This window comes from Colias croceus, chromosome 29, assembly GCF_905220415.1.
Source record: "Colias croceus chromosome 29, ilColCroc2.1".
Classification (NCBI taxonomy): domain Eukaryota; kingdom Metazoa; phylum Arthropoda; class Insecta; order Lepidoptera; family Pieridae; genus Colias; species Colias croceus.
Genome location: NC_059565.1, coordinates 5201658 through 5272500, shown reverse-complemented (window position 1 = coordinate 5272500; position 70843 = coordinate 5201658). Strand labels below are relative to the sequence as shown.

The following is a 70843-nucleotide window of genomic DNA, read 5'->3' as shown; positions in this document are numbered from 1 at the left end:
TGGTAAGCCGGGCGGTGGCAATCCCCCTTTACTCAATGTATAGTGAAAGATAAGAGTGTAATTAGACGCGTCTTTACAAAACAAAGCCCTTGGTTTTTGTTCCGGGGAAATCGGAGCTAAATTGGCGAAGTTAGACACAAAAGTGTTTTTAACCTATAAACAGAAACTTTCTCCGCCAAAACTGCACTTTCCCCCTTTCGCTTACACCTTGTTTTGTGTTGAACTGTGTGCCCAAATACTTTATACACCCTCCTACACAAAGCTTATAACTTTCTATAAAGTATTTTAAGAGAAAAAGCTAAGTAGGTCACGGGTGTTATGAACAAAAACAACAAACGCGTGGCGGTGCATGAATGTTTTTAAACCAAAATTATTATCTTTTTAATTGAATTTATATTTTGGATTTTTGTAAGTTGTTTAGTAAATAGTAAATTGTAACAGTATCAATAGACCAGCTACATCATTTTTGGTGTAGCTGTTAGATTTAGCTATATATTGAGTGCTTAGGGACCATAAGGTACACACAACACAATATTATAATATTATTATCTATTATTCATTTGTACTATTTGTCCATATATGTATTCATTTTGATTTTATTTATATATAAATTGTATTAAACAGGCGACTCCCTTATTGGGAGACCTGATAGTGTAGGTAAGTATATTTATTATTGACTTGAGTGTTTGGTATTAACTAGCTTACTAGCTAGCTTACTACAAAGATCAAGGTCAAACCGTACAGAACGTAATAATTGTTGTTGTATTGATAATTTTATTAAGCTTCGCTTTGCCGTGGTTTCATGAAACCACAGAACATTTTTTATTGACCTAGATATTTTAACTTACTGTGATTGACTACGAGTTTTTAGTATTGACTAGCTTTAGCTTTATTGATTGACCTAAATACAACTATATATTATCTATTGACTTGCCTTTTTACTGTTGAATAGTATTAATTAGTATTGACCTAGATATTATAAATATTTTATATCTGTATATTAATATTGTATATTCTGTGATCTTATTAATCTGTGATTAATTTATTTATAGATTGACTTTTAAATTGAAACTATAGATTGGAGACCTGATTAAGTATAAGTAGCCTTGACTTTTATTTAATTTTAAACATTTTGATTAAGTATAAGTTGACTTTTTACTATTGACCATTTTAATTATTACTGACGTATTAATATTTTATTAATATTTAATATTTTATTTTTTTATTTTTTATTTTACATCTGTGATATTAATTTTTAATTGTAATTATTGACAGGTATCTCCCCTATTGGGAGACCTAATAGTGTTAAGAAGTATTGACAGGTTTTTTTTTTTTTTTTTTTTTTTTTTTTTTTTTTTTTTTTTTTTTTTCCTGTCACCATGATCCACACTCCCCAGAGGCGTGCCAGTGACACGTTCATAATGGAACCAGCCAAGAAGCCTGCAACCACAGCAGCACCTAAAAGTCGGACTGCAGAAGGGAAAGCCTGGCTGCTGAAAGGAAAAGCCCATCTGCGAGAGTCTCGCAATTTAAAGACCGACATAAAAGATGGGGTCATACTGGCACTAGAAAGAATGTATGACATCATAAAAGAAATGGAGACAGAACTCACAAATGCCAAGGCTGGTAGTGGAGGGCGTAGTGGGGACCCTATACATCCTCCCCCGCCATCCGATGCTGGCTCCAGTGTGGACCTAACTGAAGGAATGAAAGAAATGATGAATAGAATGAAAGAGATGACAGAAAGCATGAAGGAAAGTGAAAGCAAGATGGAGAGATTGAGTTCGCTTTTGGAGGGCAACATGGCTGTCACCAAAACGGCGACTTATGCGAGCGTTGTCTCGAGGGGAGTCAATGAGAAACTCCCTGAGGCAAGGGCCCTGCATTCAGTCATGGTGTCGTCCAAAGACGAACAAGAGACAGGCGATGAGGTGCTAGAGAGGATTAGGAAGACTGTGGATGCAAGGGACGGATGGGTGAAGGTAGAGAGAGTAAGAAAGGTTAAAAATAGGAGGGTAGTCGTCGGTTGTGCGAATGAGGAAGAAAGAGTCAAGGTGAAGGAAAGACTGAGAAAGAATGAGGGATTAGTTGTGGAAGATGTTAAAAATAAGAGCCCCCTTCTGGTCTTCAGGGATGTGATGAAGTGCGAAGTTGACGATTTCGTCACAGCATTCAATAATCAGAATGTAAGCATCCTTGAGGGCTTGAAGGGGGAAGAGAGAAAGGTAGAAGTAGCGTATGTGATGAAAGCAAGGAACCACCTCCAGAACCACGTAGTGGCCAGGGTGAGTCCACATGTATGGAAGAGATGTACGAGTGTAGGATACGCCCATATAGGGCTTACTAGAGTGAGAGTAATGGACCATAGTCCACTGGTGCAGTGCTCCCGCTGCCTTGGTTATGGGCATACTAAAAGGATGTGTAGGGAGGATAAGGAAAGATGCAGCCACTGTGCCGGTCCTCATATGAGGACTGAATGCGACAAGTGGTTGCGGGGAGAAGTGCCTCAGTGCATTAACTGCACCAAGGCCAAGAAAGGCAGCGCAGAGCACAGCGCCTTTGATCGAGAGTGTACAGAAAGAAAGAGGTGGGACGCTCTGGCCAGATCGGCGGTAGCGTATTGCTAGGGTTGCCCAAGGTGAGTCCTTCCAGTACCGAATATTGCAGGCTAATCTCCAGCGGAGCCAAATCGCCACAAGGGAGCTACTGCTCGAAGCCACCAAGCGTAAGGCATGCGTAGCGTTGCTGCAAGAGCCCTACGTTGGTGGGGCGAAAAGTATGAGGACATACAATGGAGTGAGGATCTTCCAGTGCGAAGGGGAAGGGGGTGGCGCAGTAAAGGCGTGTATTGTAGTACTCGACGACACACTGGATGTCGAACTACATACACGCCTTAGCAGTAACAACATCGTTGTGGCCACCCTCAGAACCAAAGCCTGGGAGATGATTGTAGTGTCCTTCTACTTCGAGCCCGATAAGCCAGTGGGGCTCTACCTGGACCATCTTAGGCGGATAGGGAGAGAGCTGGGTATCCATAGGATGGTCCTGGGAGGCGATGCGAACGCAAAAAGCCCGTGGTGGGGTGGTGAAGTGGAAGACCCGCGAGGAAGAGACGTGTCTGCTGTACTGGAAGAAATGGGAATGCACATACTCAACACCGGGGACATCCCTACGTTCGATACCATCAGAGGTGGGAAAAGGTACTCCAGCTACGTGGATGTGACAGCGTGCTCCGACGATCTGCTGAACCGAGTGGACAACTGGAGGGTTGAGGAGAGTCTCACGAGCTCGGACCACAACGGCATATCTTTCGGCATCAGACAACGTTAATCCACAGGCACGAACATAATACGAACTACACGCATATTTAACACACACAAGGCAAACTGGACTCAGTTTCATGAGAAACTGACCCAGCTGATGTCGGACAGACAATTAACTATACAAGACATAGACACAATACACAGCACACAACAAATAGATGACGCAATAGACAGATACACCGAAGCAATCACACAGACATGCAGAGACACAATGCCGACCAAAAAACACACACAGAAATTCACCTTGTCGTGGTGGAATGATGAGCTCGCGCAGATGAAGAAGCAGGTGGCCACGAGGAGACGCAGGATCCGAAACGCAGCACCCGATCGCAGAGACCGCGTGGTTGGATTGTACCTGGAAGAAAGAGAGATGTATGAAAAGGCAGTGAAAGAAGCGCAAGAGAAGAGTTGGAAGGAGTTTTGCCGGAAACAGGATAGGGAGGGGGTCTGGGAGGGCATCTACAGGGTGCTTAGTAGAGCCACAGGGAGAGAGGAGGATCTGCCCCTTTCGAGGGGTGGTGAGACCCTCGATGCCCGGAGCTCGGCAGAACTGTTGGCGGAGACCTTCTACCCCGAGGACCAGGAAAGTGGTGAAAGTGAGGGGCATCGTCGGGTGCGCCGGTGTGCGGAGTCCTTGGACACCGAACCACCGGCGGGCCCGGACGACCCTCCTTTCATCATGGAGGAGTTGAAGAGATCCGTAAGGTCCTTCAACCCCAAGAAGGCCCCCGGGGCGGATGGCCTCACGGCCGACATCTGTCAGCACGCTGTAGATTGTAACCCGGGATGGTTCCTTGCCTTGCTCAACAGATGCCTCTCTGCCGCCTACTTCCCCGCACAGTGGAAGTGGGCGACCGTGGTTATACTGCGAAAGCCGGGCAGGGAATCATACCGGGTACCGAAAGCCTATCGACCGATCGGCCTCTTACCTGTTCTCGGCAAAATCTTCGAAAAGATGCTGGTCGGCCGACTCAGGTTTTACCTGTTGCCCAAAATAAGCCCCCACCAGTATGGCTTTATGCCACAGAGGAGCACCGAGGACGCCCTCTATAGACTAGTGAACCACATCAGAAATATGAGGGAGGAGAAGAAGATTTCTGTTGTGGTATCGCTGGACATAGAGGGAGCCTTCGACAGCGCCTGGTGGCCAGCCATAAAGGTGCGGTTGGCTGAAGTTGGGTGCCCGGCGAACGTGAGGCGGGTGATCAGCAGCTACCTGAGTGAAAGGGGAGTGAAAGTTAGATATGCGGGTGTGGAAGTGAGTAGGGGGACCAGCAAGGGGTGCGTGCAGGGGTCCATAGGCGGACCAATCCTGTGGAACCTCTTGCTGGACCCTCTGCTATGGATGTTAGAGGAGATGGGAGTATTTTGTCAGGCGTTTGCCGACGACATTGTGTTGGTCGTTGAGGGGGACACGGCCCTTGAAATCGAAACGAAAGCGAACCGTGTCCTTAATGTAATAAGCGAATGGGGAAAAGAAAATAAATTGAAATTTGCACCTAATAAAACGTGTGCCCTCCTCTCCACGAGGAGGCTGAAATATGACGTGCCGCGGCTCGCTATGGGGAATGTGGAAATTAAATATTATTCTTGTATAAAAATACTGGGCCTTACAATCGACAGCGGCCTCACCTTTAACGCCCACGTCGGGACGGTATGCCAAAAGGCAATCGCCCGGTATAAACTCTTGGCTAGGGCAGCCAGAGTTGGTTGGGGACTTAGCCCAGATATTATTAGGACTATTTATGTAGCAGTTATCGAGCCGACTATTATGTATGCATCGGTAGCGTGGGCACCCACCACCCACCCACCACCCACCACGTGGTTCGTGGAAAAGATGGGGGTCCAAAAAAGGCTGAACACCGTTCAACGGGGTTTCGCCCAAAAGATCTGCCGAGCATATCGGACCGTCTCCCTGAACTCAGCTATGCTGTTGGCTGGGATACTCCCCCTTGACCTCAGAATACTCGAAGTTTCGAGATTATATGGGATCAAGAAGGGGGTGTCGCACCCAGCGTTGGGAGACAGGGAGGTGGAAAGAATGGCTCCGGCGATTGAGGACCCACATCCGGCAGAGCAGGAAGGGCTGGGGTTCGGGCTGGTGGACGAGGACTCGTATTCCGACGTGGCTAGTAGCCACGTACATAGGATCTATACGGACGGCAGCAAGATTGAGGGTCGAGTCGGAGCCGCCCTTTCCGTATGGGAGGGGGAGGCCGAGACGAAGGCCGTCAAGCTTGCTTTGCCGTCGTATTGCACCGTCTACCAGGCCGAACTCCTAGCGCTCCAAAGAGCAGTAGAAAGAGCCTGCAAGAGTGGAGTGGCGAAGGTCGGCATCTTCAGCGACTCCAGATCGGCTCTCCAGGCAGTCACACTCGGTTCCCCCCACCCCCTTGCTGTGCAAACAAGGGCGGCCCTCCGAAAAGCTGCTTTGCAGAGGCGGGAGGTCGCTCTGTTTTGGATCAAGGCGCACGCAGGGCTAAGGGGGAACGAAAGAGTGGACCAGTTAGCCAAGGAGGCCGCTCTGGGGTCGAAGAGGAAACCCGACTACGATCTGTGTCCTGTTTCATTCGTCAAGCGTATCTTGAGACAGGATACGATTGGCGAATGGGACGGGAGATACGATGTGGGGGAGACGGCTGGAGGCACGAAGCTCTTTTTCCCAAGCGCTGCTGCTGCATACAAAATAGTACGGAAAATAGACATCACACACCACACCACACAAGTACTGACTGGACACGGTGGATTCGCCTTCTACTTGAACAGATTCAAGCTGAAGGAGAATCCATCGTGCCTGTGTCAGCCCGGAGTCGACGAGACGGTTTCTCACCTGTTGCTCGAGTGTCCGATTTTTGCAAGAGATAGATATGTTATTGAGCAAAAATTGGGCATCGCGATGACGGGTGAGAATCTGCCTGCGGCCCTGGGGGATAAGACGAGGAATATATTCTTGGAATACTGTGAACGAATTGTGAGGGTGGTGAACAAAAGACATTGTGATAAGCTGCTGTGATATTAGGGTTAAGTTTTATAAGTGTTGTGCCGTATTGTTTTATTTCTTTTTGTACTATTTCCATTGTAATGTTTTTATTATTGTAAGTTTTAAAAATGTAATATTTAATTATTGTAGTATTTTATTATTTATTTGGCAATGTCATTGTAAATTGTTAATTTGTATTTTTTACTTTTAATAATTGTATTAATTTAATTTATTTCCTTTTTTATTATTCTCATTACAATGTTTTAATTAATGTAAGTTTTAAATGTAACATTAACTTTTAGTATTTAATTATTTTGGAAATTTTACTGTAAATTGTTAACTTGTATTTTTATAATTGTATTAATGTAGGCCTAATTTGTTAATAAAAAATTTGTGGTATTTGATTTAAAAGAAAATAAACACCTCTGGACGATATTCCAGAGAAAAGCACACAACACCCTGAGATGGCGGGTGCTTTATAAAAAAAAAAAAAAAAAAAAAAAAACCTAACCTAACCTAACCTAACCTAACCTAACCTAACCTAACCTAACCTAACCTAACCTAACCTAACTATTGCAGAAACCACACCTAAAATAACCTAACCTTTAAAGAAACCTAACCCAAACTAACCTAAAGTAGCTTTATTTGTATTATGTTATAAAAAGTAATGTATGTATTTAGTTTGTATGTTAAATATTTCTATGTAACCAATTAAATGTAAAACCACTATCGTATTGGGAAACTGTAATGTTAGTGTGTGTTTATAAATAAATAAATAAATAAATAAATAAATAAAAAACTTTTTCAGCAACCTCACCTACACTAACCTAACTTTTCAGCAACCTCACCTACACTAACCTAACTTCCATAGAAATCTCACCTACACTAACCTAACTTTTAAAAAGCGGTGAGGTTTAGGTGTAATAGTTAGGTTAGTTTGGGTTAGGTTTCTATAAAAGTTAGGTTAGGTTTCTGTAATAGGTTAGGTTAATGTCAAAGTTAGGTTAATTTAGCTTAGGTTATTATCAAAGTTAGGTTTATGTAGGTTTATCAAAGTTAGGTTTATTTAGGTTAGGTTATTATCAAAGTTAGGTTAAGTAGTTTAGGTTAGGTTCATGTCAAAGTTAGGTTAGTTTAGGTTAGGTCAGGTTTCTGGCCTCGGTAGGTTTCTCTATAAAGATAGATATGGAAGGTATAAGAGTATTAAGTGTATTAACATATTATTGGATTTTAAAAGGTATAAGGGTATATACCACTAATCAATTTGATTTGCCTGTGCAACTTATGATTTAGACCGTTTTCTCCTTCTTATTATAAAGTAAATTATATTTTAGTCCGTTACAGAATATTTTAGTACCTATCCTTTTCAGGTAACCCAATGAGAGATGAGCAAATCGAAGAAGCTTTAGAAGTATGAAATCAGTCAGATATAGAAGAGTATGAACTATTTGGAGATGAGGATTACAACATAAACCAAAACCAAGAAAGCTCTCCCAGTTCTGAAGAATCTGAAAATAATATTTTTTTATTAAAAACCTTATTTGCAAAATTATTTAAAATTTCTATAGAAATATATCAATTTACCTACTATCATTCTGATTTTAAAAGGTATATGGGTTGCTATTATATAGTGTTTTTGGGTCCAATTTAGAAACTTGCTAATTTTTGCTTCTGTCATCTGTTGGAAGTGGATTTCTTCTGATAGAAATCCTAAAACACGTGATAAACTAGCCTTTAAAAATAATAAGTACAGAAAATAATGATCAAATTGTTCAAAAATTGATATTTTTTAGATTGTTAGTGTGAGATATGTTTTTGGTCATTAAAATTTTGGAAGACATGTATTAATCCAAATATTTATGTTCATTGTTTTTTGTAATATAAAATATACCCTGTATAATTGTCTACCGCTAATCAATAATTTAAAAAATACGAATTGTGCGAAATCGGGTTTTGTAGATAATACATTAAAGCCCATATGCCTAAATAAAGAATAAGGAATTTGGGGGTATTTAGTGTCTCAAAACCTTCCACTGACTTACATTTACATGCAGAAAAAATCCCACGCTCATACGGAAATAATAAGGCACTTTTTTTAGATTTCATCACCTCCGGGTCCGCACCATGTGAACCTTTTAAAAGGTACTTGGGCTGCAAGCCAATGTTTGGTAAAAATTGCCTGGGCGTTACGAGGATAAAGGACTATTAATATATCCCTCAATAATGTATAGGTAAGAAGATAGATTAGGCTTTTAATTTTCTTAAAATGGTACCGTTTTAGACCCCATTTTTTTGCATTTTATGCGATTATTGTGCCGGGAAAATCGTATTTCAGCGACAATTTTGTATGACGTCGTACAATTTTTATAAGATGAACGTAGAGCTGAATATATTATCTTTAAATTAAGATATTACTAAGTATGTTTTCACGTGTAATTGCTTTAAGTTAAAATGGTACCGAAAAACAGCGTGTTTTTGTAAAAATCCGTAATAGCACCCTTAAGGAGCAATTTTTGAGATAGGTATTAATAATTAAAAAAAAAACTTTCCGCGCTAACTTCCTTCCGGTCATAATAAATTCTTAAAAAATAAATACATTTCTTAAAAAGCTTCGACATTGCGTACAGTTCGTAGTTTTGTAAAACACACACTTTTTTTAGTTATTTGAATATACTTACATACTTATCAGAATTGTACCTACTAATCATCATCATCAATCATCATCATCAATACATATAATAAAATTCTAGAAAAGTCGTGTCTGTACAATCAAAATATATAAAAAAAAATTAGCAGGTGCTATTATTAAATCGATCCCAAACCCAAAACTGTAGTTAAAAAATTTTTTGTCTGTTTGTCTGTTTGTCGGTTTGTCTGTTTGTCTGTTTGTCTGTATGTTCGTGCACGCTAATCTCAGAAACGGCTTATCCGATTAAGATGCGGTTTTCACTAATATATTGTGGTAGTCTTCATTTAACATTTAGTGTTTATTTCATGTCAATCGGTTCGTAAATAAAAAAGTTATGACCATTTAAGTATTCACGGCGAACATTTGCTAAGGCATTCTATACACTGTACGATAAAACGTAAGTTATCTGTTACAATTATTATTCCTGTAAATGTCCAAGTGATCATATCGAAAGTGCCCAAGGGGGGGGGGCGGGGGGTTGGTCAAATTAGAATTATTCTTACTTCTAGGTAAATTTTATACATAAAATGTCCTTTAAATTATGTCGTATTATATTTTTAACCCCCGACGCAAAAAGATGGGTGATAAGTGTTTGACCGCTATGTGTGTCTGTGCGTGTGTGTCTGTTTGTGCCACCGTAGCTCGCTAACAGGTAATCCGAATTAGATGCGGTTTTTTTAGTCAGGCAGCATATTTTCCGACGCTGGTTCTTAGATAAAGTGTATCAAAATCGGTTCATCCATTTATTATACCTAGGTATATTATTATAGGGGTAAATGTGGGAATGAAAAAAACGAAAGTTGTCAAATATAAGTACCTAAGTGATATATTAAATGAAAGTGAACGACCTATCAGTAACAAATCGGTTCATCCATTTATTTAATATAGATATAAAAGTGGTAATAAAAAAATGAATTTGTCAAAAATATACTCAAGTGACATAATATCATATGAAAGGGCATGACGTGTAAAGTTTAATTAGACATGTTTTATCAAAATAGGTTCATCCATTTATTATACCTTTTTATGGGTAAAAGTGGGAATGAAAAAAACTAATGTTGTCAAATATACCCAAGTGACATATCAAATAAAAGTGCATAACGGGTGAAGTACACTTAGTTATATTTTTATCCAATTCGGTTTATCCATTTATTAGATTACAGCGGTAAAAGTGGGAATGAATAATGTGGTCAAATAATATACTCAAGCGGCATATCAAAATATGAAAGGGCAACGTGTGAATTACAATTAGTCATATTTTATCTGAGTTTAATCTGAATTACAATTAGTTATTAAGTGATACAATCTTTGTTCACATTTTCTTTTTTTTTTCTTATTACACTAAAGACTGAAAATACACAAACTAGTGCTTTTTTGCTGTTGGTATACTGCCTTTTCGAAAATTGAGTTGGCAACACTGAACATTATCGTCCGATAGCCGCTGGCATATCGGTGTCGGCTCCGATACCCGATATCGGACCGGACAATGTGAAAGACTCTGTGTGAAAGACTTCGGATTGTGCTTCGGATTTGTTAACTGACGAACGAATAAGCTTCGTAAATGTACTCCGATAATTCTACTAATGCTGCTGACCACGGCTCGAACGTGGACTCCGCTCCCGCCACTCTCGACAACCAGGCCACGGCACGAACTTGGACTTTATAATCCACTCATAATGATGATCCAAGCTTTCACACCGGCGAAAGTTCTTCCCAGCCCTCAGTAACTCATTCAAGAGAACGTTTACGCTGCGTCAACTGTGGTATATATGTCTCGAGTTTACGAAGGCATTTGCTAAAAATTGCAGACGTGCGGATTCCAACAATGGGTTCGACAACAGGTAAATAAGTGATTCAACTGTCACTGTTATGTCTTGCTCTGATAATTGCTTTCGAGTTCATTTATTTAATATCAATTTGAAATTAGGTATATTATCTTATTAGGCACAAGTTTCGAGTGACGTGTTGTTTGCCACTCATGTTGGACAGCAGCCTGAAATCAAGTACTACATCCAACTACTGAAAACAAAATGCTCGTATTGTTGGCCATGTACATGTGAGCATCAGCATTCAGCTGTGGAAAGTCTCTTTTGAAAATAAGATCACACACACTCCAGTCTGATTCTCTGCGTGAGGAGCGCATAAGAAATATGATAGCCCCAGAGATTACACTATGTCAGGTAAGAATTTAACAATTTTATTGTCATCTGTGGTGCTCATATCTGGTAGATACATGCTTTTTAGTTTTGTTGGTTAATATCTTCAACTGTTGTTTATCTCTTCAGTTTAATCTGTTAACTAATGAAAAAAAAGACATAATTAGAAGTCTATTGTTTGTTTTTTTTATCTTTATTTTATTAACGAGGGTTTGATGACAGACATGATCATGCCACCCTCATTGGCATTACAAAAAACTACTATCTACGTGTAAAACCTAAATTAACAATTTTTAAAATAAATCTTGCTTCCTTAGAAGAAGGAAGTGCCAAAAAAACTATTGCAGGAAATATTCCTAAGCATTTTCAAAATGCTATAGGCAATCGGTGTGCTTCAAAAATTCGAGGTACATCGAGCCAGGTGATATTAATATAAAGCACTTTTAGAGTCTGATAATATATATGTTAGTAATTTACCATCTCCCAATGAATTAATATATGAAATAGCTTCTGCAATAGCAATCAGTTCAACGTGCATGATGAAAAATTGATGTGCAACTCTGAACGGAGCAGTTCAACTGAGGATCATAAATAGCTAGGCCGCATGAGTTGCCCAGTTTCGTGCCATCTGTGTAAATATAATAAAAATCTGAGTAATTGGAATTTAAATACTCTACCGCGAGTTGTTTTAAGATTTGAGGCTGATAGCTCATTATTGGTTTATTAATGCCCCTGACTTCCAGTTCCAACACATCCCAAAGATCCACATTGCTGATCCAAGTTTGTAAAGTAAACATATCCAACTGACCGCTAGAATACATAGGTTATTCCTTTAACAAGTCATGAACTAAGGCTAACAAAGGCGTATTTCGACGGGCCCAATAACTGTTTTTGCATTGACCACTCAAATCATTTAAGATATACAACTATATTATTGTTTTAAAAAGCTCTGCTTTTTAGCCAATACTTACCAGCTAAATAATATCTATTGTTTGTTCTCAGTATTGTTCTCTGGTTCAATTTGATCTCTTGGTAGTTGAATTGAAAGCTTAAACTACTAACAAATCTATGTTACAGTGCAACCTCAATAATAAGTAATAAAATATAAATTGTTTATCTTATTGTTTCAGCTACAATGATCATCAAGTGTGTGTCATAATTGTTGGCGAAGGCCTGATAGAGCAGCATCTTGTTTAACTCCAGAATTGGAACCACCTGAACCAGCTAGTTTGTCCTCAATACAATCTCAAGTAGATAGCAATGTGTTGCATCCTGAACAGCATGTCTTAGCTACATCAGACAGTGTAGAGCTGCCCAATTATGTAAGAGCACCAATGACACAAAATAAATGCTTTTATCCTGGATGTAATAATTCTAATTGACTCACTGTACCATCAGAATTCATTAAGAGTAAGTCTTTTTTGCGATAACAATTATTATGTACGACCAGAATGAAGAATCTGTAACTACCATTTACACAAATTTTACACTTGGGATTTACTTTTACAATCAATATCTGAGTTGTGTAGTTGCAAAAGCCACCGAAACAGTTTTGACAAAAAGTTTACTAATTAAAAAAATGTTCTAGGCTTTTCTCTGGTAAGTAATATCGTTTAAAAATACATATGCATAATCTGATATATGCGTAATGGATAGAGAATTTAACGTTTATTTTCATAATTTTTTTACAAAACATAGAACTTATTGCACGCCTCATAAGCGAAGCGTTGAGGTGGGTACTACTGTCACTTCGCGCAAAACATCTGATTTTTCAAACTTAAAATGTCTTTATGTATCATACTTGCACTTGTAAGATAATACATACACACACATATTAAGAAAAAACACTATTTTTAACATTCATGATATTTTTGATGTCATTTTTGTTATTTAAACTAGTTAAAAAACAGTTTAAAAAAGTTCTGTCTTGGACGTCCGTGTGTCTGTATATGCGGAGGATTTTCTTGTTAACACGATAGCGACCGAAATACTTTACTAATCGAGTCTTTTTTTTTTCTCTTATGCTTGAGTATGCTCAGGAATAGAACCCTTTCATTTTTCAGGGTCTGATTCGATGTGGTTTAATTGTTATTAAATAAACAAAAAAAAAAAATATCGACTGTTCTCCATAATTTTAGTATATCTATATATATTCTTTATTTTATTTTTGTTTTTTTTTTTTATATTTATAGTGTACTCAAAATTCACCATTATAAACTCGATTCTTTATACTATAAGCCAAGGTTTAAAAAAATAAGTTGGTAGTCAGTACTTAAACCTGCGCAGTTTCACATCTAGGTGGGGCCACAAGAAAAATAGCTCAACTATTACGGTACCGCTTTCTTTACTTTTCCAACTGTTTTATTTCATTTCTTTTTTATATTTATAGTGAACTCTTTATAAATAATCAATTTTATTGTAAAGGATAAGATTATGAGGTGTGGACTTTTGGATTTTCCAAACTATTAAGATTTGTTTTTAATTAAAGCGGGTTCTGCCGCTCACATTATAAAATGGCGAGCGTGTGCAATAGCACATGCCATGTTATTGCAGGTTTTGCAATGAACACATTTGTATGAAGTCATCGAAGTCCTTTATGAATTAGTATAGTAATTTTTAATTTGATTGGTTTTATTGATGACTGTTTTCTACAATAATAAAAGTCGAAAAAAAAACCAGTATTTTTAATTTGTTATTATTTGAATTTTAATGAAAAATCTAAAAAACACCAAACAACAGAAAAGGCATCACTTAATTCATCAAATTTTCATCTACAAAGCTATTGTCACAAAGTTTCTGGCGGTTGAAATGAGGATTTAAGTCTTCTTCTTCGTCTACATTCTCGACGTGAACTGCTCTATTCCTATATTCCAATTCCTTATAGAAGTACAATTCGAGCTCCCTCCAATTTTCCCCATAGTGTATTTTGAGAAGATTGCATACATCACGTATTTTTGCTGGTTTAAGTGAAGATATTGTTTGGTTGATTAATGTTGGGGCTTATCATCTGAATTGTTTTATTCTTCTTTGTTATCTTTTTAATTCCAGTTTCATTGCGGTAGGTATGTCATTTCACCCTGCAGAATAATGTTGTCAAGTTTTTTATTTCTAGTAAGGAAGAAACAATGCCAAGACGTTGTGGGTTTTACTATTTTTTCATACGATTCTTTCCAGTCATAGACGGGAATGTTGGTTAGGTCAGTCACTTTGTAGTGATCTTTTAGTACATCAGTATATTCAGAAGGTGAAGCAATTATTTCTTTGCGTTTTATTTGTTTTTCTATTTTAGCGAAAACCCGATCTGCTGGTAAAAACGAATGTCCAACAACAGGGAAAATTATCTCTACTCTTTTGACATGTCCCAGCATATCGTGCCGGTATTTTTATTCTGCCCGGCGTATCCATCTGATGTTGTGATGTTCTCATTGAATTGCAAAGATTTGAGATAGTGAAAGACAGCACTTATAATAGCATTACTACCTTTTGCGTGTGAAGATTCGTTCCAACGGTATGAATTTACATTATCTTGGGTTAATTTAGCCTTGGAACATCCTTATACTATTAAAAAGTTGTGAAAGTTAATTTGGTGACTGTAATAAGCCGACTGGTCGGATAACTTTGGCAAGCCAAGATTCTTTTGCCAATCGAAAGATATCGCATAAGATCAGTGTCTTCTTCTTGTAATATAGGTACTATAGAGGGCTTTATATCGGAGTCGGTGAATATTTTTAATAAAACTGTTCTTAGAAAAATGAAGTTTAAAACTCAATTCATAGATCAAATTGTATGAAAATCAATTAACTATGGCGGCTTTTGCAACTACACAACTCAATTATTTATGTTTGTTTATATTTTATGGGGCAAAGTCTATATACATATTTAGTAAGAAAATATGTTTTAGTAATACAGTCGACTCTCGATAATTCGATACTCAAGGGACTCTTAAAATACTACGAATTATCGAGTGTTTGAAATATCAAATGGTTCGAAATTTGTGAGAGTAAATAAATAAAACTTCGAATTCTTAAGTGTTGATCAATTATTATTTATTAACTCCTATTCTATAACAATGACAAAAGTTTAGAGACCGTACATTCGTGTACATATATGCAATCATAATGTGAATTAACTAAGTTTTCGAAAGAATTCTGTAATACTGGTTTGGTTCAATGCATAGTGCTGCTGCTCAGACTTATCAATAATTTTTTTTAAGAGAAAGAGTGCCTGAAATTCTTTTTCACCACTTTCGTTTTGTAGACAGAAGGTTTGTAAGGTATCGAATGAGGATCTTGCTTCCTTAACTGACATTTCTGCCAAAGGTTCTGATGTATCGTCCTCAACTTCATCGTTACTTTTTTCATTTCTTCTGTCGCAGATAAAATTTCGCCATCGGTTAGTGTACCTGAGACAGCAACATCTTCATCCACTTGAACAAAGTCAAGAAAACTCACATCGCTGATGTCAATTAATGGTTCTATTGCTGGTTCTTGATCATCCATAAGTATTGGAAGATTCTGATCTTCTTTGAAGAAACCGGATTTTTTGAAGCAGTTGAGAATCGTTAGGGGTGTTACAGCTCTCCATGCCTTATCAATCAGTAAAATAGCTGTCAGAACCGTGATATTTGCAGTTAGCTGGTTGTCGAGAGATTCTAAAACAAGCTTAACAATTTCTTTGCGATAGAACGTTTTAAAATTATGGATGATCCCTTGGTCCAATGGTTGCAATTTGGAAGTTGTATTTGGCGGAAAGAAGTAGAGTTCCACGTTGGACAATGTAGGAGGACTGTTGTGGACAGTGCAATTGTCTAAAAACAGTAAAATTTTCCGCTTTTGGCGTTTCATGTCCCCATTAACTGTTAAAAGCCAATTGTTAAAAAGTTCTGTCGTCATTCAAGCTTTTTTGTTAGAACGATAATCAGTGGGAAACGACTTCACTCCTTTGAAACATCGCGGTTTCATTGCTTTGCCTATCACTAAGGGTTTAAGTTTTTCCGATCCGAGAGTACTCAGAGGAATCTTAAATTCTTTTGCAACATCACTTTTCTTCTCACCTTCCTCTACTTTTTCGATTAACTTCTTCTTTTCAGCAATCGTCAAACTTTTTTCGGCGGTAGGCGTAAAAAAAACTAACACGTGTTTTTAATTGCTCTTACGAATTTATTTTCAAAATAAGAATATTATAATATTAATGGTGCTTTAAATCTCCCTAAAGTACTCACCAATACTTTCACAATTACTTTTTTTTTAATAAAACAAGCACTTCACTTTTAAACTTTGTCAGGATGGAATCAATTAAGCAATCCTTAGCACAAATGTCTGAGATGTTCAATAAAAAAATGATGGAATTCCAACAAGATCTACAAAAGACCACTACAACTTCTACTTTGGCTAGTCCCCCATCAAGATTGGCTTCTGATTTCTTGGCATTTCGAGCATTTGTTTTCACATCGCTTCAGTGTTTGCAGTCTCAAGTAGACGCCCTGAGTCATCTATATGAAAAACTGGAGATGAGAAACCGGCGCAAAATCCTCTTAGTGCATGGTATACCCGAAGCTAAAGATGAAAACACTCTCACTTCCACAGTTGATACATTAATTAAACATGCAAGTGCACAAAACCTTTCTTCTGAGGATATTAGCCGCTGCCATCGTATGGGTTCTATAAAGGACGGCAAGCCCAGACCTGTACTTATAAAATTCCGTGACCTCAACACAAAGCAGCAGCTATGGTCTTCCAAGACAAAACTAAAAGGCTCTGGCATCACCTTGTCCGAATTCCTCACCAAAAGCCGTCATGAAATTTTCATGGCTGCTCGGAATCAGTTTGGTGTCTCCAAGTGTTGGACCAGGGATGGGATAATATTTGTCTTGGACTCAGATGGAGCACGTCATCGCGTTGAGAGTGTTGGTGATCTCAAGTGCATCCCTTCAACTGTTGCAGACAATAACAAGCCTCCTCCAAGTGCATCAGCCTCTAATAGTGACCTTGCTAAAGATATCAAAGGTGTTCCTCGTTCTAAAAGGCCAACTAGAGCTAAGTAGTCTTATTTTATTTAACATCAGGTTTAAAAAGATTATGTTTTGCTTTTACTCTGAAAATTTTAATTATCTTTGTACTTTATTGGTTAAAACTTATTAATTTCACTTGACTGTTTGCTGACTCCCAAAATTACTGTAATAGCTAATTTTCATCTCTGTGACTTGATTCTTTTTTATTTTCTGGTTACGGTTATATGCAAAATGTATTTAATAACGTACCTTCACAAAGTTAAATAATATCAATTTATAAGTTTGTTTTGTATGTGTTATTTGTTAACTGTCAGATGTCATGGGTTTGTCAAATGTCATAATCAAAGTCATTTCGGTTATTGCCAGTAACAATTTTCGGTTAAGTTTTGTCTGTGGTTTTTGTTAAGTAATTATTGATATTTTGTCGATATGTGTAAACTTTTATATTGTTAAATTGATTTTTTTTTTGGCTTGTTTTTAAACTGTCAAATGTTTACCTATATAATGTGCTTAATTGTGATACTTTTACTGTTGCGGTGGGTACAGGGTAATCAAGCGTACCTTTAATTTATAAATTTAAAAGTTTTAGTTTATACTAATATATATTTATCTATATTATATAAATATTATAGTTTTATTTAATTCATATTTATATATATTATTAATATTTATTTATATTATATTATAGATGTCTGATGTTAGTGTGAATTTTGATATCAATGCCGATTTATTATCTGATTCGTCGCTTTACAGCGAAGATAGTTTTCATAGTGCCATTCCTCCTCCTCTCGATTTTTCCCTTTCCTCCTTTTTTAATGATGTCCCTAAAAATTTTAATGTCATCCACATTAATGCACAAAGTATTCCGGCACATTTTCCTGACATGCTCTCAGCGTTTACGTCAAGAAATATCCATGCCATCCTTGTTTCAGAATCCTGGCTCAAACCGTGTCATCCATCCGCTGCTTATTCTATCCCTGGCTTTCACCTCATACGCAACGATCGTGTTGGGAAGGGTGGTGGTGGCGTGGCGATCTACCTCCGATCTCATATCCCGTTTAAATTAATTTGCTCCTCCCCTCAACCTCCTCCGTCCAATTCAACCGAACATCTCCTCATTGAAGTACACTTACCACATTCCAAAATCCTTCTTGGCGTTTTTTACAGTCCTTCTCTCTCCATTGATTACTTTTCCTCTTTTGAATCCCTCCTTGATAACCTGTCTCCACAATATGAGCATTTAATTTTGATGGGAGATTTTAACACATGCTTGCTTAGAGGTGACAGCCGTGCTAATAAGCTGCTCTCCATCATCAACTCCCACAACCTCCACACCCTTTCCTTAAATCCTACTCACTTCTTTCCTGGTTGTAATCCCTCACTCTTAGACCTGATGATTGTCTCCCTACCCAACCTCATATCCAAGCATGGGCAGTGTGCTGCCGATGCTTTTTCCTTCCATGACCTTATTTACCTTTCATACAAGCTCCGATCACCTAAATTCAAACCCTCCACTGTTCTGCTCCGTAATTTTTTGGGGATGGACAGAGATCTACTCCGGTCTGATGCGAAAAATATCTGTTGGCGTGAGGTCTACGAGGCAGAGCTCATTGATACGAAAGTGTCCTTATTTAACAAGCTGCTTGTAGATTTATACGACAGACACGCGCCGTTACGACCAGTTAAAAAGAAGCACACACCGGCACCCTGGCTTTCACCTGAACTAAAAAGCCTATCGTTAAAAAGGGATCGTGCTAAATCCAAACTTAAAACGGCTCAATCGGACGAAGCGCGGGCAAAGTACAAACGAATACGCAATCGCTGCAACGTATTGTGCAGAGACGCTCAACGTCGTCACATCCACAAGTCTCTTGAGAACGGTGACTCAGTCTCAAACTGGAAATTCTTGAAAAGTTTAGGCGCTGGTAAAGTGACTCATAACTCTCCTAACAATCTCGACATTGAAAAGCTAAATGGGCACTTTACATCGTCTCCTTCTCTTGAAACCAGTAAGAAAAACCGTACTCTTGCCAACCTCTCCTCGCTCCCTACTCCTGACTATCCTGCCTTCCGTTTCAACCTTGTTACTGAGCGGAATGTTGATAAAGCGATATTGTCAATATCATCAAACGCAGTTGGCTGTGACCTTGTTAGCCGTAATATGATCATTCCTATCCTTGACCTCATTGTTCCCATTATCACTCACATTTTCAATACCTCCATTTCCACTAGCGTCTTCCCAAGTGTTTGGAGAGATGCACAAGTTATTCCATTGCCTAAAAAATCTAATCCTAATTCCTTTTCTGATTACCGTCCCATATCTCTATACTACCTTTCCTCTCCAAAGTCCTCGAACGTCTTCTTCATAACCAACTCACCTCTTTCCTTAATACACACAATATCCTTAGTGATTTCCAATCTGGTTTCCGTCCTGGTCATAGTACGACTACAGCTCTTATCAAGGTGACTGACGACATTCGTGCTGGTATTGACAATAAGCAGCTCACAGTACTGACTCTGCTGGATTTCAGCAATGCCTTTACTACCGTTGACTTCGACATACTGTTGGGTTTGCTGCGTTTAATTAACATATCTCCTTCGGTAACTGACTGGTTTCGTTCCTACCTTACCGGTCGGAGGCAGCGTATCATGATAGGTTCTAAACACTCGTCTTGGTGCGCAGTCTCTGCTGGTGTTCCGCAAGGTGGTGTCCTATCTCCTCTCCTCTTCTCCATTTTTATCAATTCCTTATGCTCCCGATTGACGGCTCTGTACCATATGTATGCAGATGATTTACAGATTTATACCCAGTCTACTATCTTTGACTTACCTAAGGCAATAGATTTCTGTAATAATGAATTAGCTTCTATACTTAGCTGGTGCGATGATTTTGGACTAAAACTAAATCCTTCTAAAAGCAATGTCATCATAATCGGCAGTCCTTATCTAATTTCTGAAATCGACTGGGGTATTTTGCCTAGCATCAAAATCGGTGACGTAGTCTTGCCTTACCAAAAGGTAGTCAAAAACTTAGGTGTTCTGTTTGATCAAACGTTGTCCTGGTCTAATCATATCCAGGAATTGAGCCGTAGGATTTATGCCGCTTCCGCTACGCTCCGAAGGCTTCGTAACTTTTTGCCCATTCCCACTAAAATTATGCTAGCACAATCCCTTCTACTCCCTATTCTTGATTACGCTGATGCATGTTTTCCTGATTTATCAGTAGAGCTAACTGATAAACTTGAGCGACTCCAAAATTTTTGTATTAGGTTTATTTTCGGCCTTCGAAAATACGATCACGTTTCTATCTACAGAAAAAAGCTCAAGTGGCTCCCCATCCGTTTTCGCCGGAATCTCCATTTGTTGCAATTACTGTTCCGTATCCTTTTTGATCCTTCTGCTCCTATTTATCTTAAAAACAATTTTTCCTTCCTGCACAATGAAAACTATTCTCTTCGCTCGGCTGATAGACTCACCTTGAGTGTTCCTGTTCGACGTACTCACTTCCTCGCTAAATCGTTTGTTGCCACTGCTGTCAATCTTTGGAATTCTTTACCACTGCCTATTAGACAAGCTAAAAATATATCTTCATTTAAAAACCTTTTGCTACGACATTTTCTCACCTCTGCTTTCAACTCGGCACATTAACTATGTATTTTCATATTATTATCTATACACAGATATGTATATGTATGTATTTATAGTATTTTATACTTGTTTTATGTAGTATGTATGTATTTAATTATATGTATCATGTATATAAATTATAGTTATTTATGTATATGCGTAAATTGTATATATTATTATTAAAAATATAATTGTGTATATTCGAGTGTAGTATATTTATTTATATGTATCAAGAATTATATAATATCTACCTGTATATCTATTTTAATTATTATTATTTATTTATTTATCTTGTTCTTTTTGTTCCTTGACTTTTTTCTTCTTCCTACCATCGAAATTTCAGTAGCTTGTTACCTTTTGCCCAGGTTGCCTGGAAGAGATCACTTCTAAGTGATAAGGCCGCCTAATAAACTGTACTGTTCTTTGTTTTGTATAAATTAGTACTAAGTTTCCCATGTTTGGTGTATAGTTTTATTAAAGGGTAATAAATAAAATAAATAAAATAAATATTTATACTTTCTAGGGCTCATGACTAACAGAAAATTTTAATCTGTATACACAACGAAAGATTAACAGTAACTGAATTATAACACAAACCAATTCAAGCTAATCATAACAAAAACAATACACGTTTGAACTTGTCGAAAAATCGTATTTGTACGTTAGTACTAATTGTTAAATATTTCCGCCTCTTTCTCTCTGCAACTTCGAATTGTCGAATGTTGAACGCCGATGAGTTCGAATTAACGCGTCGTTTTGATAAATAGCAATGAATTTTTGTTTGAATTACCAAGTGTACAAAAATGTATGGAATTAGTTCGAAATATAAAGAGATTTCGTAGGGACCTCGTGATGACTTTGAATTATAGAGAGGTTTGAATTATCGCATGTTTGAATTAATGAGAGTCGACTGTACATCTATGATACTCATCTTTATTATTAGAAGACAAAATAAAAAAACGACAATTAAATAAAAACTTCTGTTTATTGTCAAAAATCAAAATACAAAAAATTCTTAATTTTTTTAAAGTAATTCAGGTTCGGAGTCAAAGGACATATAACTACAATCTCCAACTTCCGAACCTTCTTCGTTATCACTCTCTGTTTCGGTTTTTTCAACAATATCCTCAATTTTAAAACGTGCATGATCCCCAATGATTCCTACTGGTTTTAAAAATATTCATCTAAGACCCAACCGCAGGCGCAGGTTCATGGGGAACTTTTACGCATACTGGATCCGTTGCATTAAGCCACATAGTACTCTCCACCAGGGGGTAATGGGCTAGTGGAAAATTCAGTCAAAATTCGAGATGAATTTTTTTGTTTAGGCTAATTGCCAAGTGTCGCCCAAATACGTCTCGTTTCCTTTCTTATTCTTGTCTTTGGCACCCAAGACTTTAGTCACACATTGAAATGCAAAATTGCATACTTTGTTTCGTTTCTTGAATCTCGAATCTTGCGGGAGTTGAAGAGCATTCCAAGATAAAATTTAGTTTTTGTTGATAGCCTGCTGTTTTCATGTTAACCAGAAAATCAGCGACTTCTTTTGATAGTTGAAATGTTCAATAATGTCAAAAGTGTCATCAAAAGCATTCATAGTACGTTTTATTACTTCAATGATATTGTTCAGAGTTTTTTTTGTCTTTCTTAATTTTACTTTGTTGCAATGAGTGCGAAGTGTCGTCTTTTTTCGTTAATCCGATATCTTGTTTCATAGATGTTAATATCTTCGTCCTCATGCTGTGACTGAGCGCCCATCTTTGACTTGCATACATTGGGTCTGCAGCAAAATTATCAGCTAATTGATTGCTAGCATCAGCATTGATGGTCTGCTCTAATTGTTGCTCTAATGCTGACACACGAAGTTCACGTACAAAGTTACTGGTGTGGAGACTTCCGGAAAACCGATGGTATAATTGAAGTAACTCACAGTACTGATAATAAAATGAACAGTTTTCCCATTTTCTCCGATCAGTCTAATTGCAGAATTCCTTATAAACGTTCAAAATACAACTCAATAAATCTGGTAAATCAATAAATCTGTAACTCGATTCTTTCGTGTACGTCATACGCAGCCTGATCTGATGCATTCTGTATTTGCGTTTGTAGCAGTTCATCTATCGCTTCAAGTGTTTCATTAGTTGTGGATAATTACTGTTCAAAATGTAATATTTGTAATGCGGCAGCAGTTAGCGGATGTAAGCGCTTGTAACGATTGAAGTGCATGCTGTCTAAGAAGCTATTCATGGAGCCGCCAGCTAATACTTCTGCTTGAACCAGTATTTCCACTAATCTACTGCAGTCAATATATTTTCCGATGGCTATAAAAAATGCCATCTCTGTGCGGAATGCTCCCAAGTTAACAAAAATTTTATTACATCCATAATGTAATAAAAATTTTGTTAACTTGGGAGCGTTCCACATCCGACATTATCCATAATAAATCCTTATCTGTTACTATTTCTGTAGCACCTTTGCATAACTCATTGTATTGGTAAACGAATCTACAGTAATCCTAGGTTTAATACTTGCCTTAGGTTTCGAATAATATGGTCGAATTTCTCGTGATATTTCACTGAAACGCCTTCTCTTGCGAGTAGGTCCTTCTCCATTTTCGTTGCAATTTACTTGAGGCGCTGATGAGATTGTAGCTTCACCACCATCAAAATTATCAGCTCCGTTACTAGAGAATTGATAAATAATACCAACTGTGTCTTTTCCAGAAGTTGTGTCAACGAAGCGGTCGAAAGTATCGAACTCTACGTGAGTGCTGTGTCCATTTGCTGCAGTGATGCCTTTTGGAATAACTTTGTTATCTTTGATCGATGTATATGTCCTTTTGGTTGTCAATTCTTCTGCCAAATTATATCCAATCGTATGGCCATACCTATTAAGTATCGGGATTACTTGCCGAGAGTTGGTTAAAGACTTTACTGCCAATCCAAGAGTTAAACATTTTGCGGGCTGACATACACCCAGTGTCAGCATAAATAATATCGACGTTATTTTAATGAATGTTCATCAGCAAAATTTGGCCCTTTGATAATATTTCGCATAAAATAAATAATTACTTGGGAATGTCACATTCTCCACGAATGATATCATCGGCAGTTACGTTGCGCATCGGTAGTGGATGAGCACATTTTTAATGCAGCTTCTCAAATAATATGCAACATTTTCAAACACAATCATTTGTTGTCTCCAAACACAATCATTTGTTTGAAATTATTTGCCACATCGTTTTGGCTAATGGTCACAGAAAAGACAAATAATATTGCTTGATGTCGATGCTGTTGATGTTGACTGCTCCTAAAAAATTAAAAGCATTCTTTAAGTAAAATATAATTGAAAATAAAAGTTCAATTAATAGATTTTCATACATTTTTTTTAAAAAAAGCTTAAAAAAAAAACAGAAACATTTTATTACCTTGTCAAAGTTCACAGAAGTTTGAGGCAGATCTTCAACATTACTTTTTTCATCTTCAGCAACTAAAGCACAGGAATCGACACTAGAGCTCAACTGTTTTGATTCTTCTGCAGTAGTAGATGCAGTAGTAGGATCTTAAAAAAAGATTGTTGCGATTAAATAAAAATGTTTGACATATAAATATAAAATTTTTGATTTCAATAGTTGATTGAAAACATCCTTATTTAATTATGTTACAACAAACGGAAATCAGAAGATTATTGTCATGTTTAATTTATATTAACCGTTTCTTTAGATATTTACAAAAAAATTATCTAACGAAAATTAACAAAACTATAGGTCAATTATTTACTAAGTAACAATAATTAATTCAAAATGAAAAAATATATAAGATGTATTAGCTAAGATAATTTTAAAAATTTAACTATTATGACGTACTTACTGTATATTCAGCACAAAAAGTATCAAATTGTTTGTTATATTTTGTATTCAAAACGGTCACGTTTTTGTGTTACGTGGTATGATAACCTACAATTAATTGAAGCGATGCACTGGGTAATTCAACCACATTGTATTTAAAGTTTTTTCATTTACACAGTTTTTGAAAGTTTCATCATTAAAATCAATTATATTATCATCCGAATCACACAAAATCATTTTTTTTTAACAATAGTAGCACGTTTTTTCAATGGTAACTATAGCGACAATCTACTCCAAAATGATGCACAGCATATACAAGCCTATTGCTATCCTTGTCATTTTCTAAAAAATAGCATGCGCACTCTCTCTGCTATGCTGTGTCCTCTTCTATCGCATGGGATAGTTGGATAGGACCTCTCAGTCGCACACATTCACTAGCAGCAATATTTTATTTTTCAAAATTCGACATCCGGAATTCGGGACTGATTTTTCGCAGGCACCCTATACCACCGTGTTCATAATGAGACCGGTGCAAAATGTATCATAATGTTACCAGTTTATACCTGGCAACCCGATAGTTGTGACCGGAAAAGAATAGGCAACCAAACGTTTGCATAATCTATGGGCTTCGATTGAAATAGAATTTGTTTAATAATTAATCATACCGGTGAAACGTTTAAAAATATTTTTTTTCAATAATGGTACGGGAGCCAGGAACAGATTTTATGACCAACTTCCTCTCAAGCGGTAATTAGTAAAATGCATCAAAGTATAGTATTATGAAGCCTAGTGAACGTCAGCTGGAGCTCGGTTGGGGGGAAGAGCGGTTGTAGCCTCCCACGCACGTAGGAAAAAAAAATACATTCATTCATTTCCTCTCAGCTAAAAATTTGTCAAATTGTAGCTAACCCAATATCTCAACGAAAAATAATAATCAGCTGGTTACAGCATGGTGTATTATACGTCAGCTGGTGTCTCGAATATAATGAGACATTAACAAAATCATCGAGATACGTGGAATTCCATCAACATAAGTCCCCGTAAAAGATAAGTAATAACTTTATTAATTATATATTTTACTATTATTTTCTTAATAATTATAGTTAAATAATGTGTTTAGTGGGTTATTTCATATTTGTTACACTTTTAGGTAGTTATGTGAATTGGATGATATGATAGTTATTTTTAAATGCAGTTTATAATATTTGTAAAAACATGTTTACCGATGTGGCTGAATGCAAGCCACGCCTTTGCCTATCGACACGACCCATCATACGAGCAATCACTAAGACGAACTAATAATGCTTCTTCAATAATGCTTCTTGAATATTCTTTTCGAATGATTACGTATGCTCGTCTATACTAAACGCACGTTAGTCCCCTTCTTTCTTACTTCTCCCAAAAATCTTTCACAATGCTTTACACAAAAGGGCCGTAGTACCCCGATCATGCGCACAACTAACCACCTCCAAGCGTACCTTATTACTGTCTATATTATGCTAGCGTGTGTTGCTTGAATTTTTAAAATAACGATTATAATTAAAGATACGTCATTTCCTCCCAGATGAAAATTTGTGAGCTGATTGTTAATATATTGATGCGATAAATAAAAAAAATCAGCTAGCAATACGTCGAGGAAAACCTAGTCAGTTGATGCATATAAATTGGCAATAGATGCTTCTGTCTAACTCCTATGTAATAACTTTCAAAGTATCAGCTGACGGTTTTTCCACCAAGATACAGCCAGCTGACCTATATATTTATCCATAGTTACATATAAGCTATCATCAGGTAAATTTTTGTTTGAGAGGAAATCACGGAAAATATTTTTTTTTTTCATGTTCGAGTCACCAGCTGACGTATAATACACCATGTTGTGACCAGCTGATTATTTTTTTTCGTTGGGATATTGGGTTAGCTACAATTTGACAAATTTTTAGCTGAGAGGATATGAATGAATGTATTTTTTTTTCCTACGTGCGTGGGAGGCTACAACCGCTCACCCCCCCAACCGAGCGCCAGCTGACGTTCACGAGGCTTTATAATACTATACTCTGATGCATCTGACGAATTATCTCTTGAGAGGAAATAATGAACCAAATTTGCACGTGGCTCCCGTACCATAATTAAATAATCTTATTCTGAACTAGCTTTTGCCCGCGACTTCGTCCGCGTGGAATAGTGACTTCCGGCAGAAAAGTATAGATAGCTGTGCCCGCGACTACGTCAGCGTGTAACTCCTTGTGTATTATTAATTTAAAATGTATTGGTAATATTATTTACATCAGGTTCACATGAGGCTTAAGGACCTATAGAATCAAAATACTTTAGCGCAAAGCTTCCGGGTAAACTATATTGAAAGTTGACCCGTCCGGCACGTGAACATAAAGATTTCTAGAACTGCTAACACGGGAAAGAGCAACGTATAACTGACCATGCGAGAAACAACTGACACCGAGATCTACTCCGGCAACATGAAAAGTCTGCCCTTGAGCCTTATTTATTGTCATTGCATAACACACCGATACTGGGAATTGCGTCCTTTTAAATTGGAATGGAAAATTATTTGGTATTAAGGGTATTCTGGGGATAAAGACGGTTTCTCCTGCACCGCAACCTGTTAAAATTTGAGCCTCGATTATATTTTGTTGCAACTGGGTTACTTTTAGTCGAGTTCCATTGCAAAGTTGTGGTGGTCTTAAATTTCGGAGTAGAATAATCGGAATGCCAATTTTTAAACAAATTTCGTGAGAAGGAAGTCCGGGCATATTTAAAGAATTTAAAAATTCTATCGGGTAATTAGTTGCTTCTTGTTCATCGACCATTCTATTTATTGATCTATAAACTTTGCTTTCCCCCTGTATATTCGACAGTATTTTGTTATTAATCTCAGATGCCTGGTCATTGCGAGGAGTTAAAATAGATCTTTCGCATAGCCAGGAATTGTCCCTATTTAATATATTTGTTACGTCACCGTAAACCGACGATATAAGATGTGGTTGAGATTGCACTATACAACATAATTCAGGCGTCAGAATAAGTTTTCCTTGGTGTAGTTGTGGATAGGTACCTTCACCAATCTTTAATAATGAATCAGAAAATTGACTATCATCCGGGTTATCTCCAGTTCTCACTCGCATGTTTATAGTCAAATGCACCGATTGTATATCACGCCACAAATAAGAGCTTTTCAGGCAAGCCCTAACCTCATCAGCTCGGGTTCCCCGTGGTATTACCGGTAAGGTTTGTCGGAAATCACCACAAAATAAAACCGTGATACCGCCCATTGGTCGATCATTTTGTCTTATATCCCTTAAAGTTCTATCTACCGCTTCTACTGCTTTTCGATGGGCCATCGTACATTCATCCCATATGATTAAATTACACTCGCGTAATACCTTTGCTTTGTCGCTATTTCTTGAAATACTACAGGTTGGACTTTCCGTGCGATCTAAATCAATTGGTATTTTGAACATAGTGTGAGCCGTTTTACCTCCTGGTAGCAATGTTGCAGCTATCCCAGATGAAGCTACGGCAAGAGCTATTTTACGCTGATTTCGAACATAAGCCAATATTAATTTAGTCAAAAAGGTTTTCCCAGTTCCTCCAGGTGCATCTAAAAACCATATTGTTCCCAAATTATTTTGAACACTTCCGCACACACGGTCATAAACTGAACGTTGTTCTGCAGTCATCATTGGGACACCGTTTTCTAATGTTGTCAGCAGTTCCATTAAGTTGTAACGAATCTCTGCGGAATATTCCCTATTAGTTACCTCTCCGACTGAGGTTGGTGTTGGCAAACCATATTCACATAGTGATTTACCGCCAACTGCTGTTAACTCATCCTGAAGAGCTAATAAGCACTGATTTATGGCAAGATCACGGAAATTATCATTAGTTGTGCCTTCATCATTGTTAGATATATTTCTAAGAAAGTCTTCTGAAAATTTGTCTTTATATTTTTCCCATAATTGTACAGCATCTGACAAATTACAAAATGTAAGTAATGTTACAAATAAATGACGTAACCGTCTTGGATTATCACTAACACAGGATTCTGCTAAAGCGTCATCCCAATGCTGATCATTTTCAAGCAAATGACGCGCTTGGCAAGCTGCATGATAACTGGGATAAACAACATTGTCTACTTTTCTCAAATCTATAAATGAGGTTGGTCCTCGCACAGTATGTAATAATAATCGCAAATAGAAACACTCAGCGTTGTTAGGATGAACGGTGTATACTCTACCAAGAACATGTTCTTTGAAAATACCTGACTCGCCATCTACAGGCCTGCCACGGCGTCTACGATTAAAGACACCTCGTTGCTTATCGTAGGTATAATACGATGGAACTTCTTCATATAAAAGAGATTTTGCAAAATCATCAGTTTGGCAAAGTCGAAAGAATGCTAATAAAGTTGTTTGTCTAGGGTTCTCTAACCGTTCTGTGACATTTTCGGTGTTGAAATATATACGTTGACCGCCTTCAAGATGAACATCCAGATGGGTCACAGGTGGATATCTTTCATGAATGTTGAAACTTAAGATCCGCCACACAGCTTCTGAAGAACTTATATATCTGCCTGACTGAAATCTTGTAACTTCATCATTTTCATTTCTCAAAGCAAATGTAGCTTGGTCACTGCCCTTATTAATGTACTTACAAATATATTTTATTGACTCTACACTATTACACATTTCAACATTTATGTGAGCTTGAAATGCTCTGGACAACACAGGAGAATACGGAACGACCCACCTATTGTCTAAAATAACCTGTTGTCCAGACACTCGCTTTTCAACAGTGAAACCACCAGTATCTCTTGAACGGCGACGATATTTCGGGTATCCATCATGTCCTGTTACAGTTTCTTCCACTAAGGCTTTTGGATATCTTTTAGTGCAACGACCGTCTTGCATGCAAGAAGAATTCACGTTAAATGCACCACATGGACCATGTATCATATGAGTTTTAACAATGTCGTATAACTCGGAATCTGCAATCGGACTTGGAATTTCGGCACTGATTAAACTGTCTACATCATTAGGTCGAACCTTATCTTTTAACCAAAGCAGGATATGTGCGTGGGGTAAGCCGCGTTTTTGCCATTCAACACTATACATATAACACAATACTTCTCCAAAAATGTTATCTTTGGTAAATAGATCTATCATTGATTTTAATTTTAAATGAAAAACTCTTGCGATGATATCATGGCGGTCATGCGGTGCTTGACCCTCAAGAAGCTCCCGAGTGATTTCATCCCACTTAGGATTGGTAGTTACAGTAATAAATAAGTCGGGACGTCCATATTTTCTTACGTAACAAAAAGCATCTTGAGTACGTTCGTGCATGTAGCGTGGACCACCAGTAAAAGAAGAGGGCAAAATAACTAAACGGCCCATATTCACCGTATCATTATCTTGCTGCATGGCGTCGCGAAGGTGCACGTATTCTTCAGCGCGCAGCTGCCTTTGATTAGATCGTATATAAACTAATCTTTCGGTTTCAATTTTTGCGTACATGTCTACAATAAACTGATTGAATAAGCCACGAAAACGTTGCAAGTATACAAACCTATTCCGTCTTACTTGCAATTGGTAACAGTAAAATTGAAGGCATGAAATCTTTTTATTATAAATAGGTGCGCCTGTATGCGGATCAGTTTGGTATAAAGCAAAATTATAACCATCTTCCCCTCGACAATATATCAAAGGATATTGCAAACCGTCGTAAGCCCTGTGGGTTTCGTAAATACGTTGTAAACGATTGTCTCTGGAACGGATAACGATATCACGCCTATCACATTCCTGGTCGACCAATACCACAGCAACTTCATTCGTGGATGGAGCATTATAACGCCCAGGGTGTTCCTGCGTTGGACGCCTATCGGCATTTATAACAATTTTATAATTGTTATCATCATCTCGAGGAAGAGCTTCTAATGCCGATTTAAAACTGCATACATACGAATTAATCTGATGCAACATGTTCTGAAGTTGTGAAATGAGTTCAGCATTTAAATTTGGGAAATATTGATTTCTTATATTCGACTGTTCGTTGTAGTCGGATACAAAATATATTTGAAGAAACTTAGGTTGGTCTTCAGGCAAAAGAGATCCTATCAAATGGTAAACCTGACCTTGTATTTTAAAAGTAGGCATGAAAGGACCTTCGGAGATTTGTTGAGCACCAAAGGATGTCATCTGAAACGCACTATTATAAGTGCGAATGTTGTCGAAAAACTGTTTAGATTGCACATGTTCCCCTAAAAGTAATGATTTCAAAGGTTCCGGTGGGTCTTCGAATGAAGGCAAATTTATTTTACCTCCAGAACAACAGAATCCAGCCGACTCCTTACTCCACTTTAAAGCATTACAAAAAGAACATACCACGTTCATATCGCCTATTACAGAAGATGATCTGTAATCAATTGTGAAATTATAAGCAAACCCACTTTTATATTTGTCTGACCACGCCACCGTATTTCTAGATTGATCTTCTATGTGTACATCTAAGTTATTAAGACTATGACGAAATCTGTCTGCAGTAAGACGGGCCTCTCGCTGTTCGTCCGTTTCAAGAGACCGAATATTTTCGATTCTTAATCTTTCATTAGACAAACTTATTAATCGTTCTTGTGTCAAAGAATTGTAATGTTCGCGTACCGACTCTAGTCGTTGTTCATGCTCATGTTCATCTTCGAGTGATCGAACAATATTATGGTGCACCCTATCATTTGTCAAACGGTCTTCATATTGAGTAAAAGTTTCAGATTCTCGAGATAAAATATGACGTTCGCGGTCAGCTGTGAGACGCAATTCCCTCTCAGTGAAGGTTTCTGACTCGCGAGACAATATATGACGTTCGCGGTCAGCTGTGAGACGTAATTCCCTCTCAGTGAAGGTTTCTGACTCGCGAGACAATATATGACGTTCACGGTCAGCTGTAAGACGTAATTCCCTCTCAGTGAAGGTTTCTGACTCGCGAGACAATATATGACGTTCGCGGTCAGCTGTAAGACGTAATTCCCTCTCAGTGAAGGTTTCTGACTCGCGAGATAATGTATGCCGTTCGCGGTCAGCTGTGAGACGTAATTCCCTTTCAGTAAATGTTTCGGACTCGCGAGATAATGTATGTCGTTCGCGGTCAGCTGTGAGACGCAATTCTCGTTGTGAAGCAGTTTCAGCTGCTCGGGATAACACATGTTGTTCTTGGTCAATGGTAAGCCTTAGCTCTCGTTGAGAAAAGCTTTGAGACGCCCGTGATGTAGCTCGTCTCGCTCTGTCAGCTGCTAATCGCATCTCTCTCTCTGAAGAGCTTTCATTGGCTCGAGAAGTTGAGGCACTAACTCTCATAGAGTTTAACCGATATGCTCTTTCCTCTGCCGATTCTTGAGAACGCGCATTTCTCATCCTCTTAGCATCTCTAGAATTTCGAGATAAAGATGGTCTTTTTTTAGGTGGCATTGTGTATTTTTAATCAACAGTAACTGAAGCTACCTTGCACTTATGAAATCTATTAATATTATATAATATAAACACTACTAAAATAACTAAAATGCGTACCTACTACTACTTATAAAGAAATAAAATGTAAACTAATAATATGCTTAAACACTACCGAAACCTATAGAATAACAACAAAAGAAATCTATAAATGAACTATAATAATTATAGTTAAACACTACTATAATAAATATATGATAATTACGAAAATAAACTATTAATACCTACCAAAATAACAAAGATACGTACCTACTGCTACTTCACTTATAAAGAAATAAAATGTAAACTAATAATATGCTTAAACACCACCAAAACCTATAGAAAAACAAATAATTACGAAAATAAACTATTGATATAATTAAACACTACCAAAATAACTAAAATACGTACCAATTGATACTTCACTTATAAAGAAATAAAATGTAAACTATTAATATGCTTAAACACTACCAAAACCTATAGAAAAACAAATAATTACGAAAATAAACTATTAATATAATTAAACACTACCAAAATAACTAAAATACGTACCTACTGCTACTTCACTTATAAAGAAATAAAATGTAAACTAATAATATGCTTAAACACTACCAAAACCTATAGAAAAACAAATAATTACGAAAAAAAACTATTAATATAATTAAACACTTCCAAAATAACTAAAATGCGTACCTACTGGTACTTCACTTATAAAGAAATAAAATGTAAACTAATAATATGCTTTAACACTACTAAAACCAACAACAACAACAAAAGAAATCTGTCAATAAGGTCGAACACTCTGAACGTCTATTCGCATCAACAGCCAAATATTGTATGAACCTCGCACGCGGACCCGCCGCCTTTTTATAGCTCCCACCGCGAAGCGCGTCGAACGCGGCAACTGATACACAAAAATAATCCTTATGGCATGATTCTGTATTCACGCGCGATGACTTATAGCGTATTTCATGTTCAGTAGCACCTCGTTAAGTCGAACCTCGATAAGTCAAATACCTCCAAATCTAGAAAAAATGTTTTGTTCCCTTCCCCTCAAACACCAAAACCTCCATTACTTGAAATCTTGACCCTCTATTAGTTGAAATAATCACCGAGTCCCTCCAAGCCATTTTGGTACATATTTTCACTCTTTAACCGTTCGAAGAAGTTTAGTTGATCTGCTCTTAAACATGCAATAACCTATCTTATTTTGCGTCCCTCTACTTTTATCTCCAATTCTTAATTTATTTTATTTTAATTGCCATGGCTAAGTGCACGTTTATATTTATTTTTTCTTATTCGCATTTGTTGCACGTATAAAAATGTATGTATCCAAACTGTGGATAATGTTGTTGGTTGGACAGTTATACCTGTATTTAGATTAAGTTTTATTGTACAATTAACCACTGTTCTGCTGTTTATTATCCCTAATAAAGAAAATAAAATAAAATAAAATAACTCGAAAAATTAACTTTCACCTTTGTATCTCGACCATAGCAACGTTTTATTTTACAACCTTTATCTACAACTTGATCATTTGGAATTTATTATCTCTATTGTTCGAACAAAAATAAGTTGCCGACTTTAAGAACTTGAACTTTTTTGTGTACTTTTTATGTAAAACAATCGATGTACAGCTGCTAATGAGCCTTAATAAAATAAAATAAAATAAACTTGCCGACAATGTAAGTACACTATTGTTTCTTAGAAAACATTTTAGGACTATACCATAATAAATTTATGACTCACGTAAACACGTGTTTGCATTATCTGATGACGAAATTATTTTTATTTTAATTGCCATGGCTAAGTGCACGTTCTGATGAGTCTTTTTCCCAGACAGATGAAAAGAACTCTGCGAACATATTACTTATTTTCAATATCTGTATGTGCTGAACGATTACCCAGAGTAAGCGTGGGAACGGACGAAGCGCGTTTTTTGTCTTTAATGTAAGACCAAAAAAGTTTTGTAGATTGGGGTAGCAACGCAACTTATATCGGTCAGTTTCCTAGCGGTCCGCCCCGGCTTCGCCCGTGGTACATATTTACGTTTTCTCTACATAAAAACCATCCTCGTACTTCAAGGAATATAATAGAAAAGAATTATCGAAATCGGTTCAGCCGTTCACACGTGATGCCATGACAACGCGAAACGGGTGCAGACCCGCCGCCTTTTTATAGCTCCCGCCGCGAAGCGCGTCGAACGCGGCAACTGATACACAAAAATAATCCTTATGGCTGCATGATTCTGTATTCACGCGCGATGACTTATAGCGTATTTCATGTATAACTTTGGTGTTTCTACACCGATTTACATGATTCTTTTACTATAACCTGCCCAGGAGTATGAAGAATAATTGTGCCAAATTTGGTTAAAATCCGTCGTGTAGTTTTTGTTTCTATAACGAATATACAGACAGACAGACAGACAGACAGACAGACAGACAGACAAAAATTTTACTGATTGCATTTTTGGCATCAGTAGCGATCCCTTATCACCCCTTCATAGTTTTTTTTTAAATATATTTCATGTACAGAATTGGCCTCTCTACAGATTTATTATAAGTATAGATTTGCAATATATTTATTGAGATATTAAATTTAATTTAAAATATGTTTCATTAAATACACATCTCGGTGAAGGTCGTTTTATGTCGGGATCCTATACTCTTGCCTATACTACTATAAATAACAAAAATTTGATGTGATATGTTGGTGTGAACGGGAATAGGAGGAGTAAAGAAAAGCTCTCTGTGTAAACATAATATTTTATTACGATGTAAACCAATCCGATTCATTGAAACATTTTATTTATTACCTATCTTATATTCAATTGAAAACTTATATCTAAAGCCTCCTATGATGCTATATAATATTATTACTTATGCAATCCATTGCTATTGTATAGAAATAACTCTTATAAAGAAAACAATGTATATTTTCTTAAATCGCTCATAACTTACTAAAATCTAGTATTAAGTACCTCCATAATAATTGGTATTAAAATTACTTACATAATTCAGAGCATCATACGAATAAAAATATTAAATATCGGACGGTAGATTGATATTTTCCACATGATAACATATTTTATAAATAATGCATTTATTTTTGTAGACACCTGTTAGACTAGATGGAAATGGCGCAGGAGGTGAATTACAGTTCAAAGATTGTGCTAATGTGTTCAGATTCATTATTCAATTTTACAATTCTTATGTAAATTCGGTAGAGATCGTAAAATATTTTTAAACTTTTCTTTATTTCAAATATTAAGGCACTTTCATAGATCAGTACAAACAAATAATCGTGGGAAATTATTGACTTGCAGTAATCAACTACTAAAGTACATACAACAGGATATTAATTGTTTCTAAGGCCAGTCAACATTTTTATGCTAAATTTGGATTATAAAAGATGACAAATATCTATTTAAATTCATTTTGGACTACCTTAGCAAAATATCCTGTTTATAAACAGGTACAGATGTACTTAATTTTCCGTTTCTTTTATTCTATCTTTTACCAAATTATCTTTAAGAAAGAATAAAAGTAATTAAATAATGTGAGAAAGTCTTTCGTAATAATTCGTGTTTTTTTTTTAAATAGTTCATATTCAAATGTTACTGTTTGTTGTCTATTTCTGTCAAGTCCGATAGTTTTTCTAATATAATTTCAACGTTACAAAACTAACATACTAACAGTTACTTAGATCAAATCAAACTTTATTTAAAAGTGATCAATTCTGTCTAACAATACTACATTACAAATCGTGTGTAAAAACCATTATAAATCACTTTGTAATGTCATTGATAAAATATCGAAGTTACGTTGAAATTACTAGGAAAAGATCAGACTACTTTTAACACAGTAGGTCAATTTAATGACAGCATTTATTAGTTCTACCGAAATCTTCCCGCGAGGAACCTGAAGAGGTAGTAACCGGTGACAGCCTGGAATATCCGGTGCACCCAATATAATCTGAAACAATACAATTTATTTTGAAAAAGAGCATTCTGCATACACTCGTTAAAGCAATATATAGGGTTACTGGGTAAGTCTACAAATTCCTGTTAAGGGCGTATAGTTTGCATTGTTTCTGACTGATTGACCATAAAATACATCCGAAATCTAACCGATTTCGAGATAAGGCGTTAAGTCTGTTGGCTTTCAACAACTGATGCAATTGCTGTGCAATAACACCAGTCGTTGATAGCTCGATGGGAATAGTTGGAACATGTCGCAACATGCGGCCTAATTCGATATTGAGTAGATATTTTCAAAGCTTTTCTGAAATGGTGTTTCGTTGGTCGTTCGTGTTCGGTGTAGAGATGTCGATGATTCATGCAGTTTTGGTAATTTTATCTAGTATACTGATGTCTGGTCTGTGAAACTGATCGTGTCGGTGTTTATAGTCTGTCGGAACTATTGATTTCTTGTTTATTATTGATTTTTGACATTACTAATCATATCCCGTAATATAATGATCTTAATAAATGTTTTAATTGTTATTCTTATTCTATAATGTAAATTGATTTGATTTTAATATTGTACATAAATTAAATATAGATGACTGACTGATGATGAATTAAATATATATTTAATATAAATCATCTGGTCCGAACCCAATGCATTTACTGAGCGCAACGACGAGAACCGATTTTAGGAATTAAGATAAGTCTCCTAGATTCGAGAGTTGGCAAGCTTTTCCTACGCATCGCTTATAAAACCGCCGTACCAAAGATTTATCTTTTCCTTTCAAACTGGGCCATCGCCTAATCATTGAGGACAGATGACATTAATCGGATGAACGTTGATGATAGCGATTGTGCCTCATTTCCTGTTAAGGGCACCTAAGTGAAGTTGGCAACTAACTGAATAAAAATGAGTGTTTTCCAATTCTATTCGATTGTACTAGGTTTGTACCAGAATGTACCGCTTTTTATTTCGTTTGTACCCCAAAGAGGTGGGGGGAGACATAGGGTCGTAGTTATATAGTTCGCTGCCGACCTAGAAATACAGCATTTTTTTAAATGCCAACTCAAAGCATTTCGTTTGTACCGGATTGTACCGTTATCAGAACCGAAAAAAAATATATTAAAAAACTAATATTCACGTTTATATGTATGTGCACAAATAGGAAAAAACGCAAAGATCCAGGGGATTCGTCATGGCATTCAATCATCTCTCGACATGCTCGGATAAGTTCGAAAAAAGTTGCTAAATTTTTAAATGTGATGATTAATGATGGTATAAACGTAATACTAAAGAGTACGAACGAGTACAGACGATACGAAAGTTGAGCTCATAGTTGTAATTCTATAATCTTATGGAATAACCGATTTTCCCCAAAAATACATTCGCAGCGGATGGTTTTCTCTGTTCGGAGAAGGCATGAAAGGTCTGCTCAGCGGTACGATCATAAACAGCTACGACTTTCGTCGCTGTTGATGTCCTCTGTCGCGGACATTGCGACGAGCAAAATATCAAAAAACAGTCTGAAAACTGCTTATTTCTTCACATTTTGTGAGGAGCCCGACACATCTCACGAAATTCTTTCTGAAACTGCTTGAAAGACTGGTAAAATTTTCCCGTGGAATGCAACTACCCGTGAACTACCGCTTGATACAAAAATATACTCCGACTGGTACCGTCAGGCCTTTTAATTCGGCCGATCAAAGATCTCGTAGCATCGATCGACAAAGAACCAGCATCACAATCTTTACATTTGAAGGTTTCTTTGTACAAGTAAGTTTGTTCTTCACTCCAATAGAAAGTGTACAATTTATTCGAACAGACTTCTTTCAGATAACCTGCAAATTCAGCTTCATATTGAAGTTTTTCTACGGATCAAATCGGATTAAGTAACGTTGATAAGGCCTAACTGCTTATCATTGTCCAATTGCTTAGCTTTTCGCAAAACATCTTCTGTATACAAATGTGCAGGCTCAGGGTCGCAGAACTCCATCTTTTGATTGGCATTTTACCTTCGCCAGACATATACACCGTCTGCCTGTAGTTCTTTGACAACAGCTGATCGTTCCGTGCCAGATGAAAATCGTTTTTTTATGCACTATATAGATACTTATAAAATACGATTGAAATAATTGTTTTTAAGGAATCGAGAAAGCCTTAAATAAACATAAATAAAATTTTGAAATATTATGTATATTTTAATAAACGTCACACTACGCAGCTTTAATACTTGTTCTTAACCTAACAATGCAATTGAGTCACCAAGAGCAAATTGTTCGTAAATATTAAATTATAAATTTGGATGATTATATCAAAAGAAGCGTAAAAGAAGTCAAAGTGAATTAATAAATGTTTAAATTTAAAAATTACTTATATTAGCTTACATTGCTTTAACACCAATAAAGTGCAGTTAAACCAAAAACATAAAATCTGATAAATATGTACTAGTAATTCCTCAGAACTGCTCGAATATACAAAATAAGTAACCTTTCAAATTTTTAATTGTCGCGAACTAGCTATATAGTAGAGTGCCGTAAGGCATAAAAATGGTCAAACCTCGGAACCCAGGGCCAGTCAATGAATCTGTATATCAAGTATGAGACTGCATTATTAAAACCTCAAATAAAAAAGTTAAAAAAAAAATATTGACCGATCTCGATTTACAACAATTTTTAACAACAATTTACTGAAAAATGAGAGGCGGAAGGGGGAAAAAGTGTTTATAGTGAAAAATTTAATTTTATTTGTAATAAATTATATGTGCAGAGTAACTTCAATGTTAATTTATTAGATTATCGTAAAAAATAAGTTACAAAAAAAATTTATCATTTACTATACACATTGTTACATCATTGTACATTATTGTCGTCGTCGTCGATCTCGTTGATATAGATTGTAGGTGAAGGATTAGTGCAGCTGTCACCATTGCATTCTAAGCAAGCTGCAGTGCAGTTTAATCCACTTTTCCTGCACCCACAAGATGCTCCACATCCTGTTTTGCATGAGCAACAAATAATTTTTAATAAAGATTTTGGAGCTGGTCGTTGCGTCATTGTTTGCGGTGTCAATATTCCGCATTCATATTTCCAGCCCCATTCTTCTGGTAATATTTCTCTTCCATGTTTGAACTTGCAAAAATGCTCTTACACGTTCAATGCCACGCTGAAAATGTTGGACAAACAGAGATGGCCGAAATTGAAAAAGTTGTTAATTCGGCTTTATCGAGCTAATAATATTTATATATAATAAATTTATAAGTACATAACATACTAGTCCATATTTTACATATAATTTTTTTTATTACGCGAAGTCGCGTGATAAGCCATACGGGACACATTTATACACAAATATTTCTCACATGGCCGATAACGCGAATTCGCGTTCATTTATATTTCTGAGCAAATAGTTTTTAATTAACAATAAAAGGTAAATAAAAACATTAAATATATGTTTTTGATAATATTTAATTTTCAAAAAACGTCCAAACTTTTACTTAGAACTATGTAGCAAATGTAAAATAATTATATTATGGAAGTAACAATCAACTTATAGACTAAAAATGAAAAATTAAGTAGTTTCACTTTGGCATATTATGTTTTGTTTACAAATCAAAGTAGGTATTTTTTTTCCTTTTTCACTTGTTGTTAGAAAGACCAGTAAACTTATGCAAGTCAAAAAAACATTCAAGACACAATGGGGGGCAACTAGGGCATTGCTGGCATTCCATAGTAGTATTCACTCTTTTTTTATTTTTGTAAAGTCCTGCAGTCCTTTCTGGCCGTTATTGTAGATTTTCTACCAGAGCTAAAAGTACGCTCTGCGTATTTCTCAATTTTAGTGAGCCTGTGGCTTTCCTTTTGCTGCGACACTTGTGGGTCTACTTGAAGCTCAGGCAAAAATGATTCAAGAACTTTTTCTCTGAAGTCATATAAAGACAAACTAGGTTTGCCCGAGTGTTTGTTGTATAGTTGACGAGCGTTTATCATGGACATCATTAGAGTATGTATGAAAATTGTTATATACCATCTTAGGGTTTTTCTTTCACAGGGGTAATAAGCAGTCTTGAAGGTCTACACCGGACATGTTTGGGTTATAATTAAGGATAGCTACTGGCTTCGTAACAACCTTTCCGCGTTTGGTCGTAACTTCCTTCATTTCATCCGCAAATTGTGTTGAGATATAAGTGATCTCCCTTTTATCTTTCCACTTGCCTATATGCATAATGCACACCGTTGCGATAGCGGGATATATTTTCACCTTTTTTCAGTTTCTTCGATATCACTTCGGATGGATTATCTTTCCGTTTCTTATTTAGGGTGCCAGTGCAGTATGTATTCTTATCTAACAATTTAGAAGCTAAAGTGTAGCTATTATAAAAATTATCCATGTACAATGCGTGGCCGGAATTTAAGTTATTTTGCAATAACTTACGGCGCCAAATCTATACTTAGAGGATGAGTCTTCACTCTTCTCGTCATCATCGATGAGGTAGTCTGCAACTTTGAGGCGACGAGGTCCTTTCAATTGCCTTCTTTTCTTTCCTGAATGGGATTCGGGCCTTATGCCATCAATGCTGCATTGGAATTTGGAGTATAACATCGTCTTCTTTCGATGGCTCTTTCAACAATGTGCAACATATTTTTGCGTGGCATTCGAGGCAGTACCCTTCTATTGTTAAGAAAAATTTGGAAATTGAACTCAGGTATGTGTTGTGATTTTTAACGTGAATACACAGTCTAAATGATGCTGCACCCACAAAGCTTCAGCGATCTTTCTCGTATCTTCCAATACTCGCGCTTAGCGTATAATTGCTCGTGAGGTTTCATGCCAGCGAGCATGTACCGGGGTACATGCTCGCTGTTTCATGCTTTCCCATTTCTCCTGTGAAATCACCAGGCTATCCTTCATGGAAGTTAAACTGGTACACTTTTTGACACTGTAATTGGCATCATTCACGGATATGCCTTGCCTCAATTGTCGTTTATTACTTCTAAATATATGCAGTAATAATGGCGTATTAAGAGCAATTTCATTTTTTAGAAGCTTACTTTTTAAATAACAATCAGATCAGCAACGAAGATTAGAATTTTTTCGCAATATACAAGTCGCCAAAATCCATTCCGATGTACGGGAAACACACAATCAAGTCAGATTTTCCTTTAAAGTTTGGTGTGGAATCAGAAAGAATAAAGTTGTTTTTTTGCATATTTATGAAGGAAAACTGAATACGGTAAAATACATTGAAAATATATTCGATCATGTAAGAAATCAATTAAATCTCCTACCCGAGGAAGAGAAAAAATATTTACTTAATGATCTAAATATGATATTAATGTACATATAATGTATTTTGTAAAATTAAATTGTAAAACTGACATGATTAAAAAGAGCAACTATGGAGTTTCTTGCCGATTCTTCTCCGTAGATACTGCTTTCCGAATCGGTGGTAAATGTTAAAATATGTAATGACGTATCAAAACTGTTTCTAAAAGAAGTCTAATTGAATAAATAAATGTTTGAGTTTGAGTTTGAAATAGACGTACGAACTTTAAAATCGCGGTTTTAAAGTTCGCGCACTTACTCGGCTCGATTATCGATCGAATTAGTAGTACATAGTTAGTTTAGAAGGGAGTGTGTAGTAAACTGTAAAGTATGAAACTAAAACACAGTGACCGACCGTCTGAGCTTGGTCCGGGCGGCGGGCAGCGAGTCGAGCGAGTCGCGCAGCACGTAGCGGCGGATGCCGAGCATGTAGGCGGCGATGTACGCGTCCCAGCTGAAGGCGGCCGGCCAGGCGGGGAAGGCGTTGCCGTCCCGCGCCGCGCGCCCGGCGCTGCGCAGCGCGGCAACCTCGCTCGCGCCGAACTCCCACTCGCGGTTGGCGAAGTACTCGCCCGTCGCCGCCGCCATCTTGAAGCGCCGCGCGATAGACATCATGCTGCATTACGGATTGAACAATGATATATGAAAGATGGTTGGAGATGAAAGAAATTTGCTAAATATTATTTTTTTTAATCTAAACATTTAAACAATCTAATGTCAAAACGTAATGTTTCCTTCTTTCATAAGTTTCAAGTAAGTTTCTGTACCTGTTGATAACATCAAGTTGAGAAACATTGCATTCGAAAAATACTCGCTATCATGCAGTGAAATTTAGTACCTACTAGTCCTTTTAATGCTCTAAGTACCAGGCTGATTGTTTACATTTAAATATGTATAATAAAAATAAATATAATAAAATTCTCATTAAAAGAATGTTTGAAGTATAGCGGTACTGACATGGGCTTGCGTCCCTGCGCGCGCAGCAGCAGGTCGTAGAGGAAGGCGGGCAGGAAGTGGCACGTCAGCTCCCAGAACGTGTTCAGCGCGCGTGACTCCGTGAACGAGAAGTTCGGGTACCACATCACGTATCTGCAACGCACAACAATCTGTTGTTACTAATAAACTCAAACTCAAACTCAAACATTCATTTATTCAATTAGACTACTATTTAGTAGCACTTTCGAATCGTCATTACATAGGTAAGTATTTTTAACATTTACCACCGATTCGGAAAGCAGTATCTATGGAGAAGAATCGGCAAGAAACTCCATAGTTGCTCTTTTAACATCATGTAAATATTAGAATATAATATGAAACTTATATCTAACTACATAATATATCATAATATGCCAATGAACTGTCTTGTGGTTTTTACGCGACAACCCTCCATGGGTTTTTATCGTCCATATATTCCTGAATACTGTAGTACGCTCTCTGAACTAATACATTTTTTATATAAGTTTTAAATTTAGAACTACTAAACTCTTTAATATTGTGAGGAATTCTATTGTAAAAGCGTATACCTTGACCCATAAATGAATTTTTAACTTTAGCTAATCGGAAAAATGGCATTTCAATTCTATTCCTGTTCCTTGTGCCATAATCGTGTCTATCTCCTACTCTTGTGTGTAAGTCGGAGCTTTTGTGTACATGCAAAATATTATTAAATATATACTGTGGTACAGTAAGGATACCAGTATTCTTAAAATGATCTCTTAGTGAGTCCCGAGCACGTAAATTATATATAGAGTAGGTTATTAATTATATATAGAGTAATTATATATAGAATAATTATAGTATAGGTAGGTATTATCTCCATTCTCCACAGGCGAACGCAATCTCATACGATACAAAAAATATATAGGGAATTTAATTAACTTGGCGAAAGGTTTATATTAAAAACATTATAGCAGCAACATACTTTGAGATGAAATATTATTTCAAAGCACTTAAAATTATATAGGTACTTATATGAACAGTTATTAGAAAAACGTGGTTTGTAACAAATAAACCTATCCTACTAATATTATTTAAATGGGAAAGTTTGTGAGGATGTGTGTGTGTTTGTTACTCTTTCACACAAATTGTACTGAACCGATTACAATGAAATTTAGCACACATATACAGGGTAACTTGGATTAACACAAAGGATAGTTTTTATGGGAACGGGAACTATGTGGGTTTTCCTTTGAAAACGCGGGCGAAGCCGCGGGCGGAAATCTAGTACTGTTATAAAATAAAGCTACTCCATAATTGTATTCTAGTCCATTCTGTTCTATTCATTCTTTTCTATTATGTGGGACTTGTCACTAGTTACTAGTCACTCACTTGGTGGGGTTCTCCCGGGCCCATTTGACGCAGAGGCGCGTGAAGTGTCCCCACTGCAGCGGGTCGATGGGGCCCGACGTCACGTGGTACACGGGGCAGTGGCCCGGCCTGCGACAGCGGACAATACACTTTTAGTCATTTCACATTGAAGGATATTTTTAAGTAAATTAAACTCTTTAAATTAATATTTAACGTAATTAATTCGTTGGGTAGTGAGCATTTTTATCTGCCTTTTTTCATTCTTCATACCATCTAATCATATTAAATTAATTATTCTTCGCTTTATAATCGCGTAAAATCTGACAAAAGCTAATACTTAATTATGCTGAAGCTAAAATACATCACTGCCATACGTATGAGTATGGTATGCTTACTTCTTGGAGGCCTGCCGCCAGGCGGCGAGGATGCAGTTGTTGACGAGCGTGTCGACGGGCACGAGGTCCACCACGCAGCGCTCGCGGCAGTAGCCCGAGCGGTACGTGCCGCGGGAGATCTCCATTATTATACCTGCATTCATATTATCATAATATGATTGTGGTCATGCCTAATAGTTAGCGATATTTGATATATGCCCGGTTCCTATATTTGAAAAACGATCCGTTTTAGTTACGAATAGTAGTATAATTAACCAAGCGTAAGCGAAAATCGTTCCTATAAAAAACGTCTCGTCAAGCAACTTACCGACGGCTTCCTACTGACGGATGGGAGGGTTACTATTAACGAACGGTAAGCATATTGTATGGAGAAGACAGTTTATCGCGTTCCTATAAATATTTTTAATGTCATTATGCTGTCAAAGTTACTATTCGTATAGCATTTTGTTTACCCGTCGATTTCGGGCGGTTAAATTCTTACTATTTCATTGTTTCCGCTTCAATATCGAAATGTGGAGTTCAGATAGTGATAGAGATGTGTTTAATATTATATCGAATTTCGGAAGAAGATAGTGGGCGTGAAAGAGTATATATTATAGAGAAGGAGTGGATTTTTTTGCGACCCTGGATTCTCACGAATTTCAATTGAGATTTCGACTTGATAAAGAATCTGTTGAACAATTACTTCTTGAAATTTATCCAGACGTACGAATAAAAGGAGCCAGGTTAGTTTAATGGAGGCATTAATATTATACCAAACACGTCTAACCTTATTACATACCTAATTTATGTTGTCATTTCAGGAATCATGGGGTATCTCCATAACATCAATTACTGTTGACGCTGAGGTTCTATGCTTTAGGCACAATATCGATATCAGTGGCAGACCTATTTCCCTTGGTCACGGCATCACGCGTGAACGGGTGGACCGATTTCGATAATTATTTTTTTATAATGTTCCTTGAAGTACGAGGATGGTTATTATGGAAAGAAAACATAAACATGTACCAAGGGCGAAGCCTGGGCGGACCACTAGTATATATATGTGTCTATGTTTGCAATGTAGAAATCAATTTTTTAAACATTGTATTGTAAATAATAAAAAATAAATGAAAGTACCTACATAATAAAATGGAATAAAAGTTTTATTTCTTTATAACTATGTTTAATTTTACATAGTAATATGTAACTACATAATATGTGCCAAAGAACTGTCCTGTGATTCTTACGCGACAACCCTCCATCGATTATCATCTTCTATATTATATTCCTTAACGCTGTAATAGGCTCTCTGAACTAAATACATTTTTTAAATAAGATTTACATTTAGCACTAACAAATTCTTTTTCTACCGTGTGTCTAGATATATTGCTTAATAATATACAAAAATTAATTAGTTATTGTGTGTTCTGTATTTCAAGGGCGAAGCCGGGGCGGACCACTAGTATATTTATATGTATGTCTATGTTTGCAATGTAGAAATCAATTTTTTAAACATTGTATTGTAAATAATAAAAAATAAATAAAAGTACATAATAAAATGGAATAAAAGTTTTATTTCTTTATTACAGTTTAATTTTACATAGTAATATGTAACTACATAATATATGCCAAAGAACTGTCCTGTGATTCTTACACGACAACTCTCCATCGATTATCATCTTCTATATTATATTCCTTAACGCTGTAATAGGCTCTCTGAACTAAATACATTTTTTACATAAGATTTACATTTGTTGATGTCTAGATATATTGCTTAATAATATACAAAAATTAATTAGTTATTGTGTGTTCAGTATTTCAATTATTGTGTGTTCAGTATTTCAATTATTTCTTCATAATATTTGTCCATCATCCATATTATGTTTGAATTTTTTGGCTGAAAATAAAAAGTTTTCCTGGTAGGTATTTGACCAATTTTTGCATTAAATGTGTTGGTCAACGAAGTCCAACATTCATCCTTTAATTTATTCGTAGAAGCATTAGTCTCCTTACTGGTTATAATAATTGAGCAATCTCGTCTTTACTCATAGCCTTCTTCGATTTCTGTAACAGAAATATATGTTTGACTTTAAAAGTGTCCGAAGCAAAAAGTAAGCGGCAGACGATTTTAAAGAAGAAATATAAAGGCGTACTTACCGGCGTAATATCCATTTTTAATAAATATATAAACAGTGGTCGTTGTATTGTTATTCTTTAATTATAAAACTTGACAATGAATCATCAATCAACAATGAATGACAATAATTTGACAACTGACAAGCAATGCACGCGTGCTCTCCGCGTGCTCGAGAAAAACGTTCCGTTTTTGCTTTCTGTGTAACGCATTAGGTTGTTTAGAAGGAAAATTATCACGCAGATGTCTACAAATATATAGTTCTTTAGTATTAGTTCTTTATTAATAAGAAACTTTATTCTTAAAGTTTATAATTCGGCTGTATATTTAACTTATTTTGTCCTGAATTTTGTGTTATTTTAATTTCAATTTGACTTATAACGAAACGTACATCTGTGAGTGAAGAGGGCTCGGTATTTTTATGACCAACGGATGTCCGTCGATAGCACGTCAAGAAATAAAATTGTGGAACGGTAATAACGACTCGTAGTTAGTTCTAGAAAAACGGATAGTAGCTTTGATACTATGACGATCCGTTGAATATAGGAACCGGGCAATAGTTCATTATTGTTTACATTGACCAACTATAAACAACTAAACTCGCACTCGCAAAGGTCGACAAAAATATCCGAGCGGCGTTGTGTATAAAATATTCATTGAAATTTACACCTTATGTCGTTGCAGTAATGTTCTAAATCTATTGATAAGATAGGTGCGTTCATTAAAAAGTTTCACTACTGAGTCTAGTTGTTTATTGTGATATATGAGATAGAACAATGTTAAAATAATTGTAATTACCAGTAACTCCATAAATGTTGTCGATCCAGCCGGGGTAGGGCTCCTGGACCGCAGCGGTCACTGGAAACATAAAACATTAACAGCTCACAATATGTCACACTATTGTTACAAATTAATAAGCAGTGAAACGAGAAAATTGGTCATTATTGTAGAGTAGGATAATAAATATTTATTTGGGTTTAATGTAAATAGTAGGATTGCTCTTCTCTGTGGAAATTTATTTTCGAATCAGTGATTTTTTTACTATCAAGATTCAAAAGCGCTTCTAAAAGAAGTCTCTGAAATAAAAATTTGTTTGAGTTTTATATTTTCGAGTCCTTGCTTATCTATCAACCAATCAAATGGTAATATTTTAATGCATCATCATCTAATTTTCGCGAAAATAATATGTGTGGTAAGTAAAAATGAGTTGCGACGTTATGGAAATATCGACCATTCGTAGTCGTCTCAAGCTAGACGAGACAAATCGATTGCATAAAATAATCATACAATATCGATCGCCAACACCCCTGGCCCCGCCTGACCCCGCCTGACCACCTGACGGCTCACAGACCAATCCGACTGTAATTATAGTCTATTTAAATATTAAAGAACGTTTGTCTAAATGACGCTGGCCGCTGGCGTCGTGGAACACGTGTTGTTTCACAAAGTTTTTTAATGATGGCGCAAATTGTAGGTCTGTGGTATTTTGACTCGTAAGTATTCAAAGATGCCCCCTTTGAAAGTGAATTTTAAATTGCTTTTAATAGTGGCATTGGTTTGTCCATTATCATCAAATGGATTTTGAAGTTACAAACAATAATAATTTGAACCTACTAATAGGATAAATTAATATCCATCGGTATAGTTTCTTGACTTATAAATACGAAATTGTGCCCATTTGTTTGTTTTTCTTTCATTTCGCAGTGGAACCATATTTAAATTTTAGGATTTCATTTTTGTTTCTGTAGATAGGGGGTTAGGTTAGATTATTCACGGGTTACTTAATTGTTTACGCGATGAATCATTTTCCAACTCATAGGAATTTCTTTTGATCACACCGGCGCGGAGATGCGGAGAATTAGAATTTTGAAAAATGCAATTATTTTTTGTTTGTCTTGTTCTTTTTGCCAGTAAAAGATTTTGACATGGTTTGGCCTGGCACAGGTATTCTGAAACAAATGTAATAATGCTGTAACAGCTAGTAGTTACCAATGGAGGGTCGCACGATGCAGACGGGCAAGTCGGTGTGGCTGTACACGATGGTCTCCGCCAGCGCCTTGGTCAGCGTGTAGGGATTCGGGTGCTCACCCTACAATACAAAATATATCAATAATATAATAAATGGAATTTTTTTTTTCGTTAAAACTAATCAAGTGTCAATTTGGTTTAACAAGTCCTTATTAGCTTCTTGTAAACTGGATGTTAGATATTATTAAATCTGTTTGAGGGTGCCAGAACAGTCTTTGGTCAATCTGTATTCCGAGATATTTCGTTGAAGTGACTGTTGGTGGGGAACAATGCATATACTGAGATTATATTATCTATTGCCTTGATTGGGGATTTCAATGCTAAAATTGTTAGATGTTTTAGTTTTATTGATTTGATTTCGTTGCGTTTAAAGTGCGTATGCACCACCTGTGCATTGATACCACATTGCAATTTTTCGTAAACTAACTTCAGCTTTTTGTTGGACGGCATCTCATAATTTGTTAGAAAACATTGCTAGGGTGTTATCAGCGATTTTTGTATCATGTAATTTTAGTTAATACAGGCTGTTTATGTAAACCAACAAGATAGTGGGGCCCATAACACTCCTCTGATGAACCCCAGCAGTAATCTTAGTGTAGTATTGTCGAAATTTGTAAGCGATTTTGTAAGTAGTATTTAAATTATATTAATTAAGGTCCTCTATCACATATCTTTTCTAGTTAATTTACAAGCATATGAACTGTAACGGTGTCAAATGCCTTTGTAAGGTCAAGAAAGACGGTCAGGCATATTTCGTCTTTTGCATCTAATTTGTCAACTGTATGTGTGTGCTTAAAGTGGTTATGGTATTCTCTGTGCATCTTCCAGGTTTAAAACCACAGAACCATATTGATTATTTGCTAGTATGTCAAAATTAAGATAAGTAAATAGTCTGACGCTTAATATTATTTCTCTGACTTGAAATAATATACGGTAGAACAGAAATCGGTTTGTAGTTTTTGTTTATGCCCTTGCAAATTAGTAAAATGATCGATTGTTTCAGTGGTTTAAGAAAAACACCTAAATGAAAGTATAGGTTCGCTCCATGACAAATAATAGGAGCCACTGCTACCGCAGCTAGTTTTAGGAATTTTGATGAGATTAAATCACATGCGGAAGCACTGTCATGTGTTAAATAATAACACATGACAGTTGTATCCTCGCCATCAAGAGTATTTTGATCTATATCAGATTTTCTTATCTCGTCCTCAAGTTTATTCTAGATATTAGCAAGCTAAGCGTTTACGATATTAACTGACGCTAGTGGTGTATTCTTAATATAAAATAATGCGTGCGGGCAGCAGCTCAGCAAGTGCTGCAACGGTACAAGTAAGGCTCACGAGCAGCGAGTCGGCGATGAGGTCGACGGTGCGCGCGGGCAGCAGCTTGGCGCAGCGCAGCAGCGCGTCGGGCTCGCAGGGCGGCGGGTACACGCGCTCCTCGATGCGCGAGCGCGGCGCGTTGCTGTACGCCGTCGACACGTGCACCAGCGCCTGCCAACCACACGTCGTCACCATTAGTAGTCTTATACCACAGAATAGTTGATAGTACAGCTTTAACTCAACCAGAAACTTTATAAAGTATACAGGGACGTTATAAATTGATAACTTGGTAAATGGAGACGATTTCGTCGCAGATCAGAAATTGAAATTTTGTGATAAAAAAATTTTTTTTTCGAGATATTCCATAGAAAATCGAGATCAGGATGCCGGAAAGAATGGCAGAGTTGTAATTTTTTTGAATTTTCAAAAATATTGAATACATAACGAAAACAGTGTGTTCGGGGTTGGGTTGTCTGTACTATTACTTAATCGTACAATTTTTTTTATTCAAAACATTTCAAAACATAAAACATTCATTTATTCAATTAGATTTCTTTTGCATTCATTTGCATTGCTATTTTCATCACCAACAATCCCTCTCCAAAATGCTCTTTTCTACTTTAACCATTATCGCAGTAAAAATTTGTATCAACTACGAGGCACAGGTCTACTATAAGGGTTCAGGTAACGACGCGATAAAACAATCCATACTTAATTAACATGAGCAATAAATTCAGACTCTTGAAGAGAGTTGCATACATAATTGTTGTTAATGATTGGAAGATTCACACGAACACTAAGCTAGTTGCCCACTACAGAGTACAGACTGCAGCTATCGGGCACTAATCGATCTCACCTTTGCTCGGTACAATTTGTTTTCTCAACACATAATCGATTTAGCATTCGGGTCACGCAAATATTGTGTATTGCTTCACGTTTCTTACATAATTAAGATAAATTTGTTAATCATTTGGCCGGTCTCGTGCCGAAATCGTAAGTTAAGTAAATTACATATTTTTAAGTTTATAAGTTATATTTAAAAATACAACTTGTTCCTACAGCTATCGGACCCCGCAAACGTTGCTCTGTTAGGTTTTTGGTTAGGGATAAATCTACCGAATAAACAGAAAATTTCATGAAAATCGGTCGAGCCTTTTTGGAGGAATTTGGTCATGATAAACACACGACAATAATCTCGTGCATGAGTAAATAGGAATATAAAATGTATTCTATTTGTTTTTAATAGTGCTTATGTAATCAGTTATGTCCGGTTTGATTTATTTATAAATAAATTAACTCATATTGTCTTAGGACAACGAATAAATATAAATAAATGTCGGAACAAATTGTTAACTTAATGTTTTTGCAATAATATCCTATTGTTTGAATGTTAAGTTGCTATACAATATTTTATTAACATCCATGCTAATTTCGACACAAATATGTAATTTAATTGGTTAACTGAAATAATTTTGTAATTCAAACTCAAACTCAAACTCAAACATTCATTTATTCAATTAGACTACTATTTAGTAGCACTTTCGAATCGTCATTACATAATTATTTAACATTTACCACCGATTCGGAAAGCAGTGATCTATGGAGAAGAATCGGCAAGAAACTCCATAGTTGCTCTTTTAAAATCATGTCGATATTACATAATATGTAACTTATATCTAAATACATAATATATCATAATATACAAAGAACTGTCCTGTGGTTTTTACGCGACAACCCTCCATGGGTTTTTATCGTCCATATATTCCTGAATACTGTAGTACGCTCTCTGAACTAGTACATTTTTTATATAAGTTTTAAATTTAGAACTACTAAACTCTCTAATATTATGAGGAATTCTATTGTAAAAGCGTATACCTTGACCCATAAATGAATTTTTAACTTTAGCTAATCGGAAAAATGGCATTTCAATTCTATTTCTGTTCCTTGTGCCATAACAGTGTCTATCTCCTACTCTTGTGTGTAAGTCGGCGTTTTTGTGTACATGCAAAATATTATTAAATATATACTGTGATGGTAGAGTAAGTATACCAGTATTCTTAAAGAGATCTCTTAGTGAGTCCCGAGCACGTAAATTATATATAGAGCGAATGGCTCTTTTCTGTAAGATAAATATAGTTTCTATATCTGCTGCCCTGCCCCATAGTAGAATTCCATAGGACATAATACTATGAAAGTAGCTGAAATAAACCAATCTAGCTGTATCTTCATCGGTGAGATGCCTTACCTTTCGGACTGCATATGCTGCTGAACTGAGCTTACCTGCAGCGGTGTTGACATGGGCTCCCCACTGTAGTTTCTCGTCCAATGTTAACCCAAGAAATACAGTCGATTCTGTAGGGTGTAATACCTCCCCGTTCAAGGTAATATTTCTGCTCAACTTTTTAACGTTAGGTAGTAAAAATTCAACACAAGTTGTTTTTTTGGCATTTAATAATAAATTATTAGCAGTAAACCAGTCGGATATGTGTAAAAGAGTACTGTTCACTTCGTCAACATTTGGGTCATGCCTATCCACATTGAATATTAATGAGGTATCATCTGCAAACAGAACTATTTCACACCTATCCTGTAAATAATAAGGTAGATCATTGATATATACCAAGAACAAGAAGGGTCCTAAAATAGATCCTTGTGGAACACCAATGTTAATTGACGCACCGCTAGAACGTTCTCCATTAACAACTACAGTTTGTATCCTATCATGAAGGTATGAGGCTATGAGGTTCTGAGCTTGTCCTTTAATCCCATAGTGATTAAGTTTACGCAATAAAGTACAATGTTCAACGCAGTCAAATGCCTTGGAGAGGTCACAAAATATCCCCAAAGCATTTTTTGAGTTTTCCCATGCCTTATATATATGTGTTAGTAGTGCAACTCCAGCATCTGTGGTTGAGCGCCCCTTTGTGAAACCAAACTGTTTGGTGTGCAGCAAATTATTAGAAACAAAGTGACTAGTCAATTGGTTTAATATTAACTTTTCAAAAACTTTACTTAATGTTGGTAAAATCGAGATAGGTCTATAGTTGTTACAGTCTTCTTGATCACCTTTTTTAAATAGAGGTATAACTTTACTAAACTTTAGTAAATTAGGAAATGTACCATAGTCACAACACCTATTAAATATGAAAGCTAAATTGTTTGCAATATTTTCTATTATATTATTAACTAAATTTACGGACATTCCCCAAAGATCACAAGTATTTTTTAAATTAAGTGTCTTAAATGCTGTAACAATATCATTAGCAGTTACGTGACGCAATTCAAATAATGTACTGCACCCCGCAACATGGTCCCTCAAAAAGGTCTCTGCAAGTATTGAAGACGAATTTAAATTATTAGTAATGCTAGCAGGGACACTACTAAAGAAATCTTCAAAAGCAAGCGCAACATCAGCATTTTTGTCAATAACCATGCCATTATTTACAAGTTTTATGGTATTACTTGATTTGCTTTTACCCATTTCACCATTAATAATAGACCAAACTGTTTTAACTTTATTATCCGAGTCGCGTATTTTATCCCTGATATACAAACGCTTCGCAGTAAAACAAACAATTTTAAAAGTTTTTGAGTAATTTCTAACATAACTAAGAAAAGATGGATCTTTATTATATTGCTTCATACCATATAACTCATAAAGAACAATCCTACACCTATGTATGCTAGGTGTCGCCCATTTACTAAATGGTAAATCCTTGGTAATATTTAAAGATTTAACTTTAAATATTTTTTCAAATTCACTATGAACTAAATTAAAAAGATTTTTAAACATTTCACAAGGATTATTATGACAGGATTGATCATTCAGTACGGGCAGGTTTTTATTAATATTATCTCTAAATTTATTAATGCCTTTTTTAGTTATAGGCCTAACATTAGTTCTTTTAAATTCAGGTAAGCAATCCCATTCAAAAACTACTTTCTGGCCACAGTGATCCGAAGTGAGTGTATTAAGAATATTTTTCTCTAAACAGATGCAGTCGCAGTATATATTATCAATACAGGTTGCAGAAGTAGGTGTAATTCGTGTGGGTTCATTAAAAAGTTTATACAGGTTAAATGACTGAAACAAATTAACAATTCGTGTTGCCGTTTGTGTTTGTAAAAGTACATCAATATTAAAATCACCACATACTATAACTTTTTTTTTACTCCTACTTAAACGCTTTAATATTTCTTCCATGACTGTCTCAAACATATTAAAGTCACTGGAAGGGGGTCTATAAACGCAAACAATAATGTAACGCTCCAGTTCAACACAGGACAGTTCAATGGTCCGTTCTACAGAAAGACTAACAATGTCAGTTCGTTCTTTGCATTTTACACTATTATGTACAAAAATAAGAGAACCTCCATGAATAGCATATGTCCTGAAGTATATACTTTTTAATTTATAATTATCAATATTTATTAACAACTGACATTGTTTAAGCCAATGTTCTGTTACACAAAAAACCTTAATACTATTATGATTTAAAAACAATTCTATTTCTAATAATTTGCTAGCCAAGCCTTGAATGTTTTGATGTACAATAGAAAAAGTCTGCTTAGCTGTTGTCTTATATACTAGTTTAAATCTAGCTTAGGGCTAGATTTTCTGTCAACACTAGGTTGGTGTATATAATTACTACTACATAAAATTATAGTAGATCCAGGGTCTGATACCGAACATGTACCAGACTGGTTAATATTATATGCTATTAACATAGCAAGTTCTCGCTTATATCTAGATGGCAGATACACTGTATTCTTTGTCAAAGTAAAAGATTTAATACACAAATTAATGTCAAAGTAAATAAATGCATCACGATGATGATTTGTTACATTATACAATTTTAAATTCATATTATGAATTAATCTATTTTGTTCTTGTGTCAAACCAGGTAGGTATGGCAATGTACACAACATAAATTTACATTTAGTCTTACTACTAATTTCCAACATTTTTTGAAATCCTACATCAATATCCTTATTTTTTACATTTAAACTATCTCCATAAAGTATAATTACAATATTATTCTTATTAAAACTGAAATGGTCAAGTGATTTGATTATATAATTAAATGAACTGTTAGGAGTGCAAATATTAGTGACTTTAAGCCCTAAATTGTTGAGCATAGCGCCAAAACCCTGACCAATATTATCTGACAACACAATAATTTCCTGCTCAGAAAGGTGTTTAGTTTTACTAGTTGAAATTGTTGTCACAGGTTTTACACTATGTATGTCTGTGCAGTCAAGCTTATGGGACGACATTTGCTCATTGTTACTTTTTGAACACTGACATACATAATTATTGGTCAGCGACTCAAAGCGATCCATATTTTCAGTACTCAATTTAATTAAGTCATCTGCCTGTTGTATATGCTCGTTTATTTGTATTTGAGCAGCAGAATATTTCTGGTTGACATCATTTAACATATGACTTAAAGAGTCTATCTTCTCCTTTAATTCATTTGTTTCTACATCATACAAGATTTTATAATATTCTAGATCCCTATGATATTTGTCTAACTCTTGAACCAGGTTTTTCTTGTCTTTCTCTAATTGAATTACATTTTTTAAAGAACTCTTCCTAACTATTGATTGGGTACGCTTGATAAACTTACTTAATCTAAGGTATTTTTTCAACTTCTTATGTGAAGAGAAATTGATTTTTTTAAAGTTTACAGAGCCACTTAACTGTCCACATTCAACTAATTCATCATGAAGACTACTTGGTGTGTTGCATTGCCGCTTGGGATTGTCCTCTTGCACTTCCATTAAGCTACATTCCAACTCAGCGATACGGCTAAGAGCTATCTCATGGTCACTAGAGCACTGCTGGAAGCTGTCCACAACGTCTTGGAGGGCTTTGCACTTGTCTTCACTACAAATGTATTTCATGTGTAGTTCAGCCAGCTCGGCTTTTAGAAGAGAGTTCTTTTTAATTATTTCTTGAATTTCTAATTCACTTTCATCCCGCTCTTGTATGAGTTTTTCACATAAAGATTGTGAAACTTTCAAATCATGGAGTGTAGCTTTTAATTTATTCTCCATGTCCTTAGCTACTGCCTTGCGGGTCAGCATGTTGTATTTTTTAGTTGCTGAAACGGATGAAAGAAAATGTATGAGATAATTATATTTGGATACTATTATGATAGTAGGTACTAAATGTTGATAAGTGTTTATCGGTATGATGTAGTAAGAGTAAAGAATAATATTGTCTGGGGCGATAAGTTTTTGTCTTCTAAATTGCTTCCAACTTGTCAAGCAAAGTGAGACGGTAACTTTTGTGCCAATGTATTTATTGTGACGTAGCTCATTAAATATGAGCGGTGTTGGTATAACAAATGAATGTAGGTGTTGTTTATAATTAAATATGAAATTAAAAAACTAGTACTCCCCTGGTTTATGGAAGATGTTTGAATTTGGATAACCGTTGACACGTTGACCTCCGCGTTATACAAAACGTTGCGTAGATCCCATAGGTGTGTTTCACAATAATTTTCACTTGTACAACAATGTAATGGTTAATAATTACTAATATTTTCTATTTAAGCACTATACAATTCGTTTTAAATAATTTTATAATAATTTAAAATCTAACAGCTGATGTTAACTTTGCTGTTGACACCTCACTCATTCACACACTCATTCACACATATATTGTCCATCGTCAAAGTTAACTTAAGATTTTTAATTGCTGTAATTTCGAGGTGTAGTTCATTTGAGTGTATTTAAAACATTATGTATTTTATCACATTACGAGAATATCAAGCGTTAGAACAGTTTTATCGTGAAGCTTAGCAAAGCTTATAATGAAGCCGTTGTCAGTTGAATAAACAATGCAAGTAGAGCGTAATAGTCACATTCAAAAAGGTCATAACTGCATAACAGAGAGACTGTACCTAGTGCTAGAAAATTCCTGTGATCGCGAGTAGGGGCGTATATCTGACCTTGAGCAGGGGCATGTCCTTGGCCAGCTGCAGCAGGGTGGCGGTGCCCTGCACGTTGAGCGCGGTGGCCACGGGCAGCGACTCGGTGAAGCGCACGGTGGCGGCGGAGTGGAACACGGCGTGCACGCGGCGCAGCAGCGGCAGCTGGTCGGCCGCCACGCCCAGCCCCGGCGCGGCCACGTCGCCCGCCACCGGCTGCAGCTTGGCCAGCCGCTCGGGCCAGCGCGCGCGGACAAGGTCGAACACCTGCACGCACACAGAACCTTCTAGAAGCTGTCTGCTTACAGGAGAACTGACCTATGTTTAACGTACCTACATCTGTCATAGTCATATGGCAAATGGTAATATTTATACAGCATCGAGTGTAGTCTATGGCTTATCATCCTTATAATAATGTGGCAGAAGACATAGTACTTTCTAATTATAAATAAATGTAATAAAAAATATAAAGAATAGAAGAATTATTATAACACAATAATGAGTTATTTAAATCAAAAGAACTAAGTATGTAATTAATTTTAAGATTCATGAAAGAGAGAGTCTTGCTAGAGAACATTTTATTCAAACTCTGTTCTAACTTTTAAGTTTCATATTATAAAAAACACGAATAGACGAACATTAGTAACCGAACAATCCTAAAAATCTACACAGTTTCAAACATGTTTCGTGCATAACGCTTCTTCCGTTTGCATCATAAAATAATATTTCTATTCAATTTTTTTTTTAGGTAATTAATATGTACTTTCTTTCATACTATACCTGATTCTTGAGCAGCTCCTTATATCTCTGTTCGACGGAGAGCCCCCTCTTGGGCCGCATGAGCACGTAGATGGTGTCTATCCCGGGGCAGCTCCGCAGCAGCTTCTCCAGCAGCGCCTTGCCCACGAAGCCGGTGCCGCCGGTCACGAACACCACGCTGTTGGCGAAGAAGTCCGCTATGCCCTCCGCTTCCACCACTTCCTGGTTGAGATCCGGTATGCTTGGGTCGTTGCCGTTGTCCATTTCGATAGTTTTGCTAAGGGATTTGGTTGTTAGCAGTATTAATGTAGTATAAACAATTAGACTCAAAATCCCCTGTCGTTAAAAAATGTGCGAAGGTGAATTGAAATTTTTTAACCAACATTTAAATTCACACCTTATTTCGTAGCTGTAATGTTCAAATTGTTGCGCATTAGAAAACTCTGCCTAATATACGCGTAAACAGAGTTTTGCTCCGGACAACTTTTGAGCTTGATTGTGCGTCTTGTTATTTATGTCCATTTTACAGGTAGAAGTAGAATTAACTTTTTAGTGAATATGTATAATGTACCTACCTAACTTGTAAGTCGGACAATAAATTACATAAGGTTTTAATTGATATGTGAATTAACTACGTAATGAAATAATCAATGAACTTAACATAGTATTTATATTTTTGTAGGTACCTATGTATTTGTTTAGACTTTAGTAGAAGTAGATAGTTACTAGTTACTTTAACATATCATAAAACTACACAAGTTTAGTGTAATTTATATAAAAATTTGAAATGCGCAAGTCTTTGTATGTGTATAATAATTTAAAATACTCTTAGTGCCTCAAATAATTTCCCGATCATCATAAAATTTTGAATGTTAATAAGGAAAAGCATGTCAAGAAATGCTCTTTTTTACTAAAATCAGCGGCTAAATTTTGTTCACAAGTGAAACCGTGGGGCACGTCTTACATGAAATTTATTATTCTTACATGAATAATATACCTGGTTCATATCGTTATCTAGGTAGGATGATAGGAAACTAGGTATTCGATTCAGTAAGTTTTCACTTGAATAATTATTTGTAATTTATTGGTAAATCCGCGACGTTCCGTTATAAATAACAAGTAAAAGCAATTTGCGCAACTTGGCGATTACGAAGTTTGTATAAGTTCAGTTATTACTATATGTTAAGAAATATCGACTGTTATGTTAAGTGTTTATTGGCGCTCTTTATCTAATAGAGCATAATATTATAACGATATTCAATAAATAATTTCTATCGCTAAATTGCAGTGCTTGAAAATAACCTTTATTTTACTTAGCTTTACATTTTATATCTATGACATACCAACATTGGACTAATTTCATCTAAATCCGTTCAGTAATTTTGGCGTAATTTAGTTAAACAAATAATTATACAAACTTTCGTATATATGTAAGTTTAGCATTGGTATTCGATTGTTATCTTTGATTAAATTTTAAGTAACAAAATTATTGTTGATATGTGCCTATGTATCTTGGTAAGTAGGCATCCAATTATTGATAATAAGCGAAGGGTTGCCTATAAAAATAGGCCGCAAGTTTCAACTATAATGCAATATGTACTTGCATGATTCACCGTTAGACTCTTGTACTAACAGTAGGTACATCCACTTAGTTAAAAAAAAATACGTAGACAGTTTTCTGGAAGTTAATTGTGAATTGTGAAAATGGAGAAAACTCGTGATTTTAAAGATTTTTAATGCGAAAAAGCTTTCTGAAATTCACTTTGCAATCACTTATCTCTTCCGCTCGCGCAGTCATATTGAAAAATATTGTAGAAAAGTTCCATGCCAGACACTATATAACATCACCCATTTTTACCGGAAAACTTTCTAGTTAAAACTACATGAGCTACTCTACTATAAGTTTACATTTAATTTTAACTAAACTGAAAGCGTAAAAATAGAAGCCTATCTCTATTCCCTACTCATTATTATATTTATATTGCTTACTTATTGTAAAGCTTTAAAAATACAAGAAAAAGAAACACAGTAGAGACTAGTTTTGCAGGACTTTTTTAGTCCTTACGAATTCTACAAAATTCATTCTACTATTATTTATTTAAGAAATGGTTTAATAAAATATATTATAAAAACTACCTTGAAGTATTGTACTAATCTATCATGATATCTATAGAAACTAGGGATGCGCCGAATACCGAATACATATTCGGTATTCGGCATATTCGGCATCATTTTCACTATTCGTATTCGGCCGAATTATTCGGTTTAGGTGCCGAATATATTCGGTATGAGTATTTCTACTTTCTTGGCTATAGAACTAAATAAATAACTTCATATTATGAATGATTTATGTCATACTATACACAAGTCAAAGAAATCCTATGAATAATGTTTGAACCTAAGGTATACAGGGTGTAATCGTTAAGTGTGCACAGGAGATTGTTCCGTAACTATAACAGATATCAAAAAACCTTAAACTGATATTGAAAGTACTATACCTAATGAGTAAAATGACAATAATATTTTTTTTTAAATAAAACGAGAAAATGTTACATGAAACGCTCCCATACATTGTACCTACCATACAATGTTCGAGACGACATCCTCGATTTGGAATACCATTGTATTCCACTGTACCATCGTATTTAAAAGTTTTTTGATATCTGTAATAGTTATGGAATAATCGACTGTGCAGTGTGCACACTTAACGATTACACCCTGTATAAAATAAAACGATCATTACATTTCAAACCAACGTTTATTTTGTAAATTTACATCAACATAATTTAATCATGTTTATTATTAGAACTTAGTCAGTATTTAATATTTATAATACTTTAAATCCTGAAGTCTGAAGACAATGCTTTTAGTCCCAATAGAAAATGACATTACGTCCGCTCATATTGCAAACACTAACTTAAAGTAAAAATATAAAATTTTTAAACAATTTAAAAATTTTAATATTTTGTGCGAAGTTTCAACACAACTGAGACGGCACGGAGTGCGCGGGCGATATACGCGGGTGGCGGGCGGTGAGGTAAGGCTCGCTTGCCACCGAGCCGGCAGCTACTTGCGACCCATTAGAACCGGTTTACGCATCAAAACACGTCAAAACATTGAACCGAATAATTCGGCCGAATATTCGGTTCGGTAAGGTTCTAACCGAATAGTATTCGGTATTCGGTTATTCGGTGAAACCACTATTCGGCGCATCTCTAATAGAAACTATTATAACTATCTGTAAGCCTATATGGCGTATTCATAATGCAGTCTCTCCACAGTAAAACGTTGTTCTATGGTTCTACAGGGTGTCCCACTGTTGGTATATTAAGCTCAAAGGACGTTATAGTCTTGCATACGCTGAGCACGTAAAAAATACTTATAAAATTCCAGACGCGTTTTTTTGTCAAATAGATGAATTCTTCAAACTCTATATGTATACCCATAACAACCCGCCCAACTTTGCCACCAGCACGTGAGCTATCGTTTAAGATTATTTTTTCATAGACAAAATGCTCACATTAGAGAAGCGGTATATGCAAACGCAACGCAATTTTGTTGTTTAAGTATTTTTTACGTGATCAGTATAATATGCAAAACTACAAGTCCTTTCGCGCTTAGAAGGTATACCAATAGTATATTTCCTGTATATTTCCTAAGATTTAAGAACTCAATATCAATTATATGACATAGTTATAGATCGTTAATTATTAGTAAAATGAAATACTTACTCTAAGAGATCCATGTTGTCGTTGTTTATGTTCCAGGTAGTTGTTTTATTGTAATCGGCCGGTGCGAGACTGCTTCCACAATATTATGATCTGCAAAACGAACATATCGTAATATTTACCTTAAACTTACGTTTATTCCAATAAAATTGTTCTTAACTGATATATCGCCTTTCATTTTTACTCTAACCTTCCTAATCCTATTTTTTTTATCCCAAAAATTATTAAAATCTGTTCAGCAGTTCTTGAGTAAGTAAAATTATAGTATCTAACTAAAACAACTGTCTTTCAAAAATATAGATTTCTTGGTACTACATACTTATATCGATCCTATTCCCTGATGAATATAGTACGTATAGTAGCATAGTGTATGTCATACATTTGTAATACCAAAACTGTGTAAATGTTTTGAGCCTGTAGTGAAAACTTCACTCCATACCTAGTCTACTACTCTATAGTTAGAGATGCAGTTATTGATTAAGAGAGGTTAAAGCCAAACTTTGTATATTATAGGGTTTGGCTATTATTTATTAACCACACATACATTTTAAATCTTCTCTATAAATAATAATGAGTTTCTATTTTACGAACTGAACGGCTGGACCGATTTCGATAAATCTTCTATTTATCGGATACCTATATAATAAGCACACAGATCCATGCGTAAGAATCACTTTAGATAAACTTTCATGCCTTCAACGAGCTTTCAACGCTCCAAGGAATTTCAAAATAATAAATCTAGAACTTGTTTTCGTTTCTATCTTTTAATCTCTACCACATGACAGATAATATAATACAATACTATTAATAATACTATACTGGTAGTTCACGATAAATGTAATAAATAGTAAAAAAACTTCAATCGTGTCCGTGTGTTGCGTATTCAATGTTGCACGCATGTTGGAAATTATGACCCTTGTTTATAAGCATATCTAAATAAATTATTAATTATACTTTAATTATTTATATGAATTATATAATAGAATTCTTTAACCTTTGATAAATTTCGTTGGTATTATTGGAAATTGTTGATAACAAAATTAAGTAAGTGCAAGAATTCCAATTAGAATATGTAGAGCAGTAGAAGTTTTCAATACAATCGTAATTTTGTATTTGATATATTTATTTTTATGGAATTCAAATGCTAAAAAAAATCGTTCATGAGACGGGACTCGTACTTTACTCCTTTTGCGCCAAACCGTTATTTATTTTTATCTATTCTTTATAAATTTATAATCTTAATTTTTCCATTTTTATGGAAATTTTACATAACAATGTTAATAATGAATCCTGACGAAAGAACATGAAAGTGTTTGTTTGTATGTATATCCTTCCATAAGCGAGCTGTTTCTTACACATATATACATATAGTTTGAACATAAGCTATTTCTATTTATGTATATGTAATTTGTGATAATGGGAGAAAACCGGGGAAGAAAACAAGTTTATTTGTGTAAAATTTGTTGATGCAAACGTCATCTAATATTATTATGTTACTACTTAATACAATTGAAAGGAAAAGGTCAAGCTGAAATAATATTTTTGCGATTAACCACAAAATATTAAAATTAATGTAATTAAGTATATAAATGTTACTATACGTTTTGTTAGAAATGTTTTTTGCGACTGTGAATCTATTTTGAAATTCATGAGTAAGAGCTACTAAAAAGTTAAGCCAAAAGTTTCACCTAAGCTCAATCTTATAAAGAGCCAAAGACTTGAATTATTGAATTTTTAAATGTTCGTGACTTCTAAAATGAAATGAATATGAAATGAAATGAAATAAATTTATTTGTCCATTTTATGTTTTACAATTATTCTGGGTGGTAAAACATAGTAGTTAGCTATATTATTTTAATTTTTATATTATACTAAAAAATAATAATATGATAGTTCTGCGTAATGCGTTTTTAAAAGATATAGTGGGAAGCTTTTTCTGAAACCGTGAAATTTTCACAAATATATATTAAACTTCATCCTTTAAATGCCGGAGCTTTGTAAGGATATAATATTAATGAATTTCTCTCACACATATATCATTATGTAGCGTTATTTTATTTGATGTTGGCATTTCGATAATTTCCTTTGGGAACTTTTATCAAAAGTTTTATTGAAGAGTTGAGAGTCTCTACAATTATTATATTATTATGAAAATATGTAACAAAACATTATTATTTTGTAATATAACGTAGGTATATTATATGTAAATTTATTTAGGTTTAAATTAATTACAGAACTCTCGTATGGATAATATAGTTAGCTACTGTAAATTAGTTATAACTTAACTGCTAATACGTAATTTTATTATAAATTATACTATGATTACCAGATTTTAACTGTCAATTTAACACTTTTAAAACAATTTTACGTGACCTTATTTTACCGAAATTAATCCATTATTTTATTTCAATTAAAAAATCACATTAACCAACTTAAATTAATTTTACACGTAAAATTACACACATATACAATACTTACAGAAAATACTGGGAAACGAATCAAGCGCACACGCGACGTTTAAAAAATTATTAAATTCAAAAATACAATGAAACCATTTTGCAGCGAGGCGTTCGGCGCGCGCCGACACACAGCTTTCACTAACGCACGCTGATCACGTAATTGCTTCGGTAATAATGTGGAAACACACGGGCGGATGTTGTGAGCGGATGCGCTGAGAAAAACTGTGTGTTTTTGTAATGGAAATTATAAGTTCTAATTGATTTTTTATAGAGATAATGTAGGTAGAGTCTTGTAGGCTTCTAGTCTTGGTAACTATCGGTCTGGTTTAGGGCACTGGGCCAATCACAAGTAAAATATTATATGTATACGCACGGTACACTATGTATTTGCGTAGTATGCTGTTCGGATTCAAATGAACATTAATTTATTTTCCTATTCAATTCAACAGATATGAGTAAATTGCAAAAACTAAACCTTGAAATAGGTAATGGTAGAAGAGATGAAGAGTGTAGTGAGCTCTTAAAAAATGATTTTTATACACTTATAGTGCTTATAACATCGCATAGCTTATTATACCTAGTATCACATAGCTCTAGTTTTTATAGTCTAGTTTATAGTACATACTATATGTAGGGAATTTGTTCTATATGCAAACATATTAAGTAGGTTACGATAAGCTTTATTTTTAAATTATGAAGAACATAAAAATTGATAGAAATATAAGAATAAATATAAGGTGAAAAAGTGGATTTATGATCTATGTGTGTTTATCTATGTAATGAACATCGTTTGTAATATTAAGTCTTTCGTCAAAGTATGTACTTTGTAAACGTGCATTCATAAAGTTAAAACTATAAAATTTAATATTATAGATATTCAATGCCATGTACCTACACATAAGAGTTTAGCAAATGAAACCCATATTATATATTTGATAATTTAATAGTACTAAATACAATTTAGAAAATATATTTAAAAAAATACACTACAATTTACAATCAGTTACAATATCTTCACAAAACGCGCCGTTCCCGTTCCACCCGTCGCCCACGTGTCCACAACGCACCGTGACGTGCCGTGACGTGCCGTAACGTTACAGCTCGGACGTCCGCAGCGTTACCATGTCCGGGGTTACATTTGTATCATAATAAGGAAAATCCTAAAAAAATAAGGAAAAATCTCAATTTTGAGCATCACACTTAGACTTGAAAATTTATTTACTTTAGACTTCCGCATGCAGTTTGCGCGTTTATAGAGGAATATTACAATACTTAGTAGTCTATCTGTCTCTTCATCCTCCAGACTATAATCCTGGTATGTTTTTGTTCCTATCCAGGAACAAAAACATACCATGAAGACCGTACCGTTGCGACGCGCGATGTGATAGAGCGACAAACAGCACACTTTTGATTACCAATAATAATTATAAATGCGAAAGGGATCATAATAATACAATAAATAGTCTGGTTTTGTGTGTGCTTTACCCCGTTACCCGTACCACTACCCCGTATTATACTGTGCTACATTTTACCTAACTTGCGCTATCATTTGGTACTAATGTCGTCGTTTGTAACGGATTGGCTCAAAAAGTACTGAACGGATTTGGATGAAACTTTATAGGTTATACATCAGAATTACACATGAGCTATTATAGAAATACTTGATTTTGCTATTGCTATTTTGGAATCGATATATTTTCAATTTCTCCCACATCCCTCGCAACTTATAGATGGCTTAAATACCTAATATGTATATAATAACACGCTGTTTTTTTTTTCTATTTTAATTTAGATATTATAAGGAACAAAAAGAATCAAAACACAATACATTAATTCATTTATTTATAAAGAAATACACACAAGAAATAGGCGCTATATCTACCTGCAATAAGTTTTCGGAAAGTAACTTTTGCAGCTGACAAAAAAGCTTTCTGCAACTTTTACAAATATTTACTCTAAATCTGTAAATAATAGACTTACTTATTTTTCCTTTTAAGTATAAACGTAATAATTAACAGATAGGTCTAACATAATTACGCGTTGTAACAAATACGTGTAAAATAACACTTAAAATAATATTGGCATAATATCATCATCGAACAATAAAACCATATTTAAATTATATTTAACGTTGTTAATTACAGCTTTATATAACAACAGATATAAAAAGATAAATGTTCTGTAATTAGCCAGAATCAGTGTTAAATGATTATTATACTGAATTATTCGACGCATTTAAGTTTTATAGATTTAAATTATATCCATTTAATAAAATGGCTTAACAATTAATCATGTTAAGGTTTGTATTATTTAATACGAACATGCGAAAACAAATTGCATGCATATTTATAAAATTATTCACAATTAGACATGAATTGTGGTAAAATGATGGCTCTAGAGCCACACTAGAGCGCTGTCATATTTCCATAGGAAATAATATTGCTTTAAGACATCATGGAGACAAGCGAGCACAAAGTTGACTTTTCGATGTATCTCACATGAAGGTGGAGGAAAATCTAGCTATGTGCGCGAACCACACGTGCGAGTCCCAGCAGTGGGCAGTAGCAATTATATTGTCAAGATGGTTTTGTAGCCACAATCTATAATATAGATTTAGATCCTCGCTTTACTGTAAGATTCACATAACACATAAAAATATATCATAGAGATGATAGAGATATGTTTTTCCAAACTCAAACTAAAACCAAATGGTTTTGTTTACTCTAGACTTATTTTTACATATTACTTTACTAGCTATGCGCCCGCGGCTTCGCCCGCGTTTTCAAAGAAAATCCCGCATAGTTGCCGTTCCCGTGGGATTTCCGGAAAAAAACCTATCCTATGTGTTTATCCAAGTTACTCTCTATATGTGTGCTAAATTTCATTGTAATCGATTCAGTAGTATTTGCGTGAAAGATTAACAAACATAGTACCTACATACATACACATAAATCTATCCTCACAAACTTTCGCATTTATAATATTAGTAGGATATTCTTTTCGTATTATTTTAATTTAACTTTTCTAGTTTCTTACATAATAATAATATCTAATGATGCCAAGGAATTGTTTTGTAGTTTTTAAGCAACATTATGAAATTGATTTTCAATTTCTCTCAACTTTTTTGAATTCTAATCTCTATCATGAAGAGATACTAAATTTCAAAAGTTTTGTGTGAATCAGTAAACCCCCTCACCTCGTGTATATAATTATATACTATGTATATAATTATATAAGTATTAGTAATAAACAAACAGTTAAACATCAATTGAAATGATATACAACTTAATTGTTACATATTAGGAGACTGTTACGAGCTTGTAATATTGATTATTGTTACGTGTGTTCTTGGATAACAATAGTTACCAGTTGTTTGCAGTTAATCGTATGCCCTGTATGGTAGGCTGGATTTTGACAGGCCACAGCACAAAGATGGTAACGGACGTCATCTGAAATCTATACAATCTCTATATTATAATAAAAATGAATCGCCTAATGTGATGCTAAAATTTGAGAACGGCTGAACCCATTTCGTTAATTCTTTTTTTAAAATATGCCTTGAAGTACGAAGATGGTCCTTATGGAGAGAAAACGAGAGTTTAGAACATAAATTCAAACTTGAATTATTAGGTACAGGATATCAAGTTGAAAGATGTATAATATGTATTTTTATTTGATGCTCTACATTGCCAATTTCTTATGAAATATCTTCTCAAAAATCTATATAGCTATTACCTAAATTTTATGCGTTATTCTGGTACATAAGCTCTTAGCTGCGTATCTGCCAAGTACGTACATCATCAAATCCATTCGTACTTACTGGCTACTGCCGACAGCGCACCATCTGCATCGTGGTGCGATTCAAAATTAAATTAATGTCGATCGAAATTTCAATCCAAATCGATTATATTATCATTTGATCTGGATATAAAACTCGAATTTGTTGCAAAAATTCAAGATGGAGGTTTACTAAAAATTCTAATCGAATTGAAAACAAAATCAATTTCGGCGGTAAGGGTCACGTAGCTTAGTTTCAGCGTAAAATAATCATAAACAAACAAAAATAAAAAATATAAACTGCCTATAATGTCGAAATATTGCACATAATGTCTTCGTGTTAAACAAACAATATATTTTGTCACGAACAAAATATAATGCGATGTAAGTAGGTCTTGTAATAATATCTTCAATGGAGATAAAAATGCAAGTCATGTTTTAGGTTTCATAGAACATTTTTAGCCATTTATGATTCTACCACAATTTTTGTGAAATGTTTAAATATTTTGTAATTCATGTGAAACTACATAGAAAAAATAGACGTTGAAGTCTTTTTCTTTACATATAGTGCCATTCTGAATTTTGAGTTTTAACCAAAATATTGGTGCAAGCTAGCGAGACTGAAAGAAAAATACAAAAATAATAGATTGATGGTCTTTTCATATTTTCCCATTAGTCTGAAAATTGTTACAGACGGAATTTTACGACCTATTTAGGTACCATGTTTGAATGTCTTTTCTGACCGGGCCATTCATATCAATTATATAAAAATCAAGCCTTTGTGGATTTATCATCTAATATATAAAAATCAATGCCACTTTTCGTTGTAATTCCATAACTCGAGAACGGCTGAACCGATTTCGATAATTCTTTTTTTATTATATTCCTTGAAGTACGAGGATGGTTCTTATGTAGAGAAAACGTTAATATGTACCACGGGCGAAGCCGGGGCGGACCGCTAGTTTACTATAAAAATATGATTTATTTGGAAATAATGTCGTATATTTACGTAGCTTGTAATCTAATATATAAAAATCAATGCCACTTTTCGTTGTAATTCCATAACTCGAGAACGGCTGAACCGATTTCGATAATTCTTTTTTTATTATATTCCTTGAAGTACGAGGATGGTTCTTATGTAGAGAAAACGTTAATATGTACCACGGGCGAAGCCGGGGCGGACCGCTAGTTTACTATAAAAATATGATTTATTTGGAAATAATGTCGTATATTTACGTAGCTTGTAATATGTCTATAAGTGAGAACGAGAGCACTTTATCAACTTACGTAATAAGTTAAAGCTTTGCATAAAGTTTAGTTTGGGATTTCCAGATATCATTTTATGCTCAAGTTAAACTAATCGTATTTTATATGATTTCTTATGATTTAAAATGTTATTATAATGTTTATTACTGGTTGCAATTTCTCTTATATTTTTTCTTTTATTTTCATAGCAATTGCATAAATAAAATCATTCTATGATGTTTCTACCGGCTATGCGAAAAAAACTGTTAACATAGTTTGCTCTCTCTTTACGTTTGCTGAAAAATATTTTACGCCAATTAATGTCAGACATTGTGAATCTAACAAGTTCGTTAGTTTGCAAGTGATTTTCTGCGATCGATTGATATCTCCAAAATACTCGGGTAGAGAATGTCAAGACACATAACAATCCTGAAAGCAAAAAGGAAGATTAATATCCTATTATAAACGCTAAGTCATAACGTGATGTTATATTTTACATAGGGGCTTTCCTCTACAAAATATGATATTTGTTTCAGTTTGTACAGTATAAGATATGCGCGTCCAATGAAACAAACTCTTTTCACTAACTGGCAACCCTGTAGCACCCCTAGCCGCCATATTGTCAAAGCGAAACAAGCACGTGTGGCAACACTAGGTCAGTTTCGTCATGTGTGATCCAAATAATTTCTACCGAAATAAGGATGAATGGTCGCGATGGCTCGTAGTGACGTAACTTGCCTACTTACTAACCGGTCGGCTAGGGGTGTGCGCAGTTTATGAAATGTTGTCGATGTTTCGATGCTACTTTTTAAATACATTTTTTTGAAGAGACAAACTGAATTATACATAGATATAATGCATTCAAAAAATTAGTTTTAAGCTCAATGTTTTATTTCAATTTAATTCGAGACAGTTGAACAAAGCGACGCTTATATTTATATACATATAAACGATGTTATTTATGTTAAATTTAGTACATAAAGATAAAATAAAGTAAGATATCGTCAAAAATTGTATTATTTAATATTTTTTGAATGCTCTTACATATTTACTTATCAGTTATCACTAACTATTTTAAAGAATGTTCTTTAGCCAAGTAACTTTACAATTAGGTACATATAATATGATCAAAACTACGTATTATAATATGGATTTTTAAATCACATAATAATTATTCAGTATAGATATAAGTTCCACGTTTTCGCACTAAGTATCGATATCGATATATCGACTCATCCCATCACTAGCGAGCAATGAAGCACGTCCACTTTCACTGACCGCCTCGTTTCCTCCTCGTAACATTAGAGTGACGTCACAATGTTTACATACGCACACACGCACACACACACGCACAAATTGAAAAACGATAAAAAGCTTTAAAAGCTTCACACAGAAGCAATCTTACGAATAGAGCATACAACATGTTCTAAATCTCAAAGTATAACAATGGATGGCGCTTTGCAGAGTGTCTCAGTGAGGTTACCATGATGTCTACACTGTGGGAATGGGATGGCGCTAGACGAGCTATATTAATTTAAAAAATTATTTATTTAAATTAAATACACATTACAGGCCACGATCTTGCCGGGTCCATAGGCGCTACATCAATTTCGCGAACAGATCGCAACCCAACAAAATGTGTACAATTACTATAGTTCTGTGCAATTACTACTACAATGGCATACAGCTTACAGTTATCTTGAATCTTTTCTGTTTTCTTTACACTACAAATATTATTTTAATTTTATTATTTTCTTTTTTTCCTGTGTGGATTGTCATTAAAATAAATCTTTTTTTTCTGCTTTCTATAATATCATTTTCCACTCTGGAAATAATAATGCTTCAAGACCTCATGGTACGGGGGCTGAATGTTAATTTTACTAAACATGGTCCATGAGGTGACTGATGAATTTCAAAGTAAAATTACGAATTTCATGCTTTCTCTTTCACTAGCTGACCCCGCAGACATTGTCCTGTCTTCGCGAAAATTGTCAAACCCCTGAAGTTTATGGCCGTTATGTTTCCGCATTTTCTTAATTTTAGGCGGAAATTAATTCTGGAGTAATAAGATCCTTCCCCAGATAATAACGAACACATCACAATAAGAATTATATTAGTTACATATTATGTAATATTGACATGATTTTAAAAGAGCAACTATGGAGTTTCTTGCCGATTCTTCTCCATAGATACTGCTTTCCGAATCGGTGGTAAATGTTAAAAAAAATACTTATGTAATGACGATTCGAAAGTGCTACTAAATAGTAGTCTAATTGAATAAATGAATGTTTGAGTTTGAGTTTAACCCGTAACGGGTTACGGGTTAACCGGTTACCCGTAACGGGTAACCG

The 70843-nt window shown here is 35.4% G+C and overlaps 1 protein-coding gene and 1 long non-coding RNA gene across 2 annotated transcripts; one reads left to right on the top strand and one right to left on the bottom strand.

Annotated features, from left to right (window-relative positions):
* Positions 1–10520: 10520 nt before the first annotated feature.
* On the top strand, positions 10521–12512 carry LOC123704402. The gene is made up of 3 exons (XR_006753122.1): positions 10521–10833; positions 10937–11172; positions 12279–12512. It is a non-coding gene; the product is annotated as an uncharacterized LOC123704402 (long non-coding RNA).
* A 22365-nt stretch (positions 12513–34877) lies between these two features.
* LOC123704401 (putative fatty acyl-CoA reductase CG5065) lies at positions 34878–63611 on the bottom strand. Its single transcript, XM_045652764.1, has 12 exons — positions 63490–63611; positions 61015–61104; positions 57305–57560; positions 56546–56791; positions 49605–49757; positions 48226–48325; positions 47035–47094; positions 44121–44253; positions 43747–43854; positions 42376–42507; positions 41774–42034; positions 34878–36102 (listed from the first exon to the last, which is right to left on the bottom strand). Exons 2-12 carry the CDS (start codon positions 61026–61028, stop codon positions 36024–36026), a joined length of 1542 nt encoding a protein of 513 aa, XP_045508720.1. The 5' UTR covers positions 61029–61104; positions 63490–63611; the 3' UTR covers positions 34878–36023.
* Positions 63612–70843: the final 7232 nt, after the last annotated feature.

Excerpts from the sequence above, each read along its gene's own strand:
- LOC123704401 (XM_045652764.1), bottom strand. Across the intron at positions 47,095-48,225 it reads CATCGTGCGACCCTCCATTG|TGACCGCTGCGGTCCAGGAG; the intron begins GTAACTACTAGC and ends TTATGTTTCCAG. Across the intron at positions 43,855-44,120 it reads TGGCGGCAGGCCTCCAAGAA|GCCGGGCCACTGCCCCGTGT; the intron begins GTAAGCATACCA and ends CCGCTGTCGCAG.